Raw genomic sequence first — 72,089 nt, forward strand, 5'->3', positions numbered from 1 at the left:
CTAAGACCTCTTTAGTGCCTTGCTATAGTTCCTTGCTATACAATCTTTAATGGGAGCTTCGTTTTCAAAGCACTGTCTACCAAATAAAGAGTCATCCTACAATAATCCCTTATTCAAATCTTGTAGTCATCTATTGCATTCATCCAATGATCCTCTATGGTATCTTTGTGTTTGAATTGTTTTCCTTCCAATTACTATACTCTACCAATGTTATCAAAACATGGACGAGGGGATTTATAATCCTCCAAGTGATATTGAACCCATTCTAACTCAAAACATGCAATATCCTACTTCTACTTGACACAGAATGGACTTGTAGTGATGGACCATACCCAAGTCTTATTATGCTTCTTCCTTACTCTATCATATGTAGATGAGAGTTTTTGTGCAAACTCTAGAAATATGAGCCTATCACATGGATGCCTAGGGAGCTTCTTTGGATTTATAGTTGTACCCACTATCCTTAAATATTTGAATGTCTTGAATTGGATGTAGTAGGTGCCTATTTTTGTAATCTTTGTTGCTACCTCTTCTAACATCATTTTTTTATATTATCCCTCAATGAACCATATGACTAAAAAAATGAAAGCATCATTCTCTATTTTTTATTCTTTGTTGTGATCTAAAATCTTTTTCCTCACTACCTAGGGTTATACCACATAAGGCCATGCATCAATGTCTTGCAAGTTGCCCCTTTTTAAAAACCTTGGGTAATCTATAATTATTGCTGCTAATAGATACACCAAATAAGATGTCATATGGAACCTTAGGTAATTTTTATTGCCACCAACTATTCATCTAAATTCTAACTGAGAATTGAATCCCAATCAATTGGCATCTTTGTCATTTTGATAGTTTCTATGAAGTGTACCATCCATATGTTTAAGTGTCCCACTGTTGGTAATTCCATGATTCTACTTAGGAGCACTATGGAATGTCAAATATCATCCTTGATATAATCTCTTATCATATCTACTTTTCTTGCTTTTCTCCCAAGAGGAGTCCTATCAATGAGATATGAAGATTGAATAATTTTTGTGGCTTGCTATTCATGATCTCTATACCACCTTTTTGCTTGATGGTATGTAAGTCTTATATAATGATCTACCTTTGAAGATGGAAAAATTCCTTGATGTTCCTGGTCCTTATATCTAAGATGATCTCCCCTATTATTCTTTTTATCGCTCTTTCCTCTGAAACATAATTCTCTACCAATGCCATTAATAGCTCAAAAGATTGTACTAAAACTGAGTGTGAAGCTGCATTTACTAACCCTGATTTGATGAGTGTAGACACCATTGGGGGTCTCTCATTTTTTTTTCACATAGAAAAAAGAATTCATTCTAGTTAATATGGCCTAACTCATTGTCTCAAATCTCTAAATGTGCATCCTATAAGCATGATTTCGATGGAAAACCTTGAAATTTGAAAACCAATAGTTTTGGAGCCATCTTTTTAGTGAGTGAGGATGAGGATGAATCCATTTTATCTACCCAAATTAGGAATCCATTAGTCTAGAAAGTTGAAAACAAAACCCTAAACAAACCCTAGTTATAATAAAAATAAACCCAAAATGCAAAACTATCAGAAAACTGGCAAAAACCCTATTTTACACTCTAATAAAAAAAACTTGGCACACCTTGTACACCTTGAGGGTGCACTAGGTGCACCTTTCCCCTTTGAAAAACCTTCAAAACTATGGGTGTACATATAGTGCACCTTGAGGGGTGTGCTAGGTGTGCACCCTTGTAATGCAAAAGTATGCCAAGTGTTGAAAAAAGGTTGCACACATAGTGCACCTTGTTGGGTGCACTATGTGCACACCCTATCAATTCTAAGGAGAATTTTTGTCTTTGAAAGTTGGACACATGTGCACCTTTCACTAAGGTGATTGCTTAATTTTTTTAGTTTTCTTAAGTTCTTTTATGAAAAAGGTGTGCACCTTGCGCACCTGGGATAGGTGTTCAAGGTGCACACCTTCTTACCTAGCATTTTGTTTGTTATGTGTGTAGGTTCTAAAAAAGGAAGCACACCTCTCAAGGTGCAGAGGTGTGCTTGTCAGAGATCAAGAAGAGAAAGATAGTGAGGAAGGAAAGAGATCATGGGCTTTTATAGGCTTGGGAAGGAGGTCACCTTTGGAGGTGCATGTAAGTGCTCCCATACTAGTGCACTTAGTGCACTAGCACATCTTTAAGGGTGCATTAGTGCACACCTACACATCAAAAATTCAATTTTCCCTCAAAACCTCTAGTTTCTTGCAACTAGGTTTTTCAAGCAGAGGGCCAAACTAGACTTAGACACCAGGTAGAATCCTAAAAAAAGACACAAACGCCAAACTAGGGGTTTGGAAAACAAAAAATTATACTAGGGGGTCTCCATTTCTAGGAGAAATAGGGTGTGCATTGTGAAACCACAATAGTTAGTTCTAGCCAACTCAAGGGATGAATATTATTGATTGATAGTGTATCCAAGCTGACTTGACAAGGTAAATCATATAAATATAAGGTCAAGTTGAGGATGGAATAAGTGTAATAAGTGGAAGAGAAGAAGATAAATAAAGTAAGTAAATGTGAAGGATAACAAATTATCTAGAGTTGACCAAGCTACATAGACAAATTTGACCAAGGACAATCAAGTATGGAAAGTATTCACACTAGTAAATTTGGACCTATTTTTTTACATGTGTCCACCAAAATTGTGACTTAAAAACATCAAAAAATACTATCACTAAATTGGAGTTAAAAGTTCAATGCACAAGATGGGTGTCAATATATTGATGAGAAAATCTATTCAAAATTATTGCCATCGTTCTCACATGGCGACTTCAGACAACTAGTTTAAAACATAGAACTATTGATGAGCATGAAAGATGGTTTGATAGGTATTGCACATTATCGACAATAGGATTTTTTGAAAAATCGATGAATACAAGAGATTTTTTTATGGGTCTATCATATTCTCAATGGTAGGATGCATCAAAATAAAGATGACTTGTAGGGATGTTTCAATGGGTTGCTTATACTGTCGACAACAACAAGCATCAAAATATCGATGGTAGGTAGAGTTTTTTTATAAAAATTATCCTTTGACACTAATCAAATATATTTTTTTTGATAGGCGATATCGTTGAATGAGAAACCAGAGTCATAGTTTTGTGCTCAATGGAAAATTTTATGACTATATTTTCCAAGTCCAATAGTGGTGAGTTTTGAACACATTTTCAATGTAGCATGTAATTCATCAATATATGTAAATAATGCACATGCTAGCAATAAATTACAAGATTGAATTAGAGAAATATGACAACATAAGACCATTTATGTCAAAGAATATCAAGGAGTTCTTTGAATATGACAACACTTTTTAAAAATGACAATGGCAAGTTACTTCATAGGGTCATTCCATGACAAATAATCAATTTTTTTCAGGGCATACAACACCATTGTGGAAAATAGAAAATAAACATCATTATTTATCATTGTCATTAGTTATTACAATAATTAAAATAAAGTAATGAGCACACTTTTTACATACTAACAAAGGCATGTTGTTGTCTTCAAAACCTATAGAATTCTTGATCTTTTTCCTTCAATATAGACATAACTTTTTCTATGAAAGAATTTAAGGAGCTTGGAGAGAACAAGGATCTCAGGGTTTCTTTTTTATTTTTGGAAAATAAGGATGATAATAAATTAAAACCTAGAAGAAACTCTTGGTATCAAGTAAATAAACCCTATGGTCTATGGTTCCTAATTCTCTCATACCCCTCCAATCTTGGAGTCAACTTTTATCCTATGATCTACATTCATTCACCTTTATTTGACTTGTACAGATTCATAGCTTGTACTTGTAAAAAGTCTCATAAGATATTAATAGTAACAAAGATAGTATAAGAAACTTGAAACCAGTAAACTTAGAAGATTAATATACCTTAATATTGAAAATTTAATACTTTTTCCTCCTTGGTAGATGAGTTTGATACACAATCTCTTGCAATGATAGCTCCATGTCTCTATACAACTTATAGACAAAGCAACATGTTGTCCATTTCTGTTAGAGAAGCAATTGGTAATCAAAAATAAATTATAATTTGTATACAACTTATAGAGAAAGCAACATGTTGTAACTCATAGTACTAATGTTAAGGCCATTTTAAGGTGTTCACCTAGAACTTGCTATGTTCACCCACTAAAGTAAGTACCATGTTGGAAACTTCAAAGTTTGAGCATCCCCATGATCTACAATAATGACAATAATGCATGTGAGAGTCAATAATGACACAATACAAAAATAAGTGTAACTAAAATACTTTTAAGGGGTTTAGTTTGAGCTTCACTTGGTTTTGAGAATCCTTTCATATTCTCTATTTAACAAGGCCAACCATGTAAAGGTGGAAGCTAATTTGGCTTCTGCCCCTAATAATCACTCTAAATTCCCCATTAACAACTAATTAAATGTTTCATTTATTCATTTTAGAAGCATATCATTTAATTATTATAATCACATAACATACATTAACATGACATACAATTAATTAATACATATAATCATTCATTAATAATTTGTGAAAACATCAATCATTATATTCACATAACATTCATTAACACAACATATAATTCATTAATACCTATAACAATTCATCAATAATTCATGAACATGTTAATCATTATATTACATAAAAATCTTCAATAACATGACATAAAATTCATCAACATTCATCATCAATAAGAAACATTCATAAAAATCCATTAATAAGAAACATTCATCATCAAATAAATTTTTTTAACATTCATTTATTCATTTCTTTTTTCTTCTTTTTGAAGATAAATACTAATATGCACATCCTGACTATCTTCGACATCCAATGGTTCTTGTGGTTCTAATCTTACAACATGATGCTTCCTCTTCTTTCATCGACGACAAGGCTGATGTGCCTGTACAATAAGAAATAAATGGGTTTAATTCTAAACTTTTCTTAATGTTATAAGTATTTCATTAATATAAAGAACATAATAGGGATTTTTCTTTACTTGATAGTGCCACATCACCTACTATCACATTTTGTTTAGGCCCAACCTCAAAATGCTCAACATGAACATCATGCTCTACATACTCAAAAATTATCACATAAAGGTTACACAAATTGCAATTTAAGATGTTAAATTTTATTAATAATTATATGATTAATTTTCAATAGAAATTGAATATGTACATGTATCATTGTGATGCACATTCATGTCTTCATCATGTGTAGGATTTGTGCCTTCATCATCATGAGTAAGATCTATGCTAGGAGTAGTAAGTAGTAGTACAATGTCATGCACACATTGTTATCACTGTTCAAAATGAACATCAGATAGATTATTTTTCATGAAGTTCTCAATTACTATTATTATTCATTTGGCCTACCTATCTATGTGTCAGCCACTACACCAGAATCCTCTACACTTGTTTGGCCACTAGAATTTGTGCGGTGATGGGCAACAACTACTTTATAGCCTTGCTTGAAGCCAATTTGTTTGTCCTCTTCTATGGGTGCTAGATTAAATTCAATGCCCTACATTTTTTTCATAATGTCATCAATAATTAATGTATTACTTATTTATAATTTTATATAACAAAATTGATATAAAATTTCATTTAACGCTACTTATAATGTGTGAGTGAATTTTCATATATCCACGAGAGCCAAGATGGTGTTGACCAACATTCTATTTCATAGCTTGTGTCACCTTCGATGTGTCATGCATCCTATTAGAAATATGTTAGATTGTATAAATCCATAATCGCACTTATAGAAATATGTTAGATTATATAAATCCACAAATGAACTAAACATGTAAATTGTAAAAAAAAAGTAATGGCATAACTATCCTCTCTTAGTATGAAATCATCACAATATTACTCCATGCCTTAATGATTGGCTATGATACATGATCTTTCTCTCCTATCTTATATTCAAGCACTACTATGAAACTTCAATGATTGTTCACTTTTTTCAATGAATCTATTGCTTTTTCCTTCACTCCATACCTTTGAATACTGAAATGTTCCTCAAACATGCTAATGGGTCATGTGAAAAGGCATAAAAAATGATCAAGAACCTCCTTGTGGTTTTGGAGAAGTTCTAGGACATGCATTTTGACATATTATAAGACTATACACTCCTCCTTCCCTAAATCTTCATCAAAATTTAAGGGTTTATGTCACCACAATATTTTCTAACTCCAAATATCTCCAAATCCTTCTATTTGTATATGTTCATCATGGCACTTCTTTTAGGACAATGCACTAACCTTCTTATAAATAACATGTAATGGTAAAAGGCCTCACCACTCACTCTTAGATAGTAAATATTATGCAAACTCAGAATAAAAAATACATTGATTGTATGATTCTCACTATATGGGGATTAGGGAAGGTGTTAGTTTTTTCTTCATTGCCTTGGTAGTTGTCTTATGGGTTTGAATCATAACCATTTCTCCTTATGAAGAGTTGACCATGAATCAGCATGTTAACTATTGTGGCAAGAAAAAATAGTGAATCAAAATTCTTTAAAAAAAATGTGACAGAGGCTAGTTATGGTTTTCATGTGTGTTTAAAGGTTGGTATGCATTCATGAGATGTTGACGATTCTCTTGGAAGGATGGAATAGATGAAAGGCTGAAGTTTATGAGACACATATCTAATTTTTTTAGGTGGGGCTTAATTCCTTCATCCCTTAGTCTCTTCTCTTTTGCATCTTCAATGATTTCATTTCACTCTAGCTATGCCACCATATGAGGATGCTTGTACTTTGGGTTGAGCTTTAGAGCCCTTTTGTACTAGTCTCTCACAATCTTTAGATGTTTGCAAGGTTTTTTTAGAAGTTGGGCTTTGTTCAAAATATTTTGACCAAAGAACTCCTCAATAGTTTTTATGAGATGATATTTTAATTCAAGGGCTTGCTCAATCCATCTTTAAAAAAAACCAAAATTTTTAGATAAAAAAAATTAGTTCAAGCTATGTATGTCGAATATATTACAACAAATAGATGAATGGAAAAATGTAGCAACCAATTATATCAAGCTACATGCCTTTTACATAATGTGGGCCCAAATATCTTCAATGTTAAATCATAATTTTTTTTTATAAAAACGATTGTTTCCTACAAAATCATCACCACATCATTAGTCAAAAATGATTTATGAATAAGTAAACTACAATTACACTCTGAATAATTACAATTTCAAAGTACCTGGAAGCTTAGAAAATTTTAAGGGAATCATATCTTTCTCGATCATGAACAATGATGCCTCCAACAATCCAATACAAGTAAGATGGGCTGCTCCAAGAGAAATTGGTAAATTATTAGCAATACTAGTATCAGTTCTATCATCACCATGAGAAAGTGTACCTATCCTTGCACAAAGTGAATCAATTTCATAATATACTCAAATGAAGAAGAAATTACAAATATTATGTTATTTAACACATACAAAAATGTATCAAAACAAGGATTTACCAGCTCTAGTTGTAGTAGGTGTGGATGTTTCTATGCTCCTTGTTGTCAATACAATTTATTTTTCATGTACCATATATATATATATATATATATATATATATATATATATATATATATATATATATATATATATATATATATATATATATATATATATATATATATATATATATATATATATATATATATATATATATATATATATATATATATATATATATATATATATATATATATATATATATATATATATATATATATATATATATATATATATATATATATATATATATATATATATATATATATATATATATATATATATACACACATACATACATACATACATACATACATACATACATACATACACACAATTTATTTTTCATGTCCCATATGAGGAGAAACTCTCCATCCATGAGTCATTCCAAATAAATATTATCAAGTTGAGGATAAGCATTATACCACTATAAGTGGAACTAGTCCTATAGAAATATATTAGGAGCAACAAATCATTATATCAAAATAAGCAATATTTGAAAGATAATTTCATATGTTTAAGGATCAAAATTAGACACAGCGATAGCATCATTGAGAACACTTGTAAGTTTTTGTCAACAAATGAAGAATAGCAAATGCATCACTATGAGAAAAATTAATCATAGTGAGATTAGGAATAGATTGTAGCTTACTTACACTATAATATTAGAGACAACTACCAATCTCATTAGTTGCATAGTTCAAATTAAAGATCATCCTTGCATAATTGTTATCAGTCATATCAGAAACAACAGAGATAATCTTAACATTGTTGCATTGGACTAAGTGCAGATATATAAATTAAAATCATCTTACATATACCTAATTTTTGTATAAAAAATAGTAGTGGCATTGTTCTCATATATCATATAAATTGTATAACATAAGAACAATCATTTAAAAGTGGTACCATAGACTATCTTTCTTACATCAACCATTATCAGTTTTAAGTGTTATTGGAGACTTTAAGGAAAGAATTCTCGTGTAATTGAGTTTTTTTAATTTATTTGTATCTATTTCCAAAATTTTAATAAAAGGAGACATTACATGAAGGACATTATCAATGAGGAGCTTGTAATGAAAAAGACATTCATAAATGAATTTATATGGATTTGTAAGTTTTTATGATAATGACAAAAAAATCATATCAGATCAATGATAGAAATTTTCAGACCAAATTTTATGTACAACACATATATTAGAATCATATCATCACAAGCTCATGGACATGGAATTGGTCAAAAGGATATTCATTTAAGACTATATCATCATAAAGGTTCATCAATTATAATTAGAAAAGATATACAAGTTTTCCACATACAGCTAAGATAACATATTAGGAATGAGTATCAATTATAGAGTATAGATAATGGATTGTACCAATCTTAAGTATCAAAGAATGAATACAAGTGGTTAATTAAAGGAGAAGAGTGAACATGACAACGGTGATATAAAACTATAAAAAATAGTCGTGAAGAAAATAACATCCCTTCTGATGATTGAGAATTGAAATCACATACCTATAGGACATACACTAATACGCTTGTCAGGTGGAAGAACTTGGTGTGGTCTCAAAAAATCCAGTAACAAAACATAAATATTGTGGTTCTTGATCCATAAATTAATATAAAACATAAGGGTTTCTTGAACTATTGTCCTGGTTAAAGACTCATTGTTGCATACTTCTAGACACTGTGCTCTATGACACAATTCATTTCTTGTGTCCTCTTTCTCTTCTTTTGGATGTGGATCCATCACAAGCCCAAGAATTTGTAGATTGATATTCTTTAGAATCTTTTTACATAGGCTAACAAGGTTACTGCTATATGCGATGTCATCATCACATAATACAATGGTTCATATATCAACAAGTAATTGTTGTTGTGCAATATGTTCCTTTCACTTTCCCTATCAATCAAATTGTGACAAAAAAAAGAATCTGTGAAATAATCAAAACAAGTCCAATACCTTAATGAAAGTAACATAATAATCAGAAATTTTGTAAAAGTACAATTACATTAATTTTTATACAGAAGGTTTACCCATGTTGGAGAAGGAGTGGGAGCAAAATCCTTGCCTTTGTTATCTGATGGATCAGCCATGTTGACCTATGACAAAGAATATATATAAAAACATCAACATAATCAAAGGAATAGTCCACTTAGCAAAAAAAAATATTATGAAAAATGGTATATTGTATATTAGAGTTCTAATTGGATGTAATTAGTTTAAATTTTACGTATATAGTACTTACAAGTCCCATGATAATAACTTTCTTTTTATATATGCAATTCAAATTTTAATCTATTAGAAACTCTTCCCCTAAACTTATTTATTTTATTACATGTACAAAAACATGATTTCCCTCATGCTCCTCGAAAATGAAATTGTGTCACTTATTAGTTGACCCAGGACACATACTATTTATAAAACTTGTAATGTTCCCTATTTATTTTGGCCTTCCATCAATGCATACATTAAGTCTTTTACTTTGATCATTTTCTTTCCATTGTAGATAATTTGCTAACATTGCATACCTACGCATACTTTTTTTTATATTGAACTATCCATATCTATTTTTTATAATTGTAACAAGGTCCTACATACTTCATCAATTCAACAACCTTGTTATAATTGACCTCTATGCCATCCATGGAAAATAGGCCCAAACCATGTGATGATGGTGGAGCTATGCGATATATCCTCTCATTAAAAAAAAAAAACAATGTTAATTGGAGGTTATTCCTTGGGTATCCATTCCTTCTCAAGATGTGTGTACCCCAAGGGAACCTTGATTTTTCCCTTTGTCTCATCATCATAAGAACATGACCCCCCTTGAGCAAGGAAAAATTGCATGCATATATTGAATTGTCTTCTAATTTTTTTTCCTCTAGTTTGTCTCTCTTTCATAGACCTACTACATGTCTCACTGTCCTCTTCTATTCCTACATTTCCCTCACTTGAGGAAGACAAATTTGACAGATACCTATTTAGTGGTACCTACAACCCATTAAATGAGAGATATAGTTGAAGGAGAGAAATATTTTGCTATAAAATGAGGCTAATATTGATGAAGTTTGCCTAAAGTTAATATCGAAGGTCAAGAGAAATTAAGCTAGCATGTAATAAACTTATACCTCCCGATCCATATCACTTTGTACGATCTTCATTAAAGGGATATAGTTTCATGCATATGTAAATCATTTATCTTAAGTTAGTTACAAATTGCATAATACTTATGATACAAATTATGCATAGAACATAACATGAACAATATGCATACATCACAAAAGATATAAGATTGTATATTTTTCAATTGGTTACCTCTACAAAAAACATATTATAAGTAATCAACACCTAACACATTTCCATTGATCATTTCATTGATCATCTTCTTCTTCCATCTCATCATCATGAATGCCATCATTATCACCATCATCATCCAAGTCATTAGAATGACCATAATCAACATTATGATCATCACTATGACCATTGTTTCATCTTTGTCATCACCAACACCACCACCATCACCATCACCACCATCATCATCTTTTCCACCACCACCACCACCACCATCATCATCATCATTAATGCCATCACTATCATCATGGACATCTTTTCCATCATTTTTTCCTTCTTCATCTTTTCCATCATCAACATCATCATCTCCTCCTTCATCTTCTCCATCATCATCATCATCTAATTTCTCTTCCACTTCTTTGGTATCTTCCATTAGAAAAAATAGTCCACCAAGATAACTAAAAGAGCAAGGGGGAGGGGGCGAATCATTTATCCAATAGCTAAAACATTTATCTTCTTTAAATAGACTTAACCATTCAACCAAAGTAAACAACAACCATAATAAGATGCACATAGACAATTACACCAGATGTGTTAACTAGGGAAACCCTTGATCAGAGAGAAAACCCCAATAGGAATGATGTCCACAAGATAATGTACTAATGCAAATATTCCTTGTTAGAGGATAGACCTTTTTAGGAGCCTATTACAAAATTTAGTACACTGAGTCCCTCTTATAATACTTTAAATCCCTATTAGGAGATTCAAACCCTATTTGGAGTTGTAGTATAATGTATGCAAGAAGAGCCCACTACCCAAACATGTAATTCCAACTAAAAGAAGAGCTCATTGCTCAAACATGCAATTTACTATTATTTTCTTCATTCCTTTTTTATATCAACCAAACCAAACACTATCAAACCTTATAGACTAGGTCATGAACCTCAGATCACTTAGCAAAACCTCGACAATGAAGTTTCTTTCACTTTTTCTCTATTCTTCTCAACTTCGCATTCAACTCTTGTGCTACTTAAAAATATCATTCAAATCCATAACATGATAAAGGAAAATGTCCTTCCTTTATACTAAGTCCATGAAAAAGTTCCCTGAGTCAATTATTAGACCTTCTCAATTAATAATTATAGAACCACATTAAAAACATGTTACACTTAGCGATAACATTAATCTTTTTCATTTCAACTTAAATATATTTTTGTACATGCAATATTATGATGAGAAAACTTAATTGTGTCATCACCAATATGTCTTCTACACATCCTCAACCTAATTTCTTAGAATAAAAATTATGCTAAGAGATATAACAAGTTTACCAGAACATGCCTCTGTAAACTCTATCTTAGAAACAACATCACCAAAACTTACCTAACTTCTTCCAAACTTATCATTTCTTCACCAAAAATTAACTATATATACTAGATAATTAGAAGTATCTCCCATAACCTTGGATAGTGATAATACTCAGCTAGTCATCCATTGGAACTTGATCTTTCCATTGTTTTTCTGTTAGATACCAGAAAGAAATGTTATGTTGACATCAATGAAAAACATAGTCATGAATGTAACATATCATCATAGTAACATATCTATAATACTCCTCCATAGGAATATTATCAACATTCATACTTCCAATAATCTCCCCCTTTGGCATTGATGGCAACATAGATGAAAAACATCTAGTTCCAAGAATATCAACAAAAGATTGTTTATCTTACTTTTCAAATCCTCTTCATCAATCATTCTCCCCCATTGATATGTACCTCAATGTCATTTCCATCAAACTATCATTCTATGCTGCTCATATGATTTTTTTCATGCCATACTTCTCCCCCATTGACATCAATGTCAAAGGTTTCAGCAACCATCAAACTCTACAAGAACTAATCTTTACCAGCCAAAGTGTCCAAAGACAACATTCAAAACAACATCCAACAAGAGTCCTAGATGATGTTGTCCATCACAAATACTACCCCATATAGGAAGTTTCAACATTTAGTCTAGATAAATGATGGTGCTCTATTATACTAGACTAATGCACTCTTGCATCTCCTACTCTGATGTTGGAAGAGGCATAACCCCTAGCATGCCTTGAAAATAATCAAAAGTCTCTTTGGGAAGAGGCTCAATGAATATATTTGCAAATTGCTCATTAGTTCTCACATACTCCAATCTAATTTCTTTATCTACAAATTTCTCTCTCAATATGTGATACTTCATAGAAATGTGCTTAGTCTTCAAATGCAACACTAGATTCTTAGACATATTTATTGTACTTGTATTGTCACAATGTATGACAATAGGTTCATTGATTTCTATCCTTATATCCTTCAACATCTGCTTCATCCAAACAACTTGATTGCTATTTTTTATTGTTGTAACATATTTTGATTCCACTATACTTTGTGATGTACAATCTTGCTTCTTGCTAAGCCAAGAAACCAATCTTCCTCCAAGAAAGAAGGCTCCACCACTGGTGCTCTTTCTATCATCCATACTATTTTCACAATTAGCATCAGTATAAGCACTTAGAGTAAAATCATTAGATCTATCATACCATAATCCAAACTTTAATATTCCTTTTAGATATCTAAATACCATTTTTACTACTACATAATATGCTTCTCTAGGATCATCTTGGAATCTTGCAACAATTCCAACTACATTTTCTATATCTATCCTTGTGTGAGTTAGATATTGTAAATCTCCAATGATAGTTTTGTACTTCTTCTGCTCAATAGTAGGTGTCTTATCCTTTGTCGATAACTTGTGTCTAGTTATCATAGGTGTACAATGGGTTTACATGCTTCCAAACCAAACATTTTTAGTAAATTATTCAATTACCTAGTTAGAGAAATAAAGATTCTTTCTTTATTTTGTACAATCTGCAATCCTAGAAAAATATTTCATTTCTCCTATCATACTCATCTCAAATTCTTTCTTCATCTCTTCTATAAACTTCTCACTTTCCTCATTATTTCCTCAAAATATGATATCATCAACAACTATTACCAAAATTATCAAACCATGGTCAATTTCTTTCCAGTATAGATTACTATCTACCATAACTTTTCTATATCCAAGCTTTGTCAAATTCTTGTCCAACCTCAAATACCAAGTTCTTGGTGCTTGCTTTAAGCCATACAATGCTTTCTTTAGTTTGTATACTATTTCCTTGTCTTCTATCAAAGGACAACCTTCATTTTGTTCAATATATACCTCTTCTTTAAGTTCTCCATTCATAAATGCTAACTTGACATCCATTTGATATACTTTGAATTTCTTTTATGTTGCATAGGCTAAGAATAATCTTACTACTTCTATTCTAGCCACATGAGAATAGGTCTCATCATAGTATATTCATTCTTGCTATGAGTAACCTTTACATACCAATCTTGCTTTGTTCCTTACAACTTCACCTTGATCATTCATCTTGTTCCTGAATACCCATTTAGTTCTTATCACATTCTTCTCTACTAGTCTAGGAACGAATTCCCATGTCTCATTCTTTACTATCTGATCTAATTCCTCTTTCATAGCTTATTTTCAATAATCATCTTTACACAATTTATCTACATTCTTAGCTTCAACTTGAGATATCAAACATAGTTCTTCATTGACTTTGCTTCTTGTCATCACACCTTTATCTTTGCTTCTGATGATCTACTTAGATGGGTGATTCTTTATCATATTCTTTCCTGATGTAGGAGTTTTTATCTCAACTCTTGGCTCTACTAAAGGTTTTGAGCTTTGTTCTTGCTTTGGCTCTCCTTCATTCTACAAATCATTGTTAGTCTCAAGAAATATTCCATCATTCCTTGGTTTAGTAACAATATCATCATCTGAATTATAATCAATTATTCTCTCTTGTATCTCAAATTTCTCATCAATTTTCACATTTTCACTTTCCATAATAGACTCCAAAGTTGTCTCTCTTATTAATTTATTTTCATTAATCAATCTAACCTCATTATCACAATCTTTCAAGGATCTTTCCATACTTTCTCTAAATTCTTCAAATTGATCATAAAGTAAATTGTTTCTAGTTTTCCTTAATCTCTTAGGACATCTGAATGAAAAATGACCAAATTCTTTACATGTCCAACAAAAAAAAAAGTCATACCTTCTGATTCTCTCTTTGTAAGTAAATCAATACCTTCCTCTATCTTTATGTCTTCTTCAAATTTGGATTTATCATTGCTTGTTCTTCTATTCTTCTATATATAATAGAAGGATTCTACATGTAAAAACTCATTACTCTACTCTTTACACAAATTTGATAACTCACCAAGAATTTCCACCATTTGGGTGTTGAAATTTGCTCTACCAAATTTAGGACTATCTTTCTTGAACATGCTTGCCAATAGTCCACCAATATAACTGAGGGGGTGGGAGGGGAGGTGAATTAGTTATCCAATAGTTAAAAAATTTATCTTCTTTAAACAAACATAACAATTCAACCAAAGTAAACAACAACCATAATAAGATGCATATAGACAATTACACCAGATATGTTAACTAGGGAAACCCTTGATCAAAGAGAAATCCCTGGAGAGAATGATGCCCAAAATATGATGTGTGAATATAAATATTCCTTGTTAGAGGATGAACCTTGTTAGGATTATATTACAACATTTAGTACATAGAGTCCTTGTTCAGAGACTTTGAATCCCTGTTAGGAGATTCCAATTCTATTAGGAGTTGTAGTATAATGTATGCAAGAAAATCCCACTACCCAAACATGTAATTTCAACTACAAGAAGAGCTCACTACTCAAACATGCCATTTAATAGTATGTTTTTCTTTTCTTTTTTCTATCAAATGAACCAAACACTATTAGACCTTGTAGACTAGGTCACAAACCTTGGATCCAAATATCAAACCTTAGCAATGAAGTTTTCTTCACTTCCACTCTACTTTGCTCAACTTTTCATTCCACTCTTGTGCTACTTAAAAATATCATTCACATCCATATCATGATAAAGGAAAATGACCTTGTATTAATCATTTTAAATCTATTATCATTTTCAATAATAGTTCTATTAGGATCATTTCGATTCAGTCATAGCCTATACCATTTGACATAAAATAGAGTTTGTTTGAAGGAATTAAAGTCACACTCAATTATATCATCCAAAATGCCATAGTATCTATTTCTAGATTATTGAGGATGCATGTCATTTCTAGAAAAAATATTGGTGACCTCAAACATTGTAGTCATCCTAGAACCACAAGTTCTCTTAGTCTCATCCATGTTTCTTATGCAAAATTTATGGCCATTGTAGTACATAGCTTTGTGGTGGTTGACCTTTTATTTTTCAAACATGTCAAAATTATGCATCTATCATTGAGGTTATATTAATCAAATGTGTCATGATAGATTAACTTATATGTACCTTTCTACCTCTTAAACCATTTTCTAGATCAATCACCATTGGCATATGTTGGTACCCAATATGGACCCAGTATTTAAATTTTTTAATGTATGCTTTTGAACTTCTTTGAACCAAGGTTCAAAGTAGTTTCAAATGGTTTAGTGGTTCAAATGGTCCATCTTGCAAGATTGGTACAAGCGAAGTTCAAATCCATGGTCCAAATGCAGATTTTGAGATATAAGTTCACCAATTCAAGTTCTAAAGTACAATTTGCTAAGCTCATGTTTGGTGGTTTGACAATATGATCTTGGAACCAATAATTCTAATAAATTCCACTTTCAGAGACACCATACCTGAATTGTTTAGATTTCAAGTTTCCCAAATTGAAATTTTAATAGGGAATCTACAAAGGAGGTGTGTGATATTCCTGATGGAATACACTTCAAGTATTTAGGAGATTTCTCAAACTCAGTAGGCATGTAGAGATACTTTGCAAACCATCATGATTCATCAATGCATAAGGTATAAAACTAAAGTCTCAAAGCATTAACAAAAGAAATATCAAGATAATCATGACATAGGTCTATTTGAAAAGGTAAAGGAATGATAATATTCCAATTGGTACTCTACATGATCACCACAATTTGGCATGAAAGCTTCATATATAAGAATGTGGACATTGAGTCAGGAAACACAATGAAAAGGCATCATGCATTTGAAGGATGCAAAATCGAACACACACAAGTATGTTTTCATTTTCCATAACCCGTGCATATCAAACATAGAGTATGTTTGATAAAAGGCCTACATACATAGGTAGAAGAGTGATGTGATGAGCATGGGTATTCCATTTCACTTGTCTCATTCCATATCAGAATATTCACCTCTCATTGATTGCAAATAAAATGTTCAGCAATGTTCTTAAGCTCTAATGATCAATGGTTGGGAAGTTTACTTCAGCAAATTGGATTTTTTGACAATCATATATACCCTCAAATAGTGACCTGTAAATTTTGACTCAAACATTATTTTCAAAATTGCTTTAGTGAGAATGTTGAAAACTAGGATTTTGACAACACATAAAAAATTCAGCAAGATTTAATTGTGGGATAATTAGTTATACCTCTCATACTGAGACCTATTTTTTATGTCAAAGTTATTTTAAATCCGCTTAGCATCAAGAATATTTTTATATTGGAATAATGTAGTAATGTGCCACTTGTCCAAGTCTTAGATATGTCAAATTATTCTTATAAAATGTTTACATCAATGTTTTATTAGGTTATCAAAATATAAATGAGAGAACATAAGAAGAGCAAAGGGGGTAGTCAAACAAGAGTTATGTGATTCCAAGAATCAGTTATGCAAACCAGAAATACACATCAACTAGCTAGTTATGAAGGTATTCTCAAACCATTGGGGGCTTCACTTTTTCTTCCCAAGACTATAGACTATGTGCTATAGTAGGAGGGAAAAGAGTTGTTCTAGATTTATTCTAGTTCTTTTGAGAGAGAGAAAGAAGACTTTAGAGACTGTGGGAAATAGAGCTTGTGTTTATTTTCTTTTTTTGAATTGTGTGTTAGAGAAAGGGATAAATTTTGATTGTTAATGTAATATAAGAGAAAAAAGTTTTAGTTTTTTCCTTTTAGACTGTGATTTTGACTACAAATGTGTAATAGGATCTTTATTATCTTTTACACTTTAGAGAAGGGAGATTAGAGGATAATTGCATATCAAAGCTTTGATTTTGGGGCAATTTCTTTGCACTGATCACGATCTTTGTATTATTTTCAATTTTCTCTAAAATACATTTTAATGTCACTATTTTTTGATTACATTATCATTTGAAGATATCTTTAAAAGCTCTGATTCCTCATTTTCTCAAGAGTATGTAAGATATATTCTTCATTTTTGCTTTGTAATGCAACATCTAGGCAAATAGACTTTGTGTTATTTGTTGTTCTTTCCTTTTTACCCACTTAGTTTCTAGATATATTTTGTGTTTATGAATAGATGTTTGCAAACCTTTTGTGCTTTCTAGTTAAAAGAATCCATATTTAAATTCATTGTAAATCATGTATGGGGAGCTATACATGATAGAATTCAAAGGAAGGTTATCAATCCAATGATAATCTATCCAATTGTTAGTGCTGATTCAATATTCTTATCTAGCCATTTAGAGTTAATTTGTATTTATTTCTTGGGAGGATAATCTATTCACTAATAGATTTTTGGAAACTCTATTGGGGAATCAAAAAATATAGATCAATGTTTTTCTTTCCACAGTTAAATTTTTTATCTCTGCAAGTAGAGATTGACAACTATATTGTAAACTTTTAGAATTTTTGGTTAAAGAGTCTAGTGTTTTCATTTTCAGAATTTGAGGTACCTCCCCAAGAAAGGAGGTTGATAGCTCTATTGAAGAAAGATACCCAGTAGCCTTTATTATCCATAAAGAGATCTTAAAATATTGGATTCTAGCAAGAGATGAAGATACCTCTGACATCTTTATCTTTATCCCATCATTCAAGGATAATCCTATTAGAGAGGTTACTAAAGAAGTTGTAAAACAAGTAGGTTTGCTGAAATCCTTTTACAATGTCATCCTCATAAAGAAGAGACCCTAGGTGCAATATCTAGAAGAAGAAGGACATGCATGTAAGAAAGAAGAAATGACTAAAGTGGAATACAAGTAGGAGAAAGATCTTATAGAAGGAACTAGAAGCCAACAAGATGGTGACTATCTAGATGCCTTTTAGCCACACATGATTCTTGTCTCCACATCACCTCTAGTAAGTCCTGAAGTTGAGGTAAAGACTTTAGATTGCCCATCATTATTTTTACTTGATAGAAATTTTGATTGTATTCAGAAAGAAGATGATGTCTCTTTTCAATTGGCTTCTATAACTATGGAGACTTATATAAAATCTTTGCTTGTGATTTCATGCCATGAGGATAGTTCATCTTTTGATACCCAAGAAATCTAGATGGATTTACTAAAATCTCATGTTGATCTAGTTTTACAAAATGAGAATACCTGTGACAACACCAGGTTAAGGGTAAGCAATAATGATGAAATCTTTCCTCAGGTTTCTTCTTCATCTCATATAGAAAGTTTTATATTTGAGGATCATGATTATCATCTATTGCTTAAAGATTCCATTGGAATGCTTTTTGAAAGTGTCTTAGCAGAAAATGAATCTGTAAAAGTCATGAATGATTATGAGAATAATGATTCTTTGTATATGAATGCTGAAAAAGATCTTATTCTGGAATCTTTTCACTTTGGAAATAATGCAACAAAAAATCTTATTAGTAGCTAATTTTAAAGAAGGTGCCCCTTAATCCTTTTTCTCTCCATGCTTTGAAAGTTTTAGACTTGGAAGTGATGACAACCATCTCATTTGAAAACTTCCTTGTGAAAAAATTGATAACAACATGATGCCAAATTTTCAATCTTTCACCTTTGATGTAATCGATGAGAGTGATAATAGTCATCCTTGAAAATTTTTGTTTGCAAAAAAATTCAAAATGAAATGCGACTTGAAAGTGAACTTTCCACACATGGAAAATAAAGATGAGTCATCATGTTTAAACATTTGTAGTTAGCCCATAGAGAGGCTTGATATGTTTAAGGATAGAATCTATCTTGATGACAAGGTGAAAGTACATGTAGAAAAAATTTCTTCTTATGCTAAAAATAAAATTGAAGAAAGAGTTGCTGAAGTTATCACTCAGCTTACAAATAGCCCAGTTGAAACATGGGGAGGCACATTCCTTGATCAAGAAAAAGAAATCATAAGTGATTTCTTATTGTCTCTTTAGCCAGAAGACCTCTCTCAAGTTTGCCCATTTGATGATAGTCCAATTCTTCATAGAGATGAGGTAAATATGCTTTTGGATGAAACTCCTTGTGTTGATTTTCTTCTTGAGGAAAGGAGGTATGAAGCTGACTTTCAACCTAGTGATGACTCAACTTGTACGTCGAAGGATACTTTTCACAATAAGGAAGAAGAAATTATAGACACCTTCCTATCATCACTCAAGCCAGAACATTTCTTTAATGATGACTCAGGTATTCTTTCAAATCACATTGAGAATGAAGCATTCATTGATCATTTTTCTTTCCATTCTTCTATGGGTGGCTTGGCTGATTTAGATTTTGGGAGTAATGTTGAAACATGTAATGAAACTTTGGAAAAGGAAAAAGATGGAATGTATGGCATGTTTGATGACAATTTGGTTCTTGAAAGAGATGAAGAAAATAGATACTCAAGGGTTGATCCCATGTTAGATGATGAATCTCTATGGTTGCAAGTTGACCATGACATTAAGGACCATGTGCGAGAATTGAATCTTGATGATAGCATTTTTGAGTATTGTGCATCATCTTTTGGTGAAGTTTCTACATTTTTTTTTTTAGCTTGAAATGGAAACTGACCCTATGGATGTGAAAGATCAATTCTCAAATGAAAAAGAGTGTTATGATGAGTTATGGATGTTCAAAAAAGAGTGTTGGATCAACATATGCATGTGTGCTTTAAATTTAAGTTTCAGCATTGAAGAAGTCACCACTAAGCAATGGTATAGAGCCGCTCCATTAAGACATGATTTGCTGATGTGAAAAGGTTCCTACTTCTCCTAGTTAGTAAATGGATTCACATGAATCCTTTCTTATTGCTAGTTTTGTGGTAGGTTTTGCTTCCTACCTATGTATATATTTTGTAAATAAGTTTTTGTGGTGTCTAGTTTAGCTTTTCTTGTTTTATCTCACTATTGCTTTGTGTTTAGTTTAGGTGTTTTTGGTTAGTTAGTTTTTCCCTACTCCCCTCCAACCTCTCTGTAAGCAGCTCCTAGTTTTCTATTCTTGGTGACTCTATTTTCCCAATGGATAAGGAACTTGTCTTTTGCCAAAGATTGTTGGAGTTCTCTGATTCTATATCAAAATTAGTCCCATAGTTAGAGCCCTTGTTGGTACCCAATATGGAACCAATATTTAAAATTTTTAATTTATGGTTTTGAACCTATTTGAACCAAGGTTCAAAGTACTTTGAAGTGGTTCAGTGGTTCAAATCATCCATCTTGCAAGATTGGTACAAGAAAAGTTCAAATCCATGGTCCAAATGCAAATTTTGAGGTATAAGTTTACTAGTTCAAGTTCTAAAGTACAATTTGCTAAGTTCATGTTTGGTGGTTCAATAATATGATCTTGGAACCAATCATTCTAATAAATTCTGCTTTCAGAGACACCATACTTGAATTGTTCAGATTTCAAGGTTCCCAAATTGAAATTTTAAAAGGGAATCTACAAAGGAGGTGTGTGATATTTCTGATGGAATACACTTCAAGTATCTAGAAGATTTCTTGAACTCAGTAGGAATTTAGAGATACTTTGCAAACTATCATGAGTCATTAATACATAAGGCATAAAATTGAAGTCTCAAATCATTAACAAAAGAAATATCAAGATAATCATGACACGGGTCTATTTGAAAAGGAAAATGAATTATAATCTTCCAATTAGCACTCTACATGATCACCCTGATTTGGCATGCAAGCTTTATATATAATAATGTGGCCATTGAGTTAGGAAACACAATGGAAAGACATTGAGCATCTAAAGGATGTGAAATCAAACGCACACCAAGTGTTTTCATTTGCCATAACCCATGCATATCAAACATATAGTATGTTTGATAAAAGGCTCACATGCATAGGTAGAAGAGTGATGTGATGAGCATGAGTATTACATTTCACTTGTTTCATTCCATATCAGAATACTCACCTCTCATTGATTGCAAATCAAATTTTCAACAAGGTTCTTAAGCTCTAATTATCAATGGCTAGGAAGTTTACTTCAGCAAATTGGATTTTCTGACAATTATATAGACCCTCAAACAATAACCTATAACTTTTGACTCATACATTATTTTCAAAATCACTTTGGTGAGAATGTGGAAATTTAGAATTCTGACAACATATCAAAAATTCAACAAGATCCAATGGTGGGATAATTAGTTATGCCTCCCATACTGAGACCTATTTTTGTTGTCAAAGTTATTTTAAATCTACCCAACATCAAGAATATTTTTATATTGGAATGATGTAGTAATGTACCACTTGTCCAAGTCTCATTTAATATGTCAAATTATTCTTATAAAGTGTTTACATCAATGCTTCATAAGGTTATCAAAATATAAATGAGAGAACATTAAAAAAGCAAAGGGGGTAGTCAAATAAGAGCTACATGATTCCAAGAATCAGTTATGTAAACTGAAAATACACATCAAATAGCTATTTTTAAAGGTATTTTCAAACCACTGGGGGTTCCACTTTTTCTTCTCGAGACTGTAGAGTGTGCTACAGCAGGAGGAGAAAGAGTTGTTCCAAATTTACTCTAGTTCTTTTGAGGGAGAGAAAGCAGACTTTAGAGGCTATGGGAAGCAGAGCTTGTGTTTATTTTCTTTTTTCGAACTGTGTGTTAGAGAAAGGAATAGATATTGATTGTTAATGTAATATAAGAGAAAAGAGTTTCAGTTTTTTTCTTTTAGATAGTGATTTTGACTACAAATGTGTAATAGGATCTCTGTTATCTTTTACACTTTAGAGAAGGAAGACTGGAGGATAATTGCATATCAAAACTTTGATTTTGGGGCAATTTCTTTCTATTGGTCATGATCTTTGTATTGTTTTTAGTTTTCTCTAAAATACATTTTAATGTCACTATTTTCTGATTATGTTATCATTTGAAGATATCTTTAAAAGCTCTAATTCCTCATTTTCTCAAGAGGATGGAAAGTACATTCTTTGTTTTTTCTTTGTAATGCAGTATCCAAGAAAATAGACTTTATGTTATTTGTTGTTAGTTCATTCTCAACCACTTAGTTTTTGCATCTATTTTGTGTTTACGAATAGATGTTTGTAAACCCTTTGTGTTTTTTGGTGAAATGCATTGTTATTTAAATTCATTAAAAATCATGTACAGGGAGCTATACTTGATAAAATTCAAAGGAAGGTTATCAATACAATCATAACCTATCCAATTGTTAGTGTTGATTCAATCTTCCTATCTAGGAATTTATAGTTAATTTTTATTTATTTCTTTGGAGGTTAATCTATTCAGTAATAGCATAACATTGGGATCTCCATTACGATGAGCTTCTTTAACCAATGAAGAAACATCTTCCCATGTTAATGAGCGATCATTTTGTTGAGATCATTCAATCCATACCATCATTCAATCAAGATTGAATATACAAATGAAGTGCATCCCTCTCATTAGCAACTATCTAAAATAAATAGACCAATTAGAAAAAAATTATATTGATGATGGATAAGAATTAATTAACTACAATAACATCTTATAATTACCTCTCACTTTCCTTAATCTACCTTTCCAAGTCAAGTACTCCCCTTCAAATATGTTCATGGAGTTGGGATCCAAAATGTGATCTACATGGATCATTGATGCAAACTTGGGAAGATATTCACTAGTGTAAACCATGGTCTAGTAGACCATATAATCCTTGACCATGGAACCCTTAGGACATGCTCTCTGTCAAACTAAGCCCTTCAAAACAATTTAAGTGCCTCTCAACCATCCACATTGACCTAGTTGGTATAGGTCCACATAATTTGATCTCCTTAGCTAGATGTAAGAGGTAGTGTTCTTGTGCATTGAAAAAAGTTGAAGGTAGACACTTTTGCATCTCACACAAAAGCTGAGAAATTTTTCTCTTCCATTACTTTATATCTTTTTTATCAGTTTCTTTAGATGACAACCACCTAGAAGATAGTCATCACACAAAAATATATTAGTGAGACTATTAACACTTCTATACAATAAATCTAACAAATAACATTTCTAACCTCATGTATTTTCCAAGATCATATAAAACATCTTTGACACTTATGTTATTGAAGTTGTGTGGGAGAGATAGAGGTAGAACATATTGCAGTAATAATAAAATGATCTTTTCAATATATTATAAAATAAAATAATCAAAAGTAAATGACATTTTACAAATTTATTGTAAATACAGAAGAACATGACTTACCTTGACAAAGGTATGTCAATCATGCATTTTCAACTCTGACCAAAAATCATCTTTCTTTGATATAAGAATGCTTATGTTTGCAACAAATCCTATGGGAAATTTAGTTTTTTTTTATGGCTTCATATATGGCATTAGTTTGTTGCTACATTAATAACTAAGGAATGACACTCGTATTAATCCAGTTTCCATTTCTATTTGATTCAATGAAAAACTTCAATGCATGATTGGATTGATCAATTTAATTGAAAATCTTGACCAATTTTTCTTTTTCATGCATTCCATCCAATATCTTCCACAGTGTCTCTATTAAATTATTTCCAATGTGCATAGCATCAAACAAATGCATGATTGGGAGGTGCTCATAGTACAACAACCTACAAAATTGTCTAGGATAGCTTTTAAGTCCTTTTTGAAGTTTCTCATTGATGCCTTGACAACCTTCATGAACATCAATTATATAATTAGTAAAAATAGATAGTATCCAAATTTAAATTTTATACAAAAATCTACATCAGATTGAATGACATTACCTTGACAATTCATTCTATTGTATTCCAACTTTCACATCTGAGGTGTCATTCTTTGTGGCATTGATGTTGTCTCTTATTTCCCGTTGAAAAGATGTTTTTTGGAAATTTGATACTTATGATTTTTGTGGAGAAAGTGTCAATATTCATCAAACACCTACTTTCCTAAACTTTTCAAATGGTGAGATTTCATCTTTGGACCACAAATTGCACATGAAAATTTTCCCTTTGTCTGAAGACCTACAAGATCATGTATAATTGGATGACATGTGTACTATAAGATTCATATTTAAAATTTTTACTTGAAACTTAAACATACAATGAAAATTATGTGTTAACAGTTTCACACACCACCAAATTGTGTTACTCCAAGGGCATCATGTATAGTCCATACAAGCATTGCATGGAATTGAAATTGTCTTTCACCAATTGGTCTAGAGATGTCATTCATAGTGATCCCATTACATAACTCCAACAACTCATCAATCAAGGGCTCAATATATACATTATATCTTTCACTTGGTACTTAAGTAGTTGAATGAACATAATTATTATGGCCAGTATGATAATATGTTTATAAATTAATTTAGATGACTATTAAATAGAAAAATACCTGGTACAATCATTTCCAACATTATGTGCTCCCTCTTTATAGACATCCAAGGGGGAATTTTATTATTAATAAAAAAATAGGCTAGATTGAGTAAACATATCTCATCTCTCCAAATTGATTGACACTAGTTGTTGCCAATGAAAGCTTCAAATTATAAGGTTTTTTTTTAAATATTGGCCACCTATATTCTATGTCCTTGAATGTAGAACCATCTATAAGCATTCACATAATTCCATCTTGACTTCTATTGCATGCATAGTAAACCATAAATTATGCCAAGCTAGTACAAGTGAATAATCATTATAGACATGGAATAATGGGAATGTATGAAGAACCTTGTGAGGCACTTTTTTTGTTATTTGATCTTATCGATACCTACTAATGTAAAAATTAGGGCATTCTATTGCAAATTCATATTTTTTATGATATATAATATGATCATTACAACATGCATGTATTGTTTGATAATCCATTCTAATTTCTTTCATATTGGTCAATAATTCTCGGTAAGAGCAAGGTAGGATGTTTGATGGTGGTAAAAAACACTCACCTATCAACCTATGGAAAAACATTAATATTAATATAAAGAACATTAATAGTACACTAACATAGAAGATTACATAAATGATACTATACCTTAGCACATGTGAGATTGCTACATTGGATATACCATTCATAACCTTGAAGTTTACCAACAACAATATAGTATAGAGAATTGTTGTTTGGGAGCCTTGGTACAAGGGCTTGTATGCCTTTTCAGTTATAGGTATATCAAAGTTCTCTTCATCATCATAATTAGATGCATGACTATCATCATCTTCATTAGTTGTGCCAATAAAATCTTCTTTGATCATGTTTTCTAGAAAATTATTAGTTGCACCAATACCAACATCTTCAATTATGTTCTCTACCTTAGAATCATCTTCTTCCATGGGAGTACTATATTTTACTTCGATATTCATGCATCCATGTTCCACTAGTTTGAAATCCACATTCACTAAAGGATGAAAACCCTTTCCCCCTTTAATGTGACCATGTTGCCCACAATGTCTCTAAGCTAATATGATTAGAATTCTTTGATTCTTTAAACCCTTTCATTTTTTGCAAGGACAATAACATTTTCCATCCTCTTTTCTTTTGAATTGAGACCACAATCTAGCAATCGTCACCTTATATTGTTTTGGGTTCATATTGTTAGACTTGGACTTTCTTTGCAAGAAAATATTCAAGCTATAAAACTATAACAAATATAAACATACAAGCATTAGTAGTATCTTATATATAATCGATAATAATAAAATAATTAAATATTACTACCTCTTTAGTACATATGGCATCTAAACAAGTCAAATGAATTATACAATATAAATATTGGAATTGATTTTGAATAATATAGCATTATCATTGATTCTAGCCTTTATTGAACTTGGTAGAAATATTTTAAACTATTACATCCACAAGGCAAGGGAGAAAGTGCATACAGCATTCTGATGATCCATGCTACCTAACTATGTCCAAGGTGTCTACACATTGGAGGCATACTTTTCCTACCAAGCTACCTACATACTCGTATACACGAGATCAAGACCTTTGAACTACTCACTCTAACAAATATGTAGTTATAGTTTCTAATTGTTTTGATATAGTTGTATTCCTATAATCACTGGTGAGCTTTACTCACCTAATAGAACTCTTGGCCATCATACACCCACTCATGCAAATCAAGCAGTTTTCTATAATTATAGTCTTGTAATACCCTAGTGCAACCTTTGTGTTGTAGTTTACAGTTAATGTAAGGTTAACCTATATATTTCCTAACTCACTCATTATATAGTTATGTTTAAAATCTTGTGACAATAATCAATGGGTCTAAATAGACTAGTCAAGTTGATGGTAGCTGGGAATAGATGATTTTTCATTTTATTGTACCTAATCTAATGACACTTTTATAGAAATTTTTAATCAACCTAGCTAATCAGCAACTAGACCAATTGACCTATATATGTACTAACTCATTCCTTATATAGTTATGTTTAAAAGATTGTGGCCATGCTATCTATTGAGTGATTTTTATTATTTATATGCATATATACATACATATGTATACACACATATATAGATACATATACATACATACATACATATACATCAATGAAAAGGACATGACAACAAAATTCTAGTTCTTGGTGTAGGGGTCCTAGGTCTTAAATAAGGTGGTCAAACACTGGCTAGGATAGTATAGAAGGTCAATACGAATCCAAGTTGACACAAGATAGTTTAGGCAATGTCAAACATACATTTAGGAAAGTTGTTTACTTGTTGTAATAAGGTTATAGGAAAGTCAAATATTGGTCAACAATTGTCAAAAATTGTGAGTTGACCAAAAATCTCTATTTTTATGTTTTATAATATTTTTGCATATTGTGGTATAGTTTTGAAGGCATGTGTAATTTTTTATTTGAAGTTTGTGTAAAAGTTGTAAAAAATGCAAAAATCACAATAAAAGTTGTCATGCAACTTTTTGCATTTTTTCTTGTAATTTGCAAGTCTAATAGTTAGATCATTATTTTGATCAAACCTAGAAGGATGAAGTTGTAAGGTCAAGAGTTGTGACCTATAAATTTATTATCTTCAACCTATTCTAGGGTTGGAATAGTACTGTATGGATTTAGAATGAAATAGCAATCCTTTTAGTGGGAAAATCATGCACAATCAGATTAAATCTTTCTAAAATCTATTTGTTGAGTGATAATTAGTTGTTATTTTTTTAGAAAGTTGAGTTTTTGAAGATTGATGTTCATGCAATAACTTTTTTGTTGAATAGGATAAAGTGGTTTTAGTTTTAGATTTTATTAAGCCTATTGTTTACCCTACCTTGTAGTTAGGTTTGAATGAAAATAATGAATATCTCCTAAATCCCACAGTGAAAACTCTTGATGGTTGGCAAGTAGAAGAGTATGAGGATGGGGAAGACATTATTGGTTTGTGTTTTAAATTTTTTTTCCTATCTATACTATTCCTTCAACATTTGAGTCTCAAGTTTCAATGGTCAAATTGTTGGAGGTGTGGATAGACTATGATTACATTGTAGAGATTAGATATAGACTGCACACAAATTTAATAAGAAAACCTATGTTTTTGCAAGATTGTGAGTTTTTTCATTATTTTGGTTGTCTTTGAAGTAAATTTGATCTTGAATGAAACACAAACATTATCCTATGATCTAATATTCCACTGTCATGCTTTGATTAAAGGTTTCAAGAAGTGTTGCTATTCATATTTTGTTGACTATTATAATGCTCTCCAGTTTGTAGGTAGTTTTGATGAATCAATTATAAAATAATAATTCCATGAATTTAAGCTCCTAAATCTCATGTAATAGCTTGTTTCTAGTATGTATTATAGCAACTAACCATTCTACATGCATTTGTGAATGAGGGAATGAAGTATTTTGGTGATCACCATAACTAATTTAAGGAATTTTACATTGAAATTGTTGGGTATGCTACAATAGTAGCACATTGGCCTTAAGGGGTGGCTAATTATTTGTTGGATTGTATGCACATATGGTAAGGACAAGGTGTTCCATCCATTAGTTGTTGAAGAAAGTGTTGGGAAAGTATAGATTGAAGAAGCCCTAGTTTTTAAGGGTTTTGAAACACAAATTGGGGCTTTTGCACTTGCAAGGTCTATAAACTCAAATTTATTAAAAATTCTTTTAATTCAACTCACTTTATGAGACTGTGGAGAATCTTGAAGTTTGGGGGTAATTTTCACTCATAGTTGCTTTGCAAATCCATCATTTAGGAGGCCTAAATTGTTGATCAAGCATTAAAACGGTGATCTTTTTTCCAAAGTAACCCTATCTATCCTTTTTGGCATATTGAAGTATTCAATAAATGGTATCTAAAAAGGTTTTATTTTTTATTTTTTTGGAAGTCTTAAAAGTTATGCATTTTAGAAGCTTGTTGGAGTCCTAATTAGTAGGGCTACTAGGCCTATCTTGTGCATTTTGTAGTTTATGACCACAGTGATTCTATGGAAGGGAAGAACTAGTTGAATCACCTGATAGTTGATATTTAAGACCATTCAAACCACCTTGGATCATAGTATAGGTCTTCAAAAATCACTTAGATGTTGGATGCATTAGAGGTCATTTCATTACATTGAAACTTGTGGATTTTTTCTTTTTCCTTACTCTTGCTGATTCGATCTCCATCGCATCATAATCTATACATACATACATACATCTAGATATGCAATTTTATCACCTCATTTAACTAACTTTACTTTCAAATGAAAATTTAGGAACTAAAATGTTTAGGCACATTTTTAAAAAGTACCTGAATTTTTTGGTGGATAAAAATATGATATTTTTGTTCATATGGATAATAATATTAATCATTGATCATTTTCTTGCCCTTTTTTAGAGGGTTTCATATAAGACATTTTACTAGTTTAGGATTCTTTGTTTCAAGCTTTGGAATTTCAAGCATTTCTAAGTTTGTGTATCATGGGTTTATTATCTTTTCTCATTTAGTATTGCTCTTTATTTGTTTATTATGTTCTTGATTTTCATTTTAATACTTGTTCTTTTCTAACATTTTGGTCTTCACCAAAGTAATAGATTTGTGGGAACCAGTGGCAACCATAACATTACATGGCAACCAGTGAGATTCTTATTCATAGAATATGGCTCAAGGGCACTTTTTAGGTTCAGTAAATAGTTAAAAATCTTAAATAGCTAGGTCTTTACAAAATCTAATCAAGAAATTGGGTAATATGAACAATGTCTAAATCACCATAATTGATAGCCAAAGTAAAAATTACCTTGAATCATTATGATGAAATTAAGCAAGTTGCAAACAATAATTACCTTGAACCATTACATTGAAATTAAGCAAGTTGCAAATAGAAGAGGATGAGACCTTACCTTGAAAGAAAGTTCCAAACAAAAGAGAAAGTTCAGAATGAAAATTGATCCATCAACCTTACCTTGATGGCACCAAAAAGCTCTTGACTGATCATCCCAGAAGCCTCTTGCCCACACATTTCCACATGATGAAATGAAGTTTCAACTTTTTTATATCCCCAACAATGTTGAAATTTTGACATTATCAGGATCAATTTTTTAAAATATGAATTAGACAAGCCAAATTGGCCTACCATCAAAAATTACCCCCAAAAGTACTAGTGTCAAGCTATAATTGAGATCTAAAATTAGAAAAGTTAGTTGCATCAGCAATCAGGTCAAATCATTGTTACTCTCTAATAATTGTAGCAGTGAATCAAATCTCTTAATAGATTTAGCCTAACAGTTATTATGTAAATCCTCTAAAAAGGTGGCATTTCTAGATTGAAGTGTCTTGAGACCTCTAACAAGGCCACTCCTAATAGGGTAAATTAAATCCTTTAATAGGGTCACACCTAATAGTGTTTTTTTTAACTTTTTATAGAGTTGGCTCCTAACAGGGCTCACTTTAAAAGAGTGAAAAACAATATCTAGTTGCAATTGGTGGTTTTCCCAAATTGGGTTCCCATGTTAAACCTTGGTGTCTATTGTGTTCATGTTATTTGATTTATGAAACTAAGTTAAATAAGGTTAAACACACTAAACATCTTAAGAAGTAATTATTTTAGTATTTACTAAGTTACAATAATTCTTAGTATAAACTGAGTATTCCTATGTTAACTGAATTACAATAATATTTTAGTTTCAACAAAGTTTTGGTTTTGTATTGTATTGACATCTTAAGAGATCTTTGAGTTTTTTTTGGTAACTAATTCACCCCTCCCCTCTTAGTTACTCCTCTTATATTTCCAACAATAACAACCAAGGTAGTAGCACAATGAGATCCAAATCTCTTAAATGGCTAAAAGTTTAATTAATCTAGTTATCACATTAGAGATCAATATTCAACAATCAGAAATAGTTTGGATCATGCACTAGGCATGATATTACAGCTTAACAAACCATTTTTGGATAACTATGGTTTGACTCATGCACCCCAATAGCCATAAATGAGAAAAACAAGGGGGATGTATATATGTATGGGGGAAATATGTCATGAAATGTACATGCATTATTCTTTGAACATTTTTTGTAGACAAAGTATGTCAAATTCATGTATATATGTTGTACATTTTGAAGTATTTATTAAGAATGAATCATAATCTAAGGAGGAACACTATTTTTGATTTTGAGATGTAATATTGAATCATGACAAAGTGTTTTTGCCACTAATGTCAGAGGGAGAGATTGTTGATCCCTACAGTTTTTTGTCTATTAGTGTCAAACACTTAGTCATTTATTTGGTAGAGTTGATTGATCATCACTATGATTGAGATATCCTACTATAGCTAGGAAATGTATTTAGAATTTTTCATAGTTTAGTTAAGGGAAAGTAATCATTATTTTTGTGCAATCACATGGTCACTCAATACTCCTATATATGATGAGTATGAAATTGGAATTCTTTAAAATAAATGAGAGGGGAGTGAATCAGTAATCCAAGGTCTAGATGTACAAATAAAACTTTTCACAACTTAGTGAACCATATCCATAAAACATATTCATTATGCATACATCCATTAGATCATACAATCACTTAAACTTTGTAGGTTACTATCAAATCAACTTTGAAGAAATATAAGCATGAAACATAATAGATTCAATAACACATTTGACACAATGATTATGCATAGAAACCTATTTTGGGAAAAACCACTAGTAACATGCTACTTATTCTAACTCATATAAAGTGATGTCATATGAAAGTCCAACCCTATTAAAGATTAAAATGCACACTGTTAAATGTGACCTAGTTAGAGGATTTTAATCACCCTCTTAGGAGTGAGCCTTGTTAGAGGACTTTAGATCATCCATTTGGAATGTCACCTAGTTAAAGGATTTATAAATGATTGTTAGGTCAACCATAATCCAAAGGATTTACCCTAGACTGATACAATGATTAGAAAGTAACAATAAGTCTTTATCTGATAATAACTTACAACTCACTTTATAGATTACAAATCTTTTTTAAGTCCTCCATTCTACTTGGTTTTCACACACTTCAACTATGATAGGTTGTCCACCCTTCAAGAATCCATAACCTTGAGCCTTCTTTCTTTTCTTGCCAATAACATTCTCTTCTCTTTGGTCACTGAATGAAGCAATACCATAGACTCCTAATCTGCCTTAGGTTCTTGCACATGAAAACCTTAACTTCTAACCTGCCATCTCTATAAATAGAAAATTTAGAGCTTTTTTCATTCATCCTCTATCATCCATTTTAGGGTAAGGCAATATTAGGTAGGATTAAATGAATCTACCTATCTTTACATTTTATTCCCTTCTAGAAACTTATCCTTCATTCCTCTTTAAATTTTACTCAAAATGGTTGATCTTGAATTCTATGCCACCAGCTTGTTAAGCTAATCTTCCACACGATTCACACAATCCAAGAAATCAAACTTGTTGTCTTAGATTCATCAAATTCATGATCTTTCTCAAAATGTTGACACTTGACATTAACTTTCTTTTGATGCTTGGCACATTCTATGTTGCTTGACATCTACTATCAAATCACTTAGCATGAACTAAAGTTTACTAGTGGTCGGCATCAACTAAACTTTTCTCGGCTAACATTGTATCACTTGGCATACATTAAGATTTTACTTTCCTCGGATCCAACTAATTTTCTTCTCAGCTTACACTAACTTTTCTGAGCACCTACTATGTACATTGTTAAGATTGGCAGACACAATTTTTTTTACTTGTTCTTTTGAACTTAATCAATGTATCTATCCTTTGCAACCTTAAGTAGATAATCAATGCACTATAATATCACTATCTTAATTGATCTTTATATTCCTTTTCCATATCATAAATGAACCATTCATCTAGGTTCTATTGTTACCTCATTTGATCAAATCCTCTTCATCAATCAAACAAATGATAGTACTCAAATCATCTAAGCAATTGTCTTACATGCAAGTAATAGGTTTGACATCAGTGACAAAACAATGATTAAAACACTTTCTCATACTTTTATCAACCTATTTTCAACATATGACAGAAGTGAGTTTGTACTAAGAAACATAGAGTTAGTTCATGCCAAGTTAGAAAGTGAATGCCAAGCATTTAGAAGTTGAGGGAAAACATGAATACTAGTCATGAGCAAGGGTCAAAGTGTTCATGTATTGAGTGAACTTGTTTTGATGCATTTGTTTGGAATTGCACAAACACTAAGCTAAATAGTTTTTGGCTGTCTTATTGCATGTTTTAATGAATGAGAAGTTATTTAAGGAGTTAATTACACATTTTGGTATGAATCATTTGTTTGTCTTAGAATGGTTTTGACATTTGGGTGTCAACACACTTAACCACTTTTTACATAGAAGCCAAGTATAGTATGTGCTGAGCTAGAATTCCAATAGGTGCTGAGTCACAGTTGATACCAAGCAAGATAGAGTACAATAGGTATCAAGAAAAGTAGGATAGCATATGTGCTGAGCACTAGTAGTCCAGTATGTCCTGAGTAACATAGAATTAGCATATGAGTTTGTGCCCTCACAAACTCAGATGTAAACCATTTTATGAGCTGCACATAGAATGATTTTGAAGGATAATAAAGATAAGAATGAATCTTTTACATTTCCTATGCAATCACCATGCAACCAATCTAAAAAATGGAAAAGGCATGGAACCAATGAGAAAAGTGCAAGGATGAGCGGGAATTCAAGATTCAATATGGATTGTAGATCCATACCTAACCCTAAGTCTATGAAGACTTTATAAGAAGGCTTAGACCCCATAATTTTATGTTGCTAAAGAGAAGTCAAGGAAGTTTCTATGAAGATAAAAAAAAAATTGTAAAATAGGGCAAACAATAGGGGCATCATAGACTTAGTGAATTGAGCAGCAATTACACATTCAATTGATAAAAATAGTACAAGGGATACAAACAGATATCAAATCAAGAAAGGATCACATCAGCATGAGTAGATCAAGTGCCTAAAATCAACAATTAAAGATTGTAAGCAATCAAGTCAAAGATTTCTAATACTCTCTAGCAATTGTATTAGATAGTGAAAACCCTATGATGACAAGTTAGCTTAATGTCTATTTTGTAGATCCTTTGAAGAGGTGACTAAATCCTTTAATAGGGTGACACTTCATGTATGTTAGAGTAAGTCATTTATTACTCTAGTTGCTTTAGCTCTCTTAGGTGCATATAATTAATATTTCATACTAATTATAATGTGCAAACCTAGTTTTCTTTCCTTTAGGGTTTCATTCACCTTAAAAGGTTGAACTTTTGTATTTTTTTTTCATAACTTAGAATACATTTTTGCTCTCACATTCTTGAGAACTTCTAAGCTCTACTTTTTCTATTTTCTGGCTTCTCTTCATTGCAGGATATTTGCATGCAGGTGCTCTTGAGGATCTGTGAAGTTGGATTTCTCAACTTCTACATGGTATCAAAGCAGACCTGCCGCTACCTCATTTGAAGATTCTTGAAGCCATAATTTGTAGTTAGAAACCCCAGCATTTTTGGAGTCTTTTTTTTCAAAAGGGTGAAGAGAAAAATTTTGGGGTACTTTGGGCTCAAACAGACACTACCATTAGATTCGAAAGGCTGTTTGCAATCAAAATACATTAAAAACTTGTCATTTTTGGCTTCTAGACATCTGGAAAAAAAATTTAGCCCCCCAGGAGGCCATATGAATGATATTTTGCATTTATTGGAAAAAAAAATTAAAAAAAGAAGGCGTTGCCACAGTAGCACTAGCGTGCCACCGCGGTGCCACCCGCACTCCACCAGTGCTCCGCTCCTAAGGGTCGCACCGCTTACTCAACACCCCACTACCACAACGGCCTGCATGTCCCCAATCCTCTGCCTCAGCCAAAGGGTGTAGTCAGGTTCTCCTCCTGGGTGCCACCTCTGCCAATAGTGCTACCGCAGCAAAGTTGTCCGCTGATGTCAGCATTCTATCTGCTGATATCATAAATTGACTGCTAACGTCACTTCACTATGGCATTTTTTGGCAACTGCTAACATCACTTCTCAACATGCTGACATCACTATTCAGCCATTGACATCATTTCCCAGCTACTAGATTATTTTTTCAGCAATGGCCTATGACGGTTGTACATGCATCAATTTTAAACCTATCTCTATAATTTTTCAGAGATCTCTTTTTTTGGACTAGCAATCGATTTTTTGCTCATAACTTGAGCATACGAACGTATTTTTGCAATCTAAAAGAAGCTCCAAAAAGCTGACTCATAGATGGAGACAATGGTGCTAGTTTCATTTGATTCTAAATTTGTTTAAGCTTCCAAATTTGGTGTTGAAGTAGAGGCTTCTATTTTTCTCTTCTCTACATCTGAATTCCAAGTTCTTTTCTCAATTTTTATGATTTTCCATAGTTGTTGCTTTGGTTCTGGGAGATATTTTTATTCATTGTGGGGGGGAGAATTTTCTATTTTTTAATTTGCTTTAGAATCAGACCCTTCTACTTCCATCTTTTCTTTCTCTCAATGTTGGATCCTTCTGTGATCTGGCTAACACCGCACAACTATCACACCTGGAAGACATAGATGACTAGGCTTCTCATGTCAAGAGGCTTATGGTCATGCGTAGATACAAACCAACCTACTTTGCAACACCTTTATGAAGTTCTTTAGCATAGAAACAAAATGGATGAAGCCATGGGACTAATTGCACTGAACATCTCTAATAGTCTACTATTTCACTTGGATGGTTTGACTACTCCACGAGCTTATTGGCTCAAATTTTAGACTTTTTTTGGCCAAGTGAGTGAGTTCCAGGAACTTCAACTTGATGCAGAGTTGACTTCTTTGACACCTAATAGCTTTCCCACCATTGAGGACTTCTCAATGAAGTTCAAATCTCTGTGCACAATTTTGCAGGGATGTGGTAGAAACAAAATAGATGATGAGTGTATTTTTTTGATACTCTCAAAGTTGCGAGGACAATATTAGATCTTTTCTTTCACTTTGTACTCCACTATGGATGCCTTGGGTAATAGACATCAAATGCCCTCTTTCAAGATTTTTTGTGACAAGTTAACTCATGAGCAATCCAAGCTCACTTAGATGGATTCAGTTACAGGTTCACCATCACAAACATTACTTACCAAGGATACACAGGAGCAGAAGCCGAAGTAGATATCTGGTTCCTCTTCTTAGCACTCTACTGGCCCATCCTCTTATTTTAAGAAGAAGGAGAAAAAGAAGACTGAGACTCCTTCCTGTTCCTATTGTCAGAAAGGAGCTCATGATGAGGCACATTGTTTTCAGAAGAGATTTGATGGCTATGAGAAACAGATTGCAGATTTGCAAGCTCTTCTTCAAAAGAGCTCTATTTCATCCCCATCCTCTTCTACCTCTTAGGGGTCTACCTTTTAGTCTTCATCCACCTCTTTGACATCTTCACCAGATTTTGGATAGGGTCATGCATTACGGGCTTCCCTTGCATCCCCTTCCCAGGTCCCTTGGATACTGGATTCAAGTGCTTCTCACCATATGGCATCTTCTCAAGGGGTCTTCTCCTCTATTGAGGCTTCTCCAATTCTTCATATTCTCATGGGGAATAACACTGCTCTAATAGTCTGTTGGAAAGGTTCAGTTCCCATTTAGGATGGCACATTCAATGATGTATTGTATGTTCCATCTCTCTCTACAAACCTTCTCTCGATGTAAAAGATTACACATAGTGGATCAGGGAAGTTCGTTGAGTTCACTGCAGATTCAGTCTACATTTGGGATAGTGCAATAGGAGGCCTTATTTCTATAGGGACAATTGATCATACCACTCATCTCTACACCTTCTCACACTTTGGTCCACCATCTCCATTATTAGAGCATACTTCTTCTCTTTCATGAGAGCATCATATGGTGCAATCAGGACACGTGAACCTTTGTATTATTCTTGAGTTCAGCACACCTCATTCCATTGAAGTCTTTTCTTCTTGAACTCTGCCAGACCCTCCAACTCCACTCATTGAGCCTTCAGGAGCACTTGTGGTAGATTCTATAGAGGATGGTCATCTCCTCTTTCATGACAGTGTTAGCACACCTGCATTCAAGATTCCTTTTTAGGATCCTCATGTCTACTCTTTTGAGCATCAGTTAGGCCTTCCTGTCATTCAATGGTTTCCTTGTTTTATGCCCTTGTTTCTTTTGCATTGGAGTTCCATTGGTTCATTCATTTCTACAAGGGATTCATCATTCTAGGGGGCCTTTGATGTCTTATCTCTCTCTCATGGGGGGGTTGTTCATGGTTTTGAGAGATTCTCTTGAGCCATTTTATTTTTGTTGTTTTTTTGTTTCTTTTCGAAGAGGGTTTTTTCCCATTGAGTTTTCTCCTTTGTCTCTAGTTTATAGAGATTTCCTTGTATTGGGTACCTGATTAGGCCTAGTTGCCAGGACCCTTTTTCCTCCTTTCATAGCTTTACTATGTTAGATTCCTCATAACCTTTGCTTAAGGGGGGGTGTTAGAGTAAGTCATTTATTACTCTAGTTGCTTTAGCTCTCTTAGGTGCATATAATTAATATTTTATATTAATTATAATACGCAAACCTTGTTTTCTTTCCTTTAGGGTTTCATTCACCTTAAAAGGTTGAACTTTTTTATTTTGTTTTCATAACTTAGAATACATTTTTTCTCTCACATTCTTGAGAACTTTTAAGGTTTGCTTTTTCCATTTTCTGGCTTCTCTTCATTGCAAGATATTTGTATGCAGGATTTCTTGAGGATCTGTGAAGTTGGATTTCTCAACTTCTACAATGTAAAGTGTTTGTAAATCCTTTAACTAGGTCACTATTGACACAGTGTAAGGCTTTCAACAAGGTAGGCCTTTCACAAGGCAAACCATCAGAAGTGGTCAAACAATTATTGCTGCAGTGATTTTGTGGGTATCATCCCCGCCCTAGTTTTACCTTCTTATTCCTAGAGAGTTTTTGGGTTACCAAAATTCTGGTGTCATGTGTTGATGCATGTGTTTACTTTATGTTTATTTAATATTTTTACATGGTTGCAGTTTACTTTCAGTTTTTTTTTTTAAAAGGATTTGAAAAGGTTAAACTGTGTTACTTTTGATTCACCCCCCCTCTTAGAAGTACTCTTCACATTTGAATATTGAAACAATTTGTATCAAAGCTAAGGTTTACACAAGGAGAAACCTAATAACTTAGAGAAAAGATCTGAAGATGGAAGTCTTCAAACTTGGGAAGATCATTAAAAATTAGGTGATTGATGTGCATCTCACTCTACACAAATTGGAGGAAGCAAGAGAGGAATTGAGAAAGTCCTTAAAAAGAAGGAAGGATATAGCCATAGCTGAAAATGGCATACACTACAAGGAGATTGACACCACACAATTATTTTACAATAAAGATTCCAAGGAATTTTATGTAGCAATAGCTAAATTGATGGATAAAAATAGAGCATAAGTTGAAGAAATTAGAATACTCAAGTTTGAACAAGAGTCACAAGCCATAATGCTTTGTGAAGTGATTGAACAAAAGAATAAAGCCATTGAAGACAAGGTCATGATAGAAGATGACAAGAAGAATCTTACCAATAGACTGGAGGAGAAGACAATTGAATTTCAAAGAATATCAAACATGCAACTTAATACCTTAAGCCAGATGATGGATTCTCGTCATGAACTAAATATGAAGGACATTGAGATCACTACATTAAAGAGACCAAATGATCAACTACAAAATGAACTAAAAAGAGAGAAGGAGATAGCAAAAAGCTTCAAAAAACCCAATGAGGCTATCAAGTACTTTGAGCAACTACTAAAATCACCAAAGGGCTAGTAATGATACTTCAAGACTTGGTTACACCAGCACTGAACAAGGAGAATCATCTAAGACTATAGAAGAAAGGAGTAACAAACGTAAGAACACTAAACCTACTTGTCCTTTCTATGGTAAAATGGGACATACTTCTAATGTATGCAAGAGAAAGGATGGTCATCAATATGATAAGCCTAAAAATGCAAGCTTTTTTCACAAGTGCAAAAAGTGAGGACATCAAGCACATGAATGTAGAACCAAGACCATGAGGACACCAAGATTTTAGGGTCACTACTATAACTACAAGAAGTATGGATATAGAGCATTTTAAGATCAAAGCCTATGTGGACAACTAATCAGCCTACAAAAGGAAATAACCATGGACATCACTTCAATTGGGACTATAACACTAGGTATATTTGTCACTACTGTTAGGAATATGGATATGTCCCTAAAAATATCATAAGAACACATTTTAGAGGGAGTCACAACAAATAGTTGAGTCAAACCAAAAGTTTCAGTTGCTTGAAGACTGGTCACATCAATAGGAACTGCCCAACAAATTCAAAGGCACCCAAGTCAAAAGTCAACAAAGGAAAAGAGAAAGCAGATGTTGAACAAGTTAGAGGACAAATGAACAAGACTTGGAAAAAGAAAGATGAGTGCAACACATCAAATGGAGGGATCACTTCACCCAAGAGGTCAAGTGATCACACCACATCCAACTAAGGATGAATAGGTGTATTAGACTAATATACAAAGTTATATTATACATCAGTCCCAAGACAAAGAAGTGCTACAAAGAAGAAATCAACATGAGAAAAGATGCCAAGTCAAAATTTCAAGTTTTTGCAAATACTTTTGAACTATCCTCAGATGTCGAGTAAAGCTCCAGTAGATGTCAAGTTGCTAATAGTGACTGAGTTGATAGTTGATGTTAAGTGAAGTGGAAATCTAGTGGAAGTCATCTGAATGAAATCCAATCGAAGCCAAGTCATGCTAAAACCTTCAAGTGTCGAGTTTATACTTATATGCACTAAGCATTTAATGCTAGGTTTTGAAAGGTATAAGGTTAAATTTTGATCATTTTTATGCCATTCAAACATAAAGCAAAGAAAAGAAGAGTGTAGAAGTGATTATACAACAATCTTGAAGCCATTTGCATTGATTTCAATAGCGATTCAACATACATTTCAAAAATCTAAGGTATTTATCAAGTTTCAAGCTACACAATATTGAAGTTTTTAAATATATTTGAAACCCTAGTTTACTATAATGGCTTCTAGTTCAAGAAACCCCAAAGGAAAGGAAAGTTATGAGGTCTAGCTAGTTAGTAATGAAGTAAAACAACCTGAGTTTAGACCCATTTTCAGAAGTCGCCTATAGAAATGACCCTACTGATACATTGTCCATTATTCCACCAAAGGTTTTCATGGTGTAAGACATGAGGAAGTGTTACAACTATGAAATAGGAGCTGTAGGAGACCTTGAAATATTTCAAGCCTATGACAAACTATGTGAAAACAAAATTTTGAAGATCGAATTTTAGATAGTTGAGAAGAATGGTATAACCCATGCCCTAGTTTACCCTACATGCTTCAAAATAGAATGAATACAGATTGTTCTCAATAGGATTCACAATGGATGTGTGTGTTTGGAAATAGGACCAATTAAGATTACCAAGAGAATAGTACATAGGGTTAGTGGTTTCCCAACCCTAGATCAGCTTAAGATCTTGCCCAATGATTCCAAAGAAGTTATTGAAAAGAATACAAGGGCTAAGTGGAATAAGAGTGGTATGACTATTGATACTGTAATAGATCCTCTTCTATATTTTGTAGTGAGAATAATATCTCACAAATTCTACCAATCTAGTAGATTGAACAATGTGCCATGTATAGCTATTGATGTAGCTTACAAACTTGTGAAGAAAGATCATACATATGATCTAGTATAACTAATGTTGCAAAAAATAAATGAGAACCTAGGAGGAATAAGGAGGTCAAAGGGTGCTCAATGCAACTTTTTTTAAGTTCTTATGTGCATATAATTTTATGTCATGGAAGAGTTTCCTTCTATTGGAAAGGTGAATTGGATCCCAAAAAAAATTGCAATTACACAAATCAACAAGTTCATTGATCAGATGGGTGATAATTTTGAGGCCTGTATGACAAGTTATTTTGAGGATTTTAAGAGTAAGAATACCAGTTTCCCTAGTAGAAAAACATATCAATGACATATGCTTTTTGGTTGACATTGACTATACCTACATTCAAGTAACAATTCCAAGTGTGAGATAGCTAAGGCCATTAAGATATGAACTTGATGTAGATGAAGCCTCAGTAGGAATCATAGCATTTCTTGTAGAAGAGATTGATAAAGAGGCACCCCACTTTGGCACATATGATGTTGTGAAATCCAAAGTTGAAACAAAATTGAAGATAGCCTCTATAATTAAGAGGAAAGATAAATTAGTGAAGAAGATGAAGAAGAAATTTGATGCAAATATTGAAGGAGAAGTAGGCGTTAAAGAAGAAGAAGATGAAGGAGAGATTGAAGAAGAAGAAGAGCAAGGGAAAGGCCCAATGGAGTTGACACAAGGATTAGGAGAAGACAAGGAGGAAGGTGTTGAGGAAGAATTAGAAGCCAAGGAAGCACCTACATAAGCCAAGAAAAAGAAGCGAAATGCTAAAGTTTAGCCTCCAACTAAACCCAAACCCAAGAAGCTAACCAAGCCTACACAAGCCAAGCCAACACCAGCAACAAGAGCTAGCACAAGAGCATCTACACAAAATACTAAGGAACAAACAAAATAGAAGAAGAAGGCCAATGAACTATCTGATGAAATGCCAAAGAAAAGAAGAAAGTATGTCACACATCTAGACACTAATGATAAGGAGATAACAAAATCAAAGGATATCAACTAATTTAGAGTGTTAAGCCATCCTCCCAAATCTACCAAAGATAAGATTTGTGAGAATATTAAAAATGTAAATTTAAATGATTTGAAAAGTCTTGATTTCAATAAGCTAAGTAGAGAAGAGAAAAATAAAATAGAGGAATCTATATATGCCATGATGGTTGAATTTAAGAATACACCTCTAGAGCTAGACAATACCATGCCTAGAGAGCTATATGAGATAATTGAAAAAAATGGCATTATTGTCTAAAAATGGAAAAGGAGATCAAAGAATCTACCTTAGCATAATTGATGCCTGACCTAATAAGAGGTCAAATAACAAAAGGCTAATAAGAAACATGATGGAAAATTTGCACCTAAATAAAGAGCCTTCAGCATCCTACAAAATAAGATTGAGGATGTAGTAAATAAATCCACACAATTGTGGAAGATAATCTACAAGATAACTGATGACAAGGATGAAGAAGTAGATAAGGAAAAGGCTAGTGCCAAGGAGAAGATAGAGAAAAAGAAAGTGGAAGAGAAGCAACTAGAAGAGAAGAAGGAGGAAGCAATAGCAAAAGGAGATGGGGAAAAGAAAGGAGAAGAAGAGAAGAAAGAGGAAGAAGATAAGGAAAAAGGTGAGGAGGAAGAGACACAAAAGAGATAAGATATGGCAATAGATGAATAGCAGCAAGAAGAGGAACAAAGTGTGCAAGAAACACAAATGCCACCTCTTAGCTTGCCTCATGTAACCATCACACTTGTAGATATGATAACTATCAAGAATTTTCTTGACACTTCTACTTAGAATATTAATCCCCTAATTGTAGAGGATCTCTCTAAGATCCTTCACCAATCCACTCTGTAGGCATAGTTATGCACAAATCATGTATTGGTGAGTGTAGATTAGCTACAGAAGCTAGTAGCATAACCTAAGAGAGATAAGGTGAAACCACAGGAACCACTTTTCACCTATATAGCTACTAGCACTCAAATTTTGATGCTTCCACAAGCTATAATAGTAGGTGATAACATTCAAAAGTTGAGTGCAAGAGAAGGGAAGTCTTATGAGAAGGAGGATACATCAAAGGAAAAGGAGCAGGTTGCTATACAGACATTGGTAGAACTACCAAAAATTTGCGCTCCTACAAAAACCCTTCAGAATCTAAGCACTAAAGCCTTACCTTTGAAAATCTCCACACTAGGCTCAAGTTCTAAACATGTGACTAGGGTACTTCACTATGGAGACCCTAAGTTAGATGAAGACATTGTAATACTTGCTTATGACTCAAAGACTATCATAATAGAGTAGATTACTGAGATGCAAGATGCATTAAATAGGAGAAAGAGGTAGGAAATACTTAGAAAAGAGTATAAACACAAGCAAGCACTACATGAGATTAAGGACATCTTTATGTATGCCTTCAGCTTGCAGTCACTAGATGAGTCAAAGCCTATAATGGAACAATTATCAAATATAGTTGACCAGGTGACTAGTGAAGGCCTGGATACCAATGTTAAACTTATGGAATGGTCTAAGAAAAAATGTCAAGGAAAGGAGAATGAGAAAATATCCAATGGTATAGCACTTGAACAAGTAGAATTGGCCAAAAAATTTGACAAAGTCAAAATTGTACTTGAGAAAATTTTCTCACTATACAAAAAGCTATGTGATTTTTCCAACTTCACACAAGAAATAGGCTAGAGGATAATGAGCTTGGAGAGAAATTTGAATATTTCTAGCATGTAATTACCAAGGGATCTAGCTCAAAGTGAGAAGCATTTTTTCCAATCGCTTCACACTCAAAGAGAATTAGCTACACTTACAAGTGAAGAGGCCAATATAAAGGCCATATTAATGTAGATTCAATCCTCCATAACCCCACATTTGGAGGTCCTCCATAAAGATCAAGTCTATGCTGAGATTGTTTTAAAGAAAGATCCTAATCTTTCTACATTAGATGGACTTGTACATCTTGCTGTAGAGACTACCATCTAGCATAAGTCTCTAGACATTGCTTTGGAGAATTGGGATCCAACTCTGAAAATGATAATGGAGGTAACAATACATTTTTGGCTAAATATGTTATTACTCCTTAGAACCCTTTGACATAAGTGTCAAAAAGGGGGAGAAATAATAATATGAAAAATATGACTAAGGGGGAGAATATTAAGTATTCTAGTAATTACATTCTTTCATTCATTCTTTTGATAAATGAAAAGGGAAATAATTGTAGATAGCCAAAAGGGAGGAGATAAGACTTAATGTGTATGGGGGAGATATGAACAAAAAAAGAAATAATGTTTTGAGGGAGATATGAATAAAATTTACAAGTACAGTTAGAGTAGATAGAACTGCTCAACACATAGGTATAGATTATAGAAATAGGGCAAAGACAAAGAGTATCAATTACATTAGCACAAGAATTTTGGTTGCAATAATGAAAATGGCACAATCAGCTCAGGGGGAGTTATAAGAATTTTAAGGTATTTTGAACAAATTTTGAAATTTTGTACATATGTAGAGTAGATTGGATAGGGTACTCATAAGGACAAATCAATAATGTCTAGTTAAGTGTTTTTGACACTCATGTCAAAGGGGGAGATTGTTGGTCTTAGAATGGTTTTGACATTTGTGTGTCAACACACTTAACCACTTTTCACATAGAAGCTGAGTACACTATGTGCCAAGCAAGAATTCCAATAGTTGCCAAGTGATATATAGGTGCCAAGTCATAGTTGATGTCAAGCAAGTCAGAATGTTTCATATGCTAAGTGAGCCAGAGTCATACATGTATCAAACAAGACAAAGTGCAATAGGTTCCAAACAAAGCAAGATAGTATATGTGTCAAGCACCAGTAGTCCAGTATGTGCTGAGTAACACAGAATCAACATATGAGTTTGTGCCCTCTTAAACTTAGATGTAAACCATTTTTTGAGCTGACATAGAAGGACTTTGAAGGATAATAAGGATAAGAACAAATCTTTTACATTTCCTATGCAATCAACATGCAACTAATAAAAAAAATGGAGAAGACATGCAACCAATGAGAAAAGTGCAAGGAATGAGTGAGAATTGAAGATTCAATATGGATCGTAGATCCATAGCTAACCCTAAGTCTACAAAGACTTTATAAGAAGGCTTAGACCCAAAAAATTTATGTTGTTAAAGAGAAGTCAAGGAAGTTGCTAAGTAGATAAGAAAAGTTGTAGAATAGGGCAAACAACAGGGACATCACAAACTTAGTGAACTGAGTAGAAATTACACATTCAGTTGATTAGAATAGTGCAAGAGATACAAACAGATATTAGATCAAGAAAGGATCACATAAGAATGAGTAGATCAAGTGCCTAAAATCAGCAATTGAAGATTGTAAGCAATCAGGTCAAATATTTCTAATACTCTCTAGAAATTGTATTAGATAGTGAAAACCCTATGATGATAGGTTAGCTTAATAGTTATTTTGTAGATCCTTTGAAGAGGTGACTAAATCCTATAATAGGGTGACACTTTATTTAAATTGTTTGTAAATCATTTAACTAGGTCACTATTGACAATGTAAAGCTTTTAACAGGGTAGGCATTTCATAGGGAAAACCATCAGAAGTGGTCAAACAATTATTTCTGTAGTGATTTCGTGGGTATCATCCCCACCCTAGTTTTACCTTCTTATTCCTAGAGGGTTTTTTGGTTACCAAAATTTTGGTGTCATGTGTTGATGCATGTGTTTAATTTATGTTTATTTAATATGTTTACATGCATGCAATTTACTTTCAGTTATTTTTTTAAAAAGGATTTGAAAAGGTTAAAATATGTTACTTCTAATTCACCCCACCTCTCAGAATTACTCTTCCCATTTGAATATTTCAACATCATTAATTTCTATGCACGAAGTTTAACCAATCAGAGAAATTGAAGGTTTAAGTGCAAAAAGGGACAAATTTGGATCGTTGATCTTGATCTAAAACCTTCTCCAATTGGTTATATAAGGAGGATCCAAACCTTAATTTTAGAATGACTGGAGTGTATGTGTAGGAAGTAAAGTCTAGATGCTTGAAGCAAAGTTTGAAGGTGATATAAGGAAGAGTAACTAAGTAGAGAAGTGAAATGTAGAACAAAGTTAAATTAGATCAAAGAAGGATAAGATAGTGGAAAGAGGAGATCTATAACCAAGTATTATAGTGATAATTGAAGGATCAAGTACTGATACATTTTAGTAGACTATATTAGGGTAAATCTCTTTAAAAATTGGTCCTAATAGGCCTATGTAAATCTTTTAACAAAGAGATTACTTTATTGTAAGTTTAGATCCTTTAATTAAGGTAGACTAAATAAGTCTTGTCTTAGTAGGGTAGATCCCTCACAAGGTAGATTATTAGAAGTGATCAAATATTTGTAGCCCTAACACATGAACTTCATTAATATAGTAGTGAAGATTTGAGGGTCTCGTCCCCACCCTAGTTTTACCTTTACCTCAGAGGGTTTCTAGGTAACCAAATCTTCATGTTATGTATTGACAATTTACTTTAATCTTTATGGTTGTGATCATTAAATTAAATCCAATAAATCATTGCAATATATGTTTATGTAATTTGTGATATTGATGAGATAAGGGTTAGTGGTGAAAGATATTAGTTTGATAATTTTTTATAAGACTAAAAGTTTAATAGATTCTGATTCACCCCCCTCTTAATATCTTACTTTGCTAATAGACTTCTAACAACCAAGATCATTGAAATAGATCAAATTGTTGGAATGGCACATTATGGGTTGAGGATGTTGGAGCAGGACAAGGATAAAATATTGAAAAGATTCAATTTTCTAAGAGACCACCTAATTCTAAAGATGGACTTGGTATAAAACTAGTTGTATACACTTCTAGTAGCCAAGGCATCCTATGAATTTTAATTTTGCCTATCTTAATGTGGTAGAAGTAGCATCATATGCATTATGTGGAGTATATAGTGTTATAGATGTAGTTATAACTTCTTGAAAAAATAAATTTGAAAACCTGAAGAAGAACTTTTCTGACTGTATGACTCTCTTGGGCACACATTAAGCTTAAGGAGGAAAATGAAGGAGCCAAAGTTTTGACTTGTATATAGTTTTGACTCACCTTTTTCATTGATTTCAAAGGGGGAGTAATGTATTTTTTTTTTAAAGTATTATACTATACATATACATAATAGACAAATTGCAAGTAGTATCTTAGTTATAAGAGCATGTAAATAGGGGGTGACAATATACAGATGATGGCATAAATTTGGGATGATCTAGAGTGTTTGAATTTTGATATGGCCATTAAAAACATTTTCCAATTATTTTATACTTAGCCAATTTTCTCATATGTTTACATCAATGATAAATGGGGATATTTTTGAAAATTTAGCTGGGGAAAGTTGATAAAGTTGTCAATTATGGAAACACATTACCTATTTTGATGTGACAAAAATCAAGGATAATTTTGGTACTAATATAGTTAGAAAATTGACTAAGTATAATGTAGACAAGCAAGTAACATGAGGATAGTTTTAGGGAATTTTGGGTTAAGGAATTATTTTGGCTTGCCAAAATAATTACTTGACAAGTTTGGGATGAAATCCTACATGTTAAACTACACGTGATAGAAACTAGTCTTGAGTTTTGGATAACATGCAAGCATTTCAAGAATGACAGATTAAAGATTTTTGTATAAAGGAATTATCATTTTGTTTAGTGAAATATGAGATTGTATTGTAATGATATAATGTTTATATTCATATTTTAAATGCCTAGTATAGATGTGAAGTTGATGTACTAAGTAGAGAAGAGTAGTAGAATGATAATTTTGTGAAGAGAAACAATAAAGGTTGATAAGATATCAAAGATATCAATAACAATCAAGTTTTGGTATTACTCTATATAACTTGTAAAGTTGTATATGCTTTGTATGAGAAGTGAGATCCTATTTTGTATTGTAATCACAACTCCTAATAATGTTGAGGCTTCTAACAAGGCCTAGCCCTCTAACTAGGAAAAATACACTATGCATATGTAATAGACTCCTAAATGGTGATCTCTAAGCCGTGTTTCCTATTAGTGTTCACCATTTAGTCATTTTCTAGAAAATGTTAGTTGGACATCATTGTGACTGAATCATTTTCCAGAAAAGGCTGAGCTACACAAACTTTTTTATATTTTACTACATGTCAAACAAGTCAAAGGTTGTTGGTTAACCCAATAAAGACTGAGTTACAATAAATGCCAAGTAAACATATGAAGATTGAGTAATGTAAAGATAATTTATGTTGATTGAGTCAGTTCATGCTGAGCCTATAGGAGTTGAGAGACAACACAAATATTAGTTATGACTGAGGGTTAGAACATTCAATGGTTGAGTAAACCAATTTTGGCATATGTGTTTGTAATGGCACACACACTTATGTAAACCATTTTAGCCAACTTCTACATGATAATTTTGGATTGTAGAGACAATTAAAGATATAACTACACATTTTTTCATAGGAAATCAATCCCTAGAAAGGAAAAGTAACCAATCAAATTAATAGAAGGACTAAGCAGAAATAAAATGAATTTTGGATCATTGATTATAATGTATAACCTTCCATGATAATCTAATTGAAGAGGGGATCAAACCCTATATCATTATGGATTGTGAAGGAAGATTGTGAATTGCAAAAGGGGCTTAGGACAAAGAAAGGAAAGCATGCTTAATAAAGAGATCAGACAAAGAAACCTAATAGTGAAGGGAAGAACCGATCAAATTAGATAAGAAGATCAGATTTAGACATTGAAAAGACAAGATTTGTAATTAGATTTATGAGAGAAAACTAAAGGGTCAAGTATTGAGACATTATAAGTAGTGTATAAGGGAAAATTCCTTAATAGAGTGGTTTTAATAGACATAGTTAGATCTCCTAATAAAGTTCTTACTTTATTGTAAGTTTAAATCCTTTAATTAAGTTAGACTTAATAGTCTTTTAATTCTTTTAACCAAGAAAACCTCTCACATGTTAGATCATTAGAAGTGATCAAAATTGTAGTCCTAATAGGAAAACTTTTTTGTTGTAGTAGTGAATATTTGTGGGTTTCATCCCCACCCTAGTTTTACCTTCACCTTAGAGGGTTTATAAGTTACCAAAATCTTTATTTTATCTATTTACATTTTCATGTTGATGGTTGTCATGCATAGTTAGAGTCATTTTAGTTTTTACAGTTCATGATTATATGGTATATGATCTAGACATGAGATGGATTAAGAGTGAATGCAGTTAATTTTTTATTTTGTTCAAGAATGAAATTTTTTATAGATGATGATTAACCCCCCTTTTAGAATTTTTTTTCCCAATAAAGACTTCCAATAATTGGTATTAGAGTAAAGTTCTCTTGAAAGAAGTCTAATAGCTTGAGAGTTCAAATCTTGGAGATGGAGGCTTACCAATTAGGAAAGATTATTGAGAATTAGATGATTGACATCTAGATCATACTACAAAAACTTGATGCAAAAAAATAAGAGTTAAGGAAATCCTTAAAGAAAAGGAATGACATGGACATTCAAAAGAATGATACACCATATAAAGAAGTAGATACCAAAGGATTTCTTAATAGTGGGAATTCCAATGAAAGTGATGCAGCAATAGAAGACCTATTAGAGAAGAACAAATTTTTGAGTGAAGAAGTCAGAGGATTGAAGAGAGAACATTAAATTTATTTAGTGAGATTATGTGAAGTGAGTAAAAAAAAAGAAAGTTGAAGAAGAAAAAATCACGACTGAAGAAGACAAAAGAAAAATGGCTAGCAGACTTGAAGAAAGGTCATATGATGTGGAGAAGCTTACTATCAATTAGTTGGACATGATGAATAAATTGTTACTTGCTAATGACAAACTAAATAGGAAGGACATGGAAATTAAACATCTAAGATCACAAAGTGACCAACTAAGGAATGTGTTAATATTTGAGAAATAACTTCTAGAAAGAATGAATAAGCCAAGTTAAGCTACAAGGTACTTTGAAGAACTGATGAGATCACCAAGGTCATCCAGTGATACTTCTAGTCTAGGACATATCAAGCACTATCCATTTTCTAAATTAGGAGAGTCATCCAAGAGTGGAGAGAAAAGAAATGAAAAACCTAAAGGTAAACCTAGATGTCATCATTGTGAAAAATAAGACATACAACAAGCATTTGCAAAAGCAAAAATGGTAAGAAAAATCCTAAACCTAAGTTTTCTAGTAATTACTTTAATTGCAAGAAACAAGGGCATCAAGCACATGAGTGTAGGTCAAAGGTAAGTGATATACCTGCTACACCTATATTTGAGGGACATTGCTATATCTGTTAGAAATATGAATATAGAGCTCAAGAATACAGATCCAAAGAAAAATCCAATTGGAAATCTCAAAGGAAAATGCATGCACCTAAGCAAGGTAACTCTTACAATTAGGATTATAACACATGGTATAGTTGTCATTATTGTGGAGAGTATGGTCACATTCCAAAAAAATCATTAGGAAACATTTTATAGGTAATTAAAAAAATTGGTTGAATAAAATCTTAGTTTTATTCAGTTGTCACAAGGCTAGACATGTTAGTAAGAAATATAGGACCTGAGCACTAGCACCAAGTAGTGAACACTTCAAAGAAAAAGGAAAAAGTGGCATGGAACAAATAGAAAAGAAGATGAATGTATTAGAGTTGGATTTTCATGTTAGCATGAATGCTAATGGTATTCCTTTGGGGGAGTATCCTAAGCACTAGAGAGTATTGACATGTTACTTTCATGACTGTGTTTGTAATTGATGTCAATATAATAGTAAGTCTGTGAAGAGTAGCTGAATAAAAAACAAAGATCATACTTGTATAGATAAAATTTGGATGTACAAGTGAAGTTCATTTAAGGACATGTTGTACCTTGTGTCTTGATGAAAAGGTTAAATGCATAGTCGAATTCAAAGATGTATAGAAACTATAAGTGATTTATAGAGAGCAGTGTAGTGATAGAGTGGGTGGAAAATACTTTTTGATGATCCTATTATATCTTCTAGTAGAAATATAATCAGGTGATGTACAATTTTTCATTGAAAGAAGATAGTCAAATGGTGATGACAACAAGTGCATAGGTCTTTAAGTCACTCGTGTGAAGTTTTTTATCTATTATGAGCCAATAGTGCTATTGTAATTACAAATTAATTAATTATCTTATTATAATTAATTGGAAAAGCCTCAAGGCTAATTCAAGGAATTATTTTGAATATAAGGTATAAAGGAAAGATGTTTTCCTTGTTTGTGAAATAATGATGTATGTATTTATCAAGTATTAAATGTGAGGTGTGAAAAGGAGGAGAGTGTTTGGTGAATATGAGTAAGAAATCAAAGGGATTATTGGATGTAGAGTTCATGATCTGGTATTAAGATTAGAATGAGTAGAAGTATAGTTGATAGGATAGAGAAAGAGGAAGGAAGTACAATTCAAATCTATTATTCTACAAGGAATAATTCAAATACCATTTGGATAATAGGTTCATTGGTCTTTCCCTTGAATCTATTTGGATAGTGGGTCCATCTACCTTCTACAACTTCTAACAGGGTTGGCACAACTTCTAATAGGGTTGAAATCTCCTAACAGGGATTCAAAATCTCCTAACAAGGGCTAATATGTACTAAAATGTTGTTATAGACTCCTAACAAGGGCCATCATCTAGTGGGTATCACCCCACTAGGGTTTTCCCTCTGATCAAGGGTTTCCCTAGTTAACATATCTACTATTATTGTGCTTGAGTATGGTGTTGTAGTTTCTAATTATATTGTTCACTTGGCTAAGTTTAATTAAGATTGATAATTGTGATAAAAGTTGTATAATAGATTCACCACTTACCCCTCTCATATATATTGGTGGACTATATATTTTAATAATTGGTATTAGAGCATGAGGCGCTTGAAGAAAAATCCTAATAGATTTGGGTGTTCTATAGTCCTAAGTCAGATAGAGGACATTTCAACACCAAGAAGATGGAAATTCTTGATGAGTTATTAGATATATGTAGAAATTTGAACATTGAGTTTCCTAATCCATAATCCTTTTGTTGCATACAAAACAATAGAAGAACAAGAAAAGAAAGATCCATATGAAAAGAATACATGAAAATCAAAGAAGGAATTCACCTACTTATGAAAAGAGAACCAGAAGGTATGAAAATTTTCATTTGTTGGACTTGTAGAAAGCTTGATCATTTTTCATCTAGATGTCCTATGAGAGAAAGAAAATCTAGGAAGAGTTCACTTTCTAATGAAGATAATGAGCCTAAATTGGTTAAGGAACAGGAAGTAAAAGAAGATTTATCTCTAGTAACTATTATTAATGATTATAATCTAGAGACTAATTGACAAAATGTAGAAGTTTTCTTTGAGACTAACAATTGTAACACCCAAACCATAACCAAAAGAAAACAACACAATAATAAAAAAATACCATATATAGATACAAGGATAAAACCCATACAAATATTTCTTTTAATATCATATTACCATTACAAAATAACTTTTACAACCTGGTACTAAAGTGAACTATAAACAACATTAAATCATTTCTGATCATTACATCTGAGTATACAAATATACTCTAATTTTAAAAATAATCAATAATACAAAGACTTTCAGGTTGATACTGATCATAATTAGATCCTGAGTTATTCGTATCCATTAATCAAACTACGATCAATCCTCAAAGATTAAGTAGTGGTTTCTACTTCCAAGTCCATAAACAAATCCTATATCGGTCTTGAAATCAAAACAAACACAACCGAAAAACACAAATAGGGCTTAGTCATAGTAAATAAGCTGATGAGTTCTCTAGTGAACCTGCATGTTAGATTTAATAACAGCATGAAATACATGTATCCAAATAAAGGATCATGTGAAAGATCTATTTTTCTTTTCACAACCAGATTTAAAGAAAGTTCATAATTTTCTACAAATAGATATACAGAAATAAACTCACACAAAATATGCCAAGGTAATGATTCAGTAGTTCATGGGTGTCAACATAAGAATCTACGTTCATCCATTCATAGGATTCTATATGTCATGTGAATCCTTAATGTTATTATCCTGTTATATGCAACCCAACCCATGAATTTTAGATATTGCCACTTGATTAAATATCTATCATAAACTTTCCCATAAGGATCTAGACTAGTACCAGAGGGCATCTAGCAAAATAATTCTATCACCACAAGTTACTCACTTTATGACAGCCACCCAATCTAAAGGATCACACTTGCATAATCTAATACACACATAATTCTAGTAGTACTAATCAGAGGAAAATTAAAGTTTAATTATTCAATTTCAACTAATAAACTATTTCTATTGCTTCAATATAACAATTGAATCAACAACCAAAAACTATCATTTAACACAAAACTCCCAATTTTTCCAATGTAATCACTTATCAAATTACCAAACAAAACCATAATTGTAATTTTCCAAAAGCAATCCATATTTCAAAGTATCAAATACAGTCTTGCCCATTTTTATTTTTTTTTCATAAGTAATCAAACCTTTCAAAATCACATTAACTATATTCTTAACATTTAAACTGTTAAAAAAGAAAGAATTTTACTAAAATTTGAATACTAGAATCAAATAATTCCCATTTTTGGAAACAAGTAACCATAGTAACCTCATGAATTGTAAACATATATTTCAATTCTAACAATCTATTCATAAGGAAATACATATATGTTGATACATATATTTTTATACATACATACATACATACATACATACATGCATACATATACATATACATATACATATACATATACATATACATATACATACATATATATATATATATATATATATATATATATATATGTATATATATATATATATATATATATATATGTATATATATATATATATATATATATGTATATATATATATATAGATACATACTTATTCTTACATATACCTATATATATATATATATAATGCCTCATTAATTTAAAGTCAGAATTAAAATAGATATATATAATCTTTTCCACTATATGAATCAAATAACTTGTTGTTACTAGATAACTAAAAATTTTACTACTCCTTATAGTAACTATTTGTCAAAAAGTCGATGACAAAGAAATTTAATGTTGACTGTTATCATACTCAAATATTCTTGTACCAAAATCAATGAAATACAGATTTCCCATCAAAAATAATAACTGTAGACAATAAAATAGCTGAGTCTAAAATGTCCCAAATCTCTTAAAACCGTTATCGCCTACAAGTTATTCATGTTTGCATTCGATGTTTAAGACTAGATGTAAGTTAATAGCTGCCATGGATCTTACTAAGCTATGGTTTAAAACAATCAAAAACCATCATGCATAATAATTTTTTTTTCTAAATGCTATCTATTTCCAATACCAAAACAATGTTATATCAATGTAACATATTTAACGTCCATTGTTCGACTAAATGAACATTCTCTATTCTTAATAGCTCTATTGATTAACATCATAAAGCAACCAATACCACAAACTATGTGACTGTCTTGATAGATTGAAACCCACATATTCATTTTGTGAGAGACATAAAACCTTTTTTTTTTTTAAAAATCTATTTTGTACAGCATTTTAGTATTACTAACATCACCTACATAGTCTTTAAAAAAAACCAGTCACAAAAACATAGTATAGAGTATTCACATTTTCACACCCGATTCTAGGTTTATACTGAGTTTGGCGAAGAACACACCAAATTCTGCATACACACAGAGTTGGATGTCGAATAATCCACATAGCCACTTTGTATTCAATATTCACCATATATAAATGAAACATAGCAAAAGAAATAGGATAGAGTTAAAGAAAAGCCCCTTGCCTGTGCAAGTGCGGGATGATACTCAAGGAAAAACTACCTAGAGAGCCCTCTACTACCAATTCGCATCCCAAGCCTCAAAACTCTCTAAGCCTTGGCACAGATATACCAATGAAACCGTCTCAATCACAAAAATAGAGAAAATGCAACCATGAAATAATAGAAACCATGGAACGACAGAAGAATGAGGAATACAAAATCGTGAGGATTTATAGAGCTAGAGTGAGAATCGAAAATCTTATTCATGGACACCTGAATACCCATAATAAGCACAGAGAAACTCGTTCCACAAAGTTTCCATTATAACCCAACTGGAGTTCATCAATGGCAGACTAAACTCAATTTCCAACTAACTCCAAGCCAAAACAACAGACTAAACATGCAAATCAATGCTCATAACTGCAAGCTTATCCCTAAAAAATTAATTCTCTCAGCATTTCAACACTTGGCGAACGCAGTACCTATTCACAGTTCGATGAACCTGCCCACCATTAATTCCCATTAACATTGCTGCCATATGAAAGGTCCAAAACAAAGCTAAATTTTAGTAAGGCTAGCAGTCATGCAAGTAAAAGCTTAGGTTAGGTCTTAGTTCAAGTTTAGTCTTAGTCACATGCATTAGGTTATCTTAGGTACTAACTTAGTTTAATATAGTATTAGGTATTAATGTTAATATTAATAATAATATTAATGTTAATATTAATATTAATATTAATCCTAATTGATATTAAGATTACAGCTTTACAATATGTATATACATATACATACAATTATAACTTTTATAAATATAAACACAAGCACACAAATATACAAACAATTACATATATATATATATATATATATATTTTTTTATATATATATTTTATACTAATGCACTTATATTTATATATATTTATACAATGTTATAAATATATATATATATATATACACATATACATATATATATATATATATATATATATATATGTATATATATATGTATACATATATATATACATATATATATATATACATATATATATACATATATATATATATGTATATGTGTGTGTATATATATATATATATATATATATATATATATACTAAAAAAGAAAAAAAAATTGGCAAATAAAAGATTCTTGGTATAGTTAAAATTTTAATGCCACATTAATCATAAGTCTATAAGTATGAAAAAGACCATATGTTATGAAACCGAAGCTTCCCAAAATGAAATTTAAAAAACTAAATTGTCTTATCTGAAAACCATTTCCTTACTGTAGGATTCCTGAATCTGAATTGATTCAGATAATGAGATCCTGATAATAACACAATACTAAAAGTATTAAAACATTTATTATGAGAATCAAGTCTTAGAAACATCTAAATTCTCATAGTGCTTTAAAAAAAAACAACATAATGATGGCGGAAACTAAATAGTATTCTACAAAATCAATGTTTCAAAACAAGTACCAAACCATCTAGTAAATTAAACTAAACTCAGAGTCTGAGGTAACAGATGTAGAACTGTCAGGGGCATGACACCCTTTCCCACCAACTTAGGCTTACTCCTAGAAGCCTGAAAAAAAATGAGGATGAGAAGCTTTCATTGTCCCTGCATCTTCCCAAGTTGTAGAGGTATCATCATTATGATCCCATAATACCTTTACCTACTCCACCTTGTGACCTCTAAGATTTAGCTCTCTTTGTTGGATGATCTGCACTAGTTCCATCATCAATTGACCACCCTCTACTTGTAATGCATTACAATTAAGAATATGAGTGATATCATGTATGTATTTCCTTAATATAGACACATGAAAGACATCATGGATTCAAGATAGACTGGGAGGCAAAGCAAGTCTTTAGGCAACTGGACAAACTTGTTCTGGGATTTCAAATGGTCCCACAAAACGTGGAGACAATTTGGAACATTTAGCATACCTAATAGGACTTTTTTGGGGTCTGACCCTTAGAAATACTTTGTCCCCAACAACAAACTAATGCTCAATCCTATGCAAATCTGCATACTTTTTCTATCTATCCTATGTTGCAGTAAGATTTTCTCCGATCTGTTTCACTTGCTATTCTAGATCTTGGAGCACATCATGTCCTAGGAGAATTTTGTCTTCTAGATTATCCCAACTCAAGGGTGTTCTACAAGATCTTCCATATAAAGCTTCAAAAGGAGACATACCTATAGAGTTGTGATAACCGTTATTATAAGCAAACTCAACTAAGAACAATAATTCTTCCCATTTGTTCTATCTATCCATGACGTACATCCTGAGCATTTCTTCAAGGATCTGATTTACACGCTTAGTTTGTCTATCTATCTCAATATGATATGCAAAATTAAAATCTAGTTGAGTACCAAGTTCACGTTGCATAGACCTCCAAAGTAAAGATGTGAAAATTGGATCCCTATCTAATATGATCTTCTTTTGAATCCCATGCAGCCTTACAAACTATTCCATAAAAACTCATGCTACAGAAGCAACATTATAAGAAGATCTTACAGGTATAAAATGTGCAACTTTGGTTAACCTGTCAACAACAACCATGATTGAATCATGCCACCTAGCTGACAATGGTAATCCCACTATGAAATCAATGGAGATGGTATCCCATTTCCATTCAGGCACACTGTGCAACTCAAGTAAACCAGTAGGATGGTGATGTTCAACTTTCACCCTTTGACATTCTAGACATCTAGCCACAAAATCTGCAATATCTCTCTTCATACCTAGCCAATAATAATGCTATTTAAGATCAGCATTCATTTTCTTAACACCAGGATGTGCTACATAGGGCACTTTATGAGCTTCAAACATAACCAAATTTCGTAACTCTCCAACTTCAGGAATGTAGGTTCTATCTCTGAAGATTAATAATCCATCAAAGTTGATAGAGTATGCTTCATACCTACCTTCCGAAGTGCTACCACTTTCTACTATAGATTTGACATCTAAAAACCAAGGATCAGTAATCAAATTTTGCAATATTCTCTCCTTCAAATCAGCTATGAGAGTTAAAAAAGAGAGTTCATGATGTCTTCTGCTAAGTGCAACAACCACTTTATTCTCTTTACCCTGCACACATTTTACTTCAAAATTATATTCACACAAGAATTCCATCCATTTGCATTGTCGTGCATTCAGAGTGGGTTGAGTAAATATATATTGAAGACTTCTGCGATCAGTATGTAAATCAAAATGTTGTCCAAGGAGAAAATGTCGTTGTTTAGTCAATGCATGCATTACTACTACCAGTTCTAAATCGTGAGTAGGATAATTAATTTCATGATCCTTGAGTTTCCTAGAATCATATGCAATAACCTTGCCTTCCTACATTAAAATTGCTCCCAGTCCATCTAAACAAGTATCTGTGCAAGCCAAAAATTCTTTACTGGAATCAGGCACAACTAACACAGGTGCACTAGTCAAACATTCTTTAAGATGTTGAAAAGCTTCTTCACATTTATCCAACCAGATAAACCTCTTACCTTTTTTCTAAAGAGAAGTAATAGGATGAGCTATTTTCAATAAATTAGCTACAAATATTCTATAGTAACTAGCTAAACCTATAAAAATTCTTACTTCAGACACATTTATAGGTGCAAGCCACTCTACAATTGCTCTAATCTTAGCTGGATAAACAGCTATTCCATCACTTATTATAATGTGTCCAAGATAACTTATATCTATTCTAAAAAATTCACACTTTTCAGGATTAGCATACAGCTTATTCTTTTGGAGACATTCAAAAACTTGTTTCAGATGCTATTCATGCTCCTCTAAGGAGTTAGAGAAAACTAGAATATCATCCAGAAAGACAACTACAAATCTATCTAGGAAAGTTCTAAAAACTCCCTGCATTAGACTCATAAAAACTAATGGCGCATTTGTTAAACCAAAAGGTACAATAGTGAATTCATAATTCCCATAACTAGTACGAAATGTTATTTTATGGATATCAACTTCTTGAATTCTTAGTTGATGCTAACCAGATTTAAGATCAATTTTAGAAAAAACTTTAGCACCCTTCACTTGATCAAATAAATCATGAATTCTAGGTAATGGATACCTATTTTTGATAGAAAGTTTATTTAACTGTCTGTAATCAATACACAGTCTAAGTGATCCATCTTTCTCCTTAACGAAGATAACAAGTGCACCCCAAGGAGAGACACTAGGTCTAATCAGTCCCTTCTCAAGAAGTTCTTCAAGTTGAACCTTAAGTTCCACCAATTCTTGTGTTGTCATGTGATAAGGATTTTTAGAAATTGGTTCAGTTCCTGGAATAAGATCAATCCTAAAGTATATTTCTCTCTTGGGAGGAATACCAGGAATCTTCGTTACAAAAACATCAAAACATTCCTTTAGCAAAGGATGGTCTAAATTGATTTGATATGCCATGGGTCCAGAAAAATCATTAACTAAAACAACAAATAGTTTGACTGCTTTCCGCATACACCTATGGAGTTTTTTGGCAGATAAAGATCTAATAGAGATAGGCCTCTCAACCCCTGTTATGAATTTGGTTGCTCCATTATCGTTAATGCATCTAATAACCTTTTTATAACAGTCAATAATAGCCTAATGCTGATCCAACCAGTCAATTCCTAAAATAATGTTGTAGGTTCCTAAGGGAATAACTCTAAGTTTAACTGCAGTGGTAAATGCCTTAAGTTGTAATTCACAATCTACAACAAACAACCTAGCTTCTACCTTAGACACAGAAGCTAATTCAACTTGCCATACCAACTCAGCCTTTCTCACAGGACTATCACAAAGATTAACCAAATTGGTAAAAATGAAAGAATCAGTGGCACTTGAGTCAAATAAAATGGAAATTTTCATACCTTGAAAATTACCTTTGGTCTCAATCACCGTGTTCTAATGTTCTGCTTGATTATGGTCCATAGTAGCAAATATATGGTGGTTCCTTCCTGAATCACCAATAGTAGCCTCAAAACTCGATGCTTTAGACCTACCCTGATTATTGCCTTGAAGAGGAAAATTCCATTGTATATGACCCAACTACCCACAATGCCAACATTCTACTCCTCTTTTGGTGCTCTTATCCTATGAGGAAGCTACTTGTGGTGGTGCATAACTCTGCTTCACATTTTCAGCAGGCTTAAAGGATTTATGTAATTTCGAGACCTTAAAACTCTTGTTTGATTTGGAAAATTTAGTAAATTTTCTCTTCTAAGATTTACTAACAAAGCTTCTAGGTGCTGCCTTAGAATCATCCTTGAAAGGTTTTTGACTCTCATTGTTTCTTGGGACTGATGGTTTAGCAGTGCTTTTGATAGAATAACTAGATTTCATTTCAGTAAGTTTAGCCTGATTAGCAGCTTCTTTAATAGTTTTTGGTTTGAAAGTTCTCACTTCCTCACCAATCCTAGAATTTAATCCTTTGATAAAATGTTACACCAAAGGTCTATCACCTTCGTTCCAACCGGAATACTTCTTTAACTAAAAGAACTATCTTTCATAAATTTCCACTAAAGAATTACCTTGTGAAATGTTAATTCCTTAGACCTAGATTGTTGCCAGTACTCAGACATGAACCTTTCCCGAAATCTCTCTAAGAACAATTCCCAACTGACTTGCAAAATATGAATTCCAAGGTGTTCTAATTCCATTTTCCACCATATAGATGCAAAATACCTTAACTGCATTGCAGTCTAGCAAACTTTCACATTATTTCGATAATCATGCAGAATAAAATATGTTTCGATGTTTATAAGCCAAGCTTCTGTTTCATTACCAGCTTCTGTTCCATTAAAATATGGACCTTTAAACTTAGATAGGTCTTTAAGTTGAGTCCTGATAATAGGATTTTCTACTATAGCCTGAATGGCATTGGGAATCTATAAATTTTGAGCATTTTCTCCCCCACCAGGAATATTATTCCTCACTTCAATCCCAACCAATCGTTCAAGAATCTGCTAAAGAATTTCAGCTTGAAATCCCCCTTGCTCTTCATCATGAGGAGTTTTTTCCCCAAGCATCTCTTGATGACCTTGACCTCTACCTAGGCCATGATCATGGCCTCTACATCCTCCTCTACCTTTGCCTACATCGGCCTCAGCATTAAGGATACCTCGTCCCCATGTTCCTCATGTAACAGGAGGCATACTAGAATTCCTATAATAAAAAATAAATAAAAATCTTCCTAGGAAGCATAATGAAACCCTATTTTCAAAACATCTAGTCCCAAGTGTTTAAACCTCAGCTCTAATACCAAATGTAACACCCAAACCATAACCAAAAGAAAACAACACAATAACAAAAAAATACCATACATAGATACAAGGATAAAACTTGTACAAATATTTTTTTTATATCATATTACCATTACAAACTAACTTTTACAACCCGGTACTGAAGTGAACTATAAACAACATTAAATCATTTCTGATCATCACATCTGAGTATACAAATATACTCTAATTTTAAAAATAATCAATAATACAAAGACTTTCAGGTTGATACTGATCATAATCAGATCCTGAGTTATTCATATCCATTAATCAAACTATGATCAATCCTCAAAGATTAAGCAGTAGTTTCTACTTCCAAGTCCATAAACAAATCCTATATCAGTCGGGTAAGTGCACCAAGTTTTGGTGCCAAAAGGGGGGTATAAGTGGATACCTTTTTCTTGAAATCACCAATTTTTGGACTTCAACAAGAATTTGAAGATAGTTACGCTCAAAATTTTAAGATATGACAAAAACAAAAGTCATAGTCCTCTGAATCTAGTTTCTAAAATACTAATTTTTTTTCAAAATGGTTTAGTTTTAGGTTCTCAAAAAAGGGGGCCACAAAAAGTGGTAATGTTTATTCCAGAAAAACATAACATAGTACAAAGTGTGGCTCCCCTAAAATTTTAACTTTTTTTTTGAAAATCTTTAATCGGTTCGGTCAAAAGTTACCTAACACTATGTAGTTTATCCCAGATTTTTTGTGTAATTTTTTAATGTGTATTTTTTTTTAATGAATTTTTTAATTAGACACATCCCAAAAACATGAAATATCTATGTGCTCCCCCTAGAAATGATTGAAAACTAATCAAAAATCAAAACTTCTTTTTTTCAAAGTGTGTAGAATGGAGTCTAGTTTCTAAAAAACTAAGTTTTTGCAAAATTTGATGAATGAGCTAAAATCTACAGCCCAATTAGTACATGTTGGATTTTGACAAAAAATGGACATACATTCAAAATAAATTATAAATGAAAGGCTTGAAATAGTTCAAATAAAAATAAAATTATATGGTTGAGTAGCTAACACAGAGACCTACAATGTCATGTAAACTGATTTTATCGATGCTCAACCACGAGGAAACTGGAAGGAGAGCACACAAGAAAAATCAATCATTTTTTGTATGTTTGCAGCAAAACATGTCTCAGACTAGTTTATAGACTCCAAAGCTTTGGGTTGGATCCCCAAGGCAAAGCCAAATATTAGGCTTGGTAGAATGTAAAGCTTTAAATAGTGCGTGCGCCCTATAGTGCGTGTGCGCTATAGCACGCACGTGCTATTTAAACCCTTTTAAATTTACTTTTAAATAGCGTGTACACGCTTTGTAAATTTTTTTTTTTGAAAAGTGTGCATGTGCTTTAATGCATACACACTATAGCGCGTATGCACTATGGCTTGGCACACCCAAGCCATAGTGCGTGCACACTATAACACGTACGTGCTTTACAAAACTAGAATGAGAAAAAAAATGTGTCATCTTTTTGGCACCACAACTTGGTGCACTTACCCAGTCCTGAAATCAAAACAAACACAATCGAAAAACAAAAACAGGGCTTAGTCACAGTAAATAAGCTGATGAGTTCTCGAGTAAACCTCCATGTTAGATTTAATAACAACATGAAATACATGTATCCAAAAAAAGGATTATCTGAAAGATCTATTTTTCTTTTCACAACCAGATTTAAAGCAAGTTCATAATTTTCTACAAACAAATATGCAGAAATGAACTCGCACAGAATATGCCAAGGTAATGATCCAGTAGTTGATGGGTGTCAACATAAGAATCTACATTCATTTATTTGTAGGATTCTATATGTCATGTGAATCCATAATGTTCTTATCTTGTTATATGCAACCCAACCCATGAATTTTAGATATTACCACTTGATTAAATAACTATCATAAGCTTTCCCATAAGGATCTAAACTAGTGCTAGAGGGCATCTGGGAAAATAATTCTATCACCACAAGTTACTCACTTTATGATAGCCACCCAATCTAAAGGATCAAACTTGCATAATCTAATACACACATAATTCTAGTTTTACTAATCAGAGGAAAATTAAAGTTTAATTATTCAATTTCAACTAATAAACTATTTCTATTGCTTCAATATAACAATTGAATCAGCAACCAGAAATTATCATTTAACACAAAACTCCCAATTTTTCCGATGTAATCACTTATCAGATTACCAAACAAAACCATAATAGTAATTTTCCAAAAGAAATCCATATTTCAAAGTATCAAATACAGTCTTGCCCCTTTTTCTCTTTTTTCATAAGTAATCAAACCTTTCAAAAACACATTAACTATATTCTTAACATTTAAACTGTTAACAAAGAAAGAATTTTACTAAAATCTGAATACTAGAATCAAACAATTCCCATTTTTGGAAATAAGTAACCACAGTAACCTCTTGAATTGTAAACATATATTTCAATTCTAACAATCTATTCATAAGGAAATACATATATGTTGATACATCTATTTTTATACATACATACATACATACATACATACATACATACATACATACATACATACATACATACATACATACATACATACATACATACATACATACATACATATATATATATATATATATATATATATATATATATATAATGCCTTATTAATTTAAAGTCAAAATTAAAATAGATATATATAATCTTTTCCACTGTATGAATAAAATAACTACTTGTTACTGCATAACTAAAAATTTTACTACTCTTTATAGTAACTGTTTGTCAAAAAGTCGATGACAAAGAAATTTAATGTTGAGTGTTATCATACTCAAATATTCTTGTACCAAAATAGATGAAATACAGATTTCCCATAAAAAATAATAACTCTAGACAATAAAATAGCTGAGTCTAAAATGTCCCAAATCTCTTAAAACTATTACAGCCTACAAGATATTCATGTTTGCATTCGATGTTTAAGACTAGATATAAGTTAATAGCTGCCATGGATCTTACTAAGCTATGGTTTAAAACAATCGAAAACCATCATGCATAACAGTTTTGTTTTTTAAATGCTATCTATTTCCAATACCAAAACAATGTTATAACAATGTAACATATTTAGCGTCCACTATTTGACTAAATGACCATTCTCTATTCTTAATAGCTCTATTGATTAACATCATAAAGCAACTGATACCACAAAGTATGCGACTGTCTTGATAGACCGAAACCCACATATTCATTTTGTGAGAAACATAAAACCTTTTTTTTTTTTAATCTGTTATGTACAGCATTTTAGTATTACTAACATCACCTACACAGTCTTTAAAAAAACCCAGTTGCAAATACATAATACAGAGTATTCACATTTTCACACTCAATTTTGGGTTTATACCGAGTTTAGCGAAGAACACACCAAATTTTGCATACACACAAAGTTGGGTGTCGAATAATCCACATAGCCACTTTGTATTCAATATAAATGAAACATACCAAAAGAAATAGGATAGATTTAAAGAAAAGCCCCCTGCCTGTGCAAGTGTGCGATGATACTCAAGGAAAAGTTGCTTGGAGAGCCCTCTACTACCAACTCACATACCAAGCCTCCAAACTCTCTAAGCCTTGGCACATAGATACCAATGAAACCCTCTCAATCATGGAAATTGAGAAAATGCAACCACGAAATAATAGAAACCATGGAATGACAGAAGAATGAGGAATACGAAATCGAGAGGATTTATAGAGCTGGAGTGAGAATCAAAAATCTTCTTCATGGACACTAGGATCCCCATAATAAGCACAAAGAAACTCATTCAATAGAGTTTCTATTATACCCCAACTCGAGTTCATCAATTGGCAGATTGAACTGAAATTCCAACTAACTCCAAGCCAAAACAACAGACTAAACATGCAAATATATGCTCATAACTATAGCCTTATCCCTAAAAACTTAATTCTCTCAACATTTCAACCCTTGGCAAACACAATACCAGTTCGCAGTTCGATGAACCTGCCCACCATTAATTCCCATTAACATTGCTTCCATATACCAAGTCCAAAACAAAGCTAAATTTTAGTAAGGCTAGCGGCCACGCAAGTAAAAGCTTAGGTTAGGTCTTAGTTCAAGTTTAGTCTTAGTCGCATGCATTAGGTTAGCTTAGGTACTAACTTAGTTTAACATAGTATTAGGGATTAATGTTAATATTAATATTTATATTAATGTTAATATTAATATTAATATTAATCCTAATTGATATTAAGATTATAGCTTTACAATATGTATATACATATACATACAATTATAACTTTTATAAATATAAACACAAGCACACAAATATACAAACAATTACATCTATATATATATATATATATATTTTATACTAATGCACTTATACATATATATAATTATTTTATACTAATGCACTTATATATATATATATATATATATATATATACTAAAAAAAAAAATTGGCAAATAAGCGATTCTTAGTACAATTAAAATTTTCATGCCACATTAATCATAAGTCTGTAAGTACGAAAAATACCATAAGTTATGAAACTGAAACCTTCCCAAAATGAAATTTAAAAAACTAAATTGTCTTATCTGAAAACCATTTCCTTACTACAAGATTCCTGAATCTGAATTGATTCAGATAATGAGATCCCTATAATAACACAATACTAAAAGTATTAAAACATTTATTCTGAGAATAAGATCTTAGAAAAATCTAAATTCTCATAGTGCTTTTAAGAAAAACAACATAATGATGTCAGAAACTAAACAGTTTTCTACAAAATCAATGTTTCAAAACAAGTACCAAACCATCCAGTAAATTAAACTAATCTCAGAGTCTGAGGTAACAGATGTAGAACTGTTAAGGGCATGACACCCTTTCCCACCAGCTTAGGCTTACTCCTAGAAACTTGAAAACAAATGAGGATGAGAAGCTTTCATTGTCCCTGCATCTTCCCAAGTTGTAGAGGTATCATCATTATGATCCCATAATACCTTTACCTGCTCCACCTTGTGATCTCTGAGGTTTAGCTCTCTTCGTTGGATAATCTACACTGGTTCCATCATCAATTGACCACCCTCTACCTATAATTCATTCCAATTAAGAATATGAGTGATATCAGGTATGTATTTCATTAATACAGACACATGAAAGACATCATGGATTTGAGATAGACTAGGAGGCAAAGCAAGTCTGTACGCAACTGGACAAACTCCTTCTAGGATTTCAAATGGTCCCACAAAACGTGGAGACAATTTGGAACCTTTACAATACCTAATAGAACATTTCCAGGGTCTGACCCTCAGAAATAATTTGTCCCCAACCACAAACTAATGCTCAATCCTATGCAAATCTACATACTTTTTCTCTATATCCTATGTTGTAGTAAGATGTTCTCTGATCCATTTCACTTGCTATTCTAGATCTTGGAGCATGTCAGGTCCTAGGAGAATTCTGTCTTCTAGATTATCCCAACTCAAGGGTGTTCTACAAGGTCTTCCATATAAAGCTTCAAAAGGAGACATACCTATAGAGCTATGATAACCGTTATTATAAGTAAACTCAACTAAGTACAAGAATTCTTCCCATTTGTTCTATCTATCCATGACGTACATCTTGAGCATGTCTTCAAGGATCTGATTTACATGCTCAGTTTGTCTGTCAATCTCAGGATGATATGTAGAACTAAAATTTAGTTGAGTACCAAGTTCATGTTGCATAGACCTCCAAAGGGAAGATGTGAAAACTGGGTCCCTATCTAATATGATTTTCTTTGGAATCCCATGCAGCCTTACAACCTGTTCCATAAAAACTTGTGCTACAGAAGCAACATTATAAGAAGATATTATAGGCATAAAATGTGCAACTTTGGTTAACCTACCAACAACAACCATGATTGAATCATGCCTCCTAGCTGATAATGGTAATCCCACTATGAAATCAATGGAGATGGTATCCCATTTCCATTTAGGCACACTGTGCAACTGAAGTAAACCAGTAGGATGGTGATGTTCATCTTTCACGCTTTGACATTCTAGACATCTAGCCACAAAATCTGCAATATCTCTCTTCATACCTAGCCAATAATAATGTTGTTTAAGATCAGCATTCATTTTCTTAACACCGGGATGTGTTGAATAGGGCACTTTATGAGCTTCAAACATAACCAAATTTCGTAACTCTCCAACTTCAAGAATGTAGGTTCTATCTTTGAAGATTAATAATCCATTAGAGCTGATAGAGTATCCTTCGTACTTACCTTCCCAAGTGCTACCACTTTCTACTACAAATTTGACATATAAAAACCAAGGATCAACAATCAAATTTTGCAATATTCTCTGCTTCAAATCAACTATGAGAGTTAAAGAAGAGAGTTCATGACATCTTCTGCTAAGTGCATCAGCCACTTTATTCTCTTTACCCTGCACATATTTTACTTCAAAATTATATTTACACAAGAATTCCATCCATTTGCATTGTCGTGCATTCAGAGTGGGTTGAGTAAATATATATTGAAGACTTCTGTGATCAATATGTAAATCAAAATGTTGTCCAAGGAGAAAATGTCACCATTTAGTCAACGCGTGCATTACTACTGGAAGTTCTAAATTGTGAGTAAGATAATTAATTTCATGATCCTTGAGTTTCCTAGACTCATATGCAATAACCCTGCCTTCCTACATTAAAACTGCTCCCAGTCCATCTAATGAAGCATTTGTGCAAACCACAAATTCATTACCAGCTTCTATTCCATTAAAATATGGACCTTTAGACTTAGATAGGTCTTTATGTTGAGTCTTGATAACAAGATTTTCTGCTGTAGCCTAAATGGCATTGGAAATCTGTAAATTTTGAGCATTTACTCCCCAACCAGGAATATTATTCCTAGCTTCAATCCCATCCAATCGTTCAAGAATTTGCTGATGAATTTCATCTTGAAATCCTCGTTGCTCTTTATCATGAGGAATTTTGTCACCAAGCATCTCTTGATGACCTTGACCTCTACCTAGGCCACGACCACGGCCTCTACATCCTCCTCTGCCTCTACCTACATCAGCCTCAACATTAAGGATACCTCATCCCCATGTTCTTCGTGTAATAGGAAGCATACTAGAATTCCAATAATAAAAATAAAAATTAAAATCTTCCTAGGAAGTATAATGAAACCCTATTTTCAAAACATTGAGTCCTAAGTGTTTAAACCTTGACTATGATACCAAATGTAACACCCAAACCATAACCAAAAGAAAACAACACAATAACAAAAAAATACCATACATAGATACAAGGATAAAACTTGTACAATTTTTTTTTTTTTTTATCATATTACCATTACAAAATAACTTTTACAACCTGAACCTAAAATGAACTATAAACAACATTAAATCATTTCTGATCATTACATCTGAGTATACAAATATACTCTAATTTTAAAAACAATTAATAATACAAAGACTTTTAGGTTGATACTAATCATAATCATATCATGAGTTATTCGTATCCATTAATCAAACTACGATCAATCCTCAAAGATTAAGCAGTAGTTTCTACTTCCAAGTCCATAAAAAAATCCTATATCGGTCCTGAAATCAAAACAAACACAATCGAAAAACACAAATAGGGCTTAGTCCCAGTAAATAAGCTAATGAGTTCTCCAATAAACCTGCATGTTAGATTTAATAACAACATGAAATACATGTATCCAAATAAAGGATTATCTGAAAGTTCTATTTTTCTTTTCACAACCAGATTTAATGCAAGTTCATAATTTTCTACAAATAGATATGTAGAAATAAACTCGCACAGAATATGCCAAGGTAATGATCTAGTAGTTCATGGGTGTCAACATAAGAATCTATGTTCATCCATTCGTAGGATTCTATATGTCATGTGAATCCATAATGTTCTTATCTTTTTATATGCAACCCAACCCATGAATTTTAGATATGACCACTTGATTAAATAACTATCATAAACTTTCCCGTAAGGATCTAGACTAGTGCCGGAGGGCATCCGGCAAAATAATTCTATCACCACAAGTTACTTGTTTTATGACAGCCACCCAATCTAAAGGATCACACTTGCATAATCTAATACACACATTATTCTAGTTTTACTAATCAGAGGAAAATTAAAGTTTAGTTATTCAATTTCAACTAATAAACTATTTCTATTGCTTCAATATAACAATTGAATCAGCAAATAGAAATTATCATTTAACACCAAACTCCCAATTTTTCCAATGTAATCACTTATCAGATTACCAAACAAAACCATAATTGTAATTTTCCAAAAGCAATCCATATTTCAAAGTATCAAATACAGTCTTGCCCCTTTTTTTTTTTTTTTTTCATAAGTAATCAAACCTTTCAAAAACACATTAACTATATTCTTAACATATAAACTATTAGCAAAGAAAGAATTCTACTAAAATCTGAATACTAGAATCAAACAATTCCCATTTCTGGAAACAAGTAACCACAGTAACCTCATGAATTGTAAGCATATATTTCAATTCTAACAATCTATTCATAAGGAAATACATATATGTTGATACATATATTTTTATACACACACACACACACAGATATATATATATATATATATATATATATATATATATAATGTCTTATTAATTTAAAGTTAGAATTAAAATAGATATATATAATCTTTTCCACTGTATGAATCAAATAACTCGTTGTTACTGGATAACTAAAATTTGTACTACTCTTTATAGTAACTATTTGTCAAAAAGTCGATGACAAAGAAATTTAATGTTGACTATTATCACACTCAAATATTCTTGTACCAAAATCAATGAAATATAGATTTCCCATAAAAAAATAATAACTGTAGACAATAAAATAGCTAAGTCTAAAATGTCCCAAATCTCCTAAAACTATTACAGCCTACAAGATATTCATGTTTGCATTCGATGTTTAAGACTAGATATAAGTTAATAGCCGCCATGGATCTTACTAAGCTATGGTTTAAAACAATCGAAAACCATCATGCATAACAGTTTTGTTTTATAAATGCTATCTATTTCCAATACCAAAACAATGTTATAACAATGTAACATATTTAACGTCCACTATTCGACTAAATGACCTTTTTCTGTTCTTAATAGCTCTATTGATTAACATCATAAAGCAACCGATACCACAAAGTATGTGACTATCTTGATAGACCGAAAGCCACATATTCATTTTGTGAGAAACATAAAACCTTTTTTTTTGAAAATCTATTCTGTACATCATTTTAGTATTATCACCTACATAGTATTTAAAAAAAAATAGTTGCAAATACATAATATAGAGTATTCACATTTTCACACTTGATTTTGGGTTTATATCGAGTTTGGCAAAGAACACACCAAATTCTGCATGCACACAGAGTTGGGTGTCGAATAATCCACATAGCCACTTTGTATTTGATATTCACCATATATAAATGAAACATACCAAAAGAAATAAGATAGAGTTAAAGAAAAGCCCCCTACCTATGCAAGTGTAGGATGATACTCAAGGAAAAGCTGCCTGGAGAGCCCTCTACTACCAACTCGCATCCCAAGCCTCCAAACTCTCTAAGCCTTAGTACAGAGATACCAATGAAACCCTCTCAATAACATAAATTGAGAAAATGCAACCTTGAAATAACAGATTCCATGGAATTACAGAGGAATGAGGAATACAAAATCGTGAGGATTTATAGAGTTGCAATGAGAATCAAAAATCTTCTTCATGGACACTAGAATCCCCATAATAAGCACAAAGAAACTCATTCAATAGAGTTTCCATTATACCCCAATTGGAGTTCATCAATGGCTGACTGAACTCAAATTCCAACTAACTCCAAGCCAAAACAACAGACTAAACATGCAAATCAATGCTCATAACTGCAAGCTTATCCCTAAAAACTTAATTCTCTCAGCATTTCAACACTTGGCAAATGCAGTACCAGTTCACAGTTTGATGAACCTACCCACCATTAATTCCCATTAACATTGTCACCATATGCCATGTCCAAAACAAAGCTAAATTTTAGTAAGGCTAGCGGTCATGCAAGTAAAAGCTTAGGTTAGGTCTTAGTTCAAGTTTAGTCTTAGTCGCATGCATTAGGTTAGCTTAGGTACTAACTTAGTTTAACATAGTATTAGGTATTAATGTTAATATTAATATTTATATTAATGTTAATATTAATATTAATCCTAATTGATATTAAGATTACAGCTTTACAATATGTATATACATATACATACAATTATAACCTTGTATAAATATAAACACAAGCACACAAATATACAAACAATTACATATATATATATATATATATATATATATATATATATATATATATATATATATATATATATATATATATATATATATATATATATATATATATATATATATATAACGTTGTATATATATATACTATAAAAAAAAAAATTGGCAAATAAAAGATTCTCGGTACAGTTTAACTTTTAATGCCACATTAATCATAAGTTTGTAAGTACAAAAAAGACCATAAGTTATGAAACTGAAACCTTCCCAAAATGAAATTTAAAAAACTGAATTGTCTTATCTAAAAACCATTTCCTTACTGTAGGATTCCTAAATCTAAATTGATTCAGATAATGAGATCCCGATAATAACGCAATACTAAAAGTATTAAAACATTTATCCTGAGAATCAGATCTTAGAAACATCTGAATTCTCATAGTGCTTTTAAAAAAAACAACATAATGATGCCGGAAACTAAATTGTTTTCTACAAAATCAATGTTTCAAAACAAGTA

The sequence above is a fragment of the Cupressus sempervirens genome, chromosome 9 (assembly GCF_028749045.1).
Source record: "Cupressus sempervirens isolate cs-2001-9-10 chromosome 9, ASM2874904v1, whole genome shotgun sequence".
NCBI lineage: Eukaryota > Viridiplantae > Streptophyta > Pinopsida > Cupressales > Cupressaceae > Cupressus > Cupressus sempervirens.